Below are 68,415 nucleotides of genomic sequence, written 5' to 3'. Positions count from 1 at the left end.
GTTACAAATGTTGTACTCTTGTAAACAATACATGACAAACGAATTTTCATAATCCTACAAGTTATCTACTTTAAAGCTACCTAAAATACCTGGGTTATTGACAATTGTCCCTAATAGACACGTGTCTTACTAGGTACTAATTTACCTCAAAAGTTAGGTAGATTACAATTACAAGTTTACTAATAATTCTCCTAGAAAGGCGTTATGGTATAGTTTTATTCCCAATGTGTTAACTAATTTATGCTAAAAACAAAACATAATAAATGTTACCAGTACATTTAATAAATGAGCTTATATTATCAAATCTCGTGTTCAAGCGTACCAACTTCTACACTTATCACATACAACCAAAACTTTTACTTGTTGGTGACAATTTTTAGACAATATTTGTGACATGGATGTTCGTAAAAAAATATGATTACAATTGCTTATTTCTTGCAATTCTTACTTATAAGACATGTATATTTGTGAAATGGGCTCCAGGATATTCACCCCATTATCATTAACAAACATCAAAGATAGATTTAGAAAATTTACATGGCGTATACTCTATTACATCATCTTTTTAATATTCGGTATGTCCTGAGACCTCATTTATTCCTTTCCAGGGCTATAAACAGGCTATACGGCAGATTATTTCACTCCAGACTAGACTTACTTGTCTATACACAAACAAGCGATGAATACATAATAGTTTTTAAGATTTAGCCTCACAACCCATATTTTTATTCAATTTTCTTGTTAGGTTTGTTCGATTTTTCGACACATATTTATAATTTGTTGTTGTTTAATCACAAATTTTGTCACCAAATATTTCCTAATCGTTATAAAATAGCAGTAAAAAGATGCGCAAGTGACCATAAAAATGATTTTTTATGATCACTCGCGTGGTTTTGTTACAGCTCGCAAATGACATTTAGAAAATATCTTGTGACAAATTTTGCCACCAAAACCACAAATGAAAAAAAACTGCAGTGGAAAAAATGAAATAATCAAAATTGAACGTGAAACATAGTCTGAATATTATATTTGCATATTTATTTTTTTTTACCACCAAGCAGAAAAGATTTGGAAATGGGACGAAAGGAAGTTAATGAGAATTCTATGAAGCGGGGAGACTAAGATTCATTTAAGTGGAGTCAGACATCTGAACATGTCCGAAGTTCACAGCTTGCTTGTACAACTTCGTGGTCGGGATTAAAAAAAAAAAAAACATTTTTCATGATTAATTAATTTTTACGATTTAGGAGTATTTTAAATGTCACTGATCCAACGTAACTAACATTCATTTTTTCATCGTGCAAAAACCTCCCGTTTCGGCAAATAAACATAAACAAAAACATTTTATAGAATTATATTATTGTTAAGAGTGGAAAAACAGGTCAGGAAAGGAGAGCCCAATTAATTAACTAGAGCAAAATTAATCACTCGTTACACAATTTACAGTCCTCACTGGAGCTCGACTCGACAGTGGCTTTCTACTGCTCATTTCTTACCGCGCACCGCTGTCCCAACACACTGCCTCGCACGCCCCGTCTCTGGCATCCTCGTAACACTATTCTAACAACAATTTCACGCATTCTACAAGTAAAAGACCTAATATAACCTACCTTTTATCGTTACAAAATAAAATATTTGCGGATGCACGACCGCAAATTATTCGGGCGTCTGACTTAATGTCAATGAATCTTATGTTTATCTGATTAATAGAAGAGGGACTTTTCGCGAACGCTTATTATACCGCGATAAGGTATACCCGCACCAGCGGTTTCTTCCTTGTGATTGGCGGCCGTCTGCGAGACAAGTCGTTGCCTTGTTGGACCGAGACTCAGCACGCGTTTGCTTATGCTCTGCATTTCTGTGATTAGTGTTTTAACAATCGACATGTACCTGAAAGGAACTCACCCAATTACTAAACACAGACGATGCTCCAGTGTTTTAACTTTCAGCTAGTCTCGGAATCTTTTCGCGAAATATGCAGGCCCTTACTGATGAAGCAATTAAAGTAAGAGATTTCTGGAGAAAAAATATCGTAGGAACGATTCGCTTCGATTATAGTGTGTTAAATTTTGTGCTGCTGGTTATCTACGCGCGCGCTTGTAAAACAACTTTCAAGGAATAACTGAAACAGTGATAATGTTGATTGAATCTTAAAATTATCTGAGAACACAAAGTAAAGAGGACTGGCGTAGTTAGGTACGTTTAATTTGAAAGCTGTAAAGTGTGAAGCACAAATAAAAGTGGTGATAGTCAAGAAAACTTTATGGAACTAAAATAAAATAATGGAAAAATTAGTTAAACCAGCTGAACCAATAACAAAAAAAAAAGATTCCGTGAACTCTCAAAACAATAAAATATCGAACTTATAAATTTAAATAGTAAACCAACTCAGTTGAGATTATTATTTTTTCATTAAAGATACCTAGTAAAAATATTTTTTTTAAAATTATATTATTTTTGTGGTGATTTTTAAATGATTTTTAATGACATGATCTTAGAAATAAGTTTGTTTGTTTGTTAATTTATTACAACCATAGATTCATGTGGTTACACAAATATATAGTACGGCTAAACAAAGTGTTTAAAGTTACATTCCATATGTTCACACTTATCGTAACAGAGTAATTTTACTATCATTTGTTTTGAGAATAGAGATGATTGTGTTTTAAAACAAAGCATACATTAGTTGATTCCTTCACATTCTTGCAGAAAGCGAAAAAAAATCCATACATGTCTATTTTACCGTTTGCGTGGCTCAAACTAATAATGGCGCACGTAAACGTGAAGTGCAAAGGAATGACAACTGACGAAGAAACAAGGCTGAAGCCCCATAGTTACCGCACAAACACAATAGTTACCTAAAACAAGTACCATAAAAAGAACTACAGTTAATGTATAAATGTCATAGTTACAGCAGAAGCACAATAACTGCTACACTATCAACGTAGTAAATTACATTTTTACAGTTTAATCTTTTTTATGTAATAAAACATTTATTCGTTATAGCTAAAAATACTTTTGCCGAGTGAACGTTTAGTACACAGGACATAAATAATATTTCAGCAAAAGAAATGCACAAGCCGCTGTATATAAACAATGTGTATGAATGAGATTTTATTTTGTTACGTCCTTTAGATATAGTTCATGAAACAATTTTTCATACCGTTAAGAGATCATTACCGATTGTTAGATTTGAAACCAAGACCTTAGATTGTTAATAAAATCCTCTGATTTATTAAATTAATCCCCAGAGAGAGAAAATTTCATCCCCCCCCCCCCCCACGATATGTTTTATTTTATTTTTCTCCGTATCAGAAAATGGTCTCCCGAGACTAACGTTTTCTTAACGTGCTATACCATACATGAGCACTGTGTGTTCTCTACCCCTGAGTGTGCATACAATAAGAGAAAGTGAGGGAAATGCAAAAAGATATCTGCCAAGCAGAAAACAGTGTTTAAGATTATACACGGAAAAATATTTTGACTGATTTTTACGTACTTGTGTCAATATGTCCAATAATAATGTTGAGAATATTCTGTGTGCAAAATAGCAGTAATCTAACATGGCAGCGAAGACAGGTTTCAAACATTCAATTTAAAAAAGCAAAAATATTCATGGTCTCATTATAGAGTATACTTTAAAACAAATCTTTAAACATTATTGCTGGATTTAAAAAATTGAAAACAGTTTATTACTGATCTGGATAATGACTCCAAATAAATAAAATAAATAAATAAAAACAATATCATGAAATTGTGCACAGGTAGCTACATTTGCGAATCACTCTATTGGTTGTATAGAAATCACTCTGCATTTATTATCTTCGAATAATATAAATTTATTTGAAATAATTTGGTAGTGCTTTACTGTGCAAGTTCACAACAATATGATAATGCTAATTTATTTTCGAAACTATAACAAAAAATTTGTTCTTTTAAGATGGGCTGATAAAATTAACTAACAATGTCACTTAACAATAATTAAATTATTAGAAAATAGTTAACATTGCAGACCAGGTTAGAGTAGATGAAAATTACGTGAATATCGCATACCTTGCAAATATCACAGGGCTTGTGTTGATGTGACAATGGCCGAATCCTTCGAGTGATTTCTTTTCAACGAGTCTTATATCTTCTGCATCAGCAGTGATAAAACTGAAGTAAAAGAGCGAGTTTGCTGCAGTATTGTTTCGATAATACTCTATAATAAAAATTCACCAATGTGAAAGGTTTTCAGCTTTAAACAGTATATATTCATTTCGAAAAGTAAAGCATGCGAAAAAAGTACGACATTTTGATTACTAACTTTTTCTATGAGCATGACTAGAGTAAAAAAAAAGGATTCATGTGTTGACGTATCGATTTATCGGAGTCGGGGAGAAATAAAAAGCGCTGTAAATATATTTTTAGAAGCGCTGCTGTAGACGTTAAAAATGTTACAATAGCAGATAGCAAAACCAGTTCCCATTTTTTTTCAGAAAGAAGGCCATGAATTATTTTAAATATTTACAAAAAGATAGTTTTACAAACAAACTAGCAAAGAAGGAAGTTTATTATTTTAAAGGTAATCATTGTTTTTTAATATATGTTATATTCGCTTCAAGAGAGTATTTTACGCATGACGAAACGTTTCGCGCGCATATCACACGAACAAAGTGAAGTGCATGAAAGTGTTAGATCATTGTTTTTTTCCTTACTACTATACCGGGTTCAAAGCCCGGGTTTAGCATAGTTGATCAAAATAGAATGTAATTTGGTCATTTATAGCTCTAGAAAAAAGTGTCCGCAAATTAACCGTTGTCAGTTAATCTGATTTAACATTTTCACAGCCCAAATTTCTCATTTAATCTACTGGAAGGCATACAAGGGCTAGAAGTTAGGCAGTGGGCGTGTGAGAACATCGCCATGTTAATAATTGAAGTAAAAATAAGAACGCTTCTCACCTCCCCCTTTTTTTTCTCCGGTGTCAGGATATCAACATTTTCATTTGTTATATTGAAAAAATTGGTTGTCTGTAAAGTCGGTTTACGGACGATAGTTTAACGTGACAACGTCATAACAAAACATTGATGAAATGATTGCATACTTTTATTAATAAAATTGAATAATTTTTATTTTAATAATAAAAGAATAAATACTTGAAATTATACTAGTAATCAGATTTTTAAAATGAAAGAATAATTAACCTTTATTGCTGAAATTGTTGTTGTAATAAGCAATGAAAACCACATTAACTTTTCACTTCACTTTATAAAAGGTCGACGAAACAGTTCACGTGTAGATGACTTGTAATTAATTTTAAATACTGGCGTTTAGCTATAAAGTTTAAATATAATTATGACCAAGTTTTCATATAAATAAACCGTAATCAAATATCTATCATCAATTATATGAATCACCATAATTTTTTAGTCAATTGTAACATAACCTATTATTACTGCACTCGCCGAAAGATGCTACTATTTTTAATAATAAAAGAATAAATACTTGAAATTATACTATTAATAAGATTTTTAAAATGCAAGAATAATTCACCTTTATTGCCGAAATTCTTGTTGTAATAAGCAATGAAAACCACATAAACTTTTCGTTTAAATATAATTATGAACAAGTTTTCATATAAATAAATTGTAATCAAATATCTAACATAACCTATTATTACTGCACTCGCCGACAGATGCTACTTTTTTTTTTAATAATAAAAGAATAAATACACCATAACGGGACAATGTGCGTAACGGAACAATGTGTGTAACGGGACACTTTTTCGTGCGTGTAGCCGGCGTTCATCGATTTATTAGACGTTTGGCGGAACAATATAAGTTAAAAAAAAAATACTCTACACACTTTCATGTAATCATGCAGACGTAGAAACCCCCGCTGCTTCAGGTTCAGACAAGTTTGGCACAAGGAAAATTTTAGACGTTTATGGCATATGGTTGTTATATTGTTAGTGGCATAGATGGGATAGGAAAAACAGAGCCCACAATGAGCTGCGCAGAAACTATTTGTGCTTCCATAACTGAACGGCAGGTTTTCCAATATAACCGTCAAAAAAGTATGTGTTATGAAACATCCAAAAGGTTAAGGTTTATTCTGCTACAGGTTAGAAAGAAAACTATGGAGTTAGGAATTGTCAGGAGACGGCATACTGTGAGAAGTTGAAGTCACTTTTTAACCTCGTAACCGCCACATTGTTACACCCAAAATATTACGCAAATGGTTCTTGAAAACGCCAGATAATGGTAAGTAAGTTTGAATTAGAATTTCCATCATTAAAAACTGTCACTATCATAACAAAAATCAATTAAATCTGTTTCTACTATACAGACACTGTTTCTACTGTACAAACTCCAACCAACGTTTTGGACGTCTGGCCAATATGGCACAACAATATTAGTTGGAAAAAAAGACTACATACTCGTCATGTAATCATGCATATGTTGCCACCCCCTGCTGCTACAGGTTAGTAATGAAACAATTTATCTTAAGGGAGAATTTGGCACAAGGGAAATTTCTGCCTCTAGGTTCTGTCAGCGGGACATTTTTGCTGTATGTAAATGAGAGCATCATAAATCATGATAAATTACCGCTCTAGGGAAAATGTTTATTTTCTGTGATACATCTGTAAGTTTTATAATATTGGTTTTTATCCACGTAAAATTTAAATGGTTAATAAATTAACGATTGTTGTGATCTGCATACTTTAACGTGATCGGAATAGAAATTCTATACTCTAAAGCGACCAGTTGCGTGACATGTTAGAGCACTAAATAGTTTAGGTTTATCGTCAAAGGTAAATTCGCAGGGGAAGCGTAACAAAGAGAGATTATTGTGTAGACAGAAATAGCAAACAAATGAATGTCACTAACAAGAACATCACTGCTATATAAAGGCAAAACATTTTAGGTTACAATTTTTGACTATAACACACTACTGTGTCTGGTAATTCTTTAAGAGTGCGATGCATACTAAACTGTGCGTTGTATCAATATTTATTGTAAAACATAAACAACGTTTGTGTTATTACAAACGGTATTACAAATGTGTTTTCACATTTCGTAAGTCAATGAAAGGACAATGCGCAAAATATGAAAATCAGACTCTCTCATGATTATTCTGTGATTCCCATGAATTATCCCTTTATATAAAAATAATTAAACAATACTTTATTTAATCGATAGATTTTGTTGATTGTTTGTACAAAAAAAAATGTTTTAATTCGTAAAATTCTTTATTGTGTGCCGAAGCTGAAAGAAACACTGTGACACGAAAATATAAGAAAGCATATATATATATATATATATATATATATACACACGGGCATAAGCGAGGCGGGGCCGCGAGGCATGACAGTGGGCCTGCTAGCGGTCAGCTGACCCACGGGTCCCCGGGTGGGCCCCGCGATGACGCGCAGCATATTCGTCGGGCCTTGCCTCGCTACCCTCCTTCCCCCGCTATCTCCTCCCACGGCGCTTCGTCGCCGATCCTGAGCCGTCCATCTGGAGGATTCTGCGGGCTCCCGGAGGCCGCCGCTTGAAGTGTCGTGAGTAGGACGCCACTGTTCTGGGAGCTTCGGGTATCGGGTCGACCCTTATGACGCTACACGTCAAAAGGGTGCGAGACCATTCAAAGAGAGAGGCTGAGAGATATAAAAGCGGTGACGCTAGCCTCTGAGCCAGTTGAGTGGAGAGTGAAGTGAAGAGGGTGAGTGAACGATAACCGAACGGCCAACGACGGGCTTCGTGTGCGGAGACTATGTCGCGCCGCGGACGAGTGGGTAGTGCGAGACAGAGGTGCGAGGAAAGAGGCGCGAGGTAGGGAAAGCTATTGTCGAGTCGAGCTCCAGTGAGGAGAGTGAACTGCGAACTGGACGAAGGGGTGATTAATTAGTGGACATACATTTTAAGTGTTCTATTTTTATTAATAGTGTAAATATTAGTAACAAAAATGTATATACTTAATAGGGCTATCGTTTGCGAACCTGTTTTCCCACTCGTAGCAATATATATTTTAATTAACAGACTACGTATCCGCAAATACACTGTAGTATGCATTTCAAGTAAAACTTTAAAACAACATGGTGAATGACCCCGAGACTTGAGATCACATATTTATTAGTAGAACCACGTTTTTTTCGCTGATTCATTGGGCAGTTAAGAAGACGTGAAGCACCTAACAATTTGCTACACGTTGATGATTTGATCGGTTGGATCGCAGTGCTTTTGACACGCGGTTGATGACACTGAGTTAGTTATAAAAAATGAGAAAAATTGCCTTTTTATCGACTTCTGAACTTTATTAAAATAAAAGATTGATTACATACGGGTGATTTAAGTCTATTTTGGAGTGAAATGAATCAGCTGCATAATAATGGTTTGGTGTATTAGTGACATTCAAGAGCGTATCCAGGGGCTGATGGGAGTACCTCCGGGGGGGATGGGGTCATTATCCCTTCCGTTCCGAAGTGGAAATCAATAAAATATAAAAAAAAAGTATCTTAAACAACCAATGGTGTTCTTAGTTTTGTTACTGTGTATTAAAACATAGCTACGAAGCACTATCGACGAAACTAGGTTAATGTAATGGGTTAGCCATTCCAAGTTTTCGCCGTTGATGGATTTTCGCAATCAAGGAGCAATGAGCTGTATTAGAAAATTTGTGGAAAAAAAGCCCTTACAAACTATTGTCCGAAATGTTTTAAATAATCGACGTTGTTCCTTTCGTTATTGTTTATTATTAGGTGACACCACTGACCCTCGTCTCACTTGTAAGAGGTTGGGTTCTGGGAAGCGCCATACTCTTCCCCTTGTAGTTTTGATACGCCCTGGGCGGGTTATGGGCGAGGTGCTGCATTCGAGGAACGTGAGAGACCGAAACACGCCGTCTTGTTTCGACAGTTTTTAGGCCGTAACTATTTTCTATCCATTAGTTTTCGACATTGAGTGAATTATATTTTTAAAGGCATAGTCTCACATCTCCTCGTCATTGCTATTATGAAAGGGTGATTTCAGTAAATTATCCCTGCACCTCTCTCGCATAAAATCTGTAACTACTATCACTTGCACGACTCATTGCACCCATTATATCAAAACTTAGTAAATATATGTTGAAAACATCAGTGACACATCAACAAATGCAAGAGAAGTATAGTGTTAACATCACTGAATCAGCCCTTAACTAATAGTTATGACGAGAAAATTTAAAGGGAAATCAACATGGCGAGTGAGACCCCCACCTTAAACACATATTTAAAGTAAACGTTAGTGGTTTACTATAGCGTGTCTCGTCCAGTGACGAGGGGGTGAAGCCAAAAGGGGAGGGGGATTTCAGTATACTACACTTACTTGTATGGCGGCCGTTTATTAAAAAATGTATCAGCTGTACCTGTATTGGAGGTAAATTGTAGAAAAATGTCAACTCATATCATTACATTTGTATTATGAAGATTCGTTTTGGACTATTAATATATATATATATATATATATATATATATATATAACATACTAACCAGTAATATTTTTATCTAATTTTCTTCCTAACAGCTTAAATACAGCCGTTAATAAAAACAGACTATAACAGCTGATGTAATTCTAAACAAACGTCCACCATATTGGCATGTGAAAATCAGGAGAAAAAAATGGGTGAAAAATGGCTACACGTCTGACGTCTAATAGTTCATCTGTATCCTTTCCTAATCTCTGGTCTCATCCTTAGTTTGCAGTGTTCATTTAAATGAGCATTTACTCTATTTCCAATGCACGATATCGGCTATTAGCGCTGCTCTGTGGCCAGATATCCCCAAATAGCACAAACGTTTGAGAAAAAAAATTATAATGTAAATAAAATTGTTTAATATGCAATTAAAGATTTTTATTTTGTAATATCTGCATAATTTGATAACTCAATTCTTGCTTCTAAGGAAGTATAACTGAAAGACGCCATCTTGGGTTCAATAGTTTTGGTCATGAATTTTTTTATATCGTTTTATATTAAAAACCTTGGTTTGGTTTGACTATAGGACCAACTATATTTTTTTCCTGTGAGATAATAATGGTTGTTTATGATTGATTTATTTTTTCTTCCAGCGTGTATACGATTGAAAGAATACTATCGTAAGACACTATTTTACGGTCTCAGAAAAATAGACGAATAGTAAAATTAAAACAATTATTTAAACTTTTTTTAATGTTACTATACGGAATAAAGATGTTAACCTTAACAAAGCGGGTAGTGCCAATCTAAGCGCGAGCATATGAATGAATATTCCATAATTATGACGCACGTGGTTCGTGTCGAGGGCGGCGACCATGACGGGCGGACGTGCTTCGCGCGAGCTGGGACCCGCTACAGCGCGGGGCGACTCGTTCCGGCGCCGCGGCGCCCATCCACCGTTGGTCGGGCGAGCGGTGCGCGTCTTCCCCCCCCCCTCCCCCGGGCCCGACGACCCGCTGCAGTCTCCGCGCCGGTCCGCTCAGACTGCGAGACGGGTGTGTGTGGAGGGAATACCGCGCCAACGAGTGTGAGAGGCGTCGCGGTCGCGGTAAGGATGGTGCCGCACCAACATGTGTGAGTCATCGTGAAGGTAAATTATTCCAAGTGAAACTTATTTACAACCATAAGTGTAAGTTGAGTCGGTGACCCATCTGAGCGTAACTAAAAGTGCTACGAGGGGGGAAATTGATGCCGGGAAAGGAAAAAGGGGAACCATTGAGCGCCCCACTCGACAGTATCGGGTGAGCACCTCTGCGCATCTTTTGCGTCTCTTGGGCGTGGGAGGAAGACTCCCTTGCCCTCTCTCTTAATTTTGGGGGACTCTTCAGCTGAGTTTTCCCCATCCGAGGCTTGTCTTTATTTTCTGCAACAATTTGATGGGTAAACGTGCCAGGGTTGTTAGCCCTAGCGCGCACGCATACCTGCCGGTACTGCCTCCCCCTTACTCCCGGTCTGATATTCGGGCTAGGAGCGGGTGGCAACCACACCTGTATAACTGGATGTGTAAGAGGGTAGGCTGGACTGGGTTTTCAGCGACGGGGGAGTCTTCACTCCATGAGTCCCAACCTGACTCCAGTCCTTTTCTGGACCTCTCCTTTCCCAAAGGATCGGCCACTGCGGACCAAGTCCCCCACCCTGTTGGCGTGGCCCCTGTTAGAAAACCAACGGTACCACGAGGAGGTAGGGGTCGCCTTGTTCCAGAGAGGCTATATATGACGCATCAGGGAACCTTTCCGTAACTATGTTGGGCGCTAGTCTCGGATACTAGGACAGCATGCCCCGACACCTCAAGCGACTGCATCCCGTCTCTCCCTTAAGAGAGTCATAGTTACTCCCGCTACAATGTTACATTTTTATTGTGTACTTTCTTATTTAGCTTCATCTTTAAAGTTAATTATGGAATAATTTGTTTAATTATCCAAGTGGATTATTGAAAATGTAAAGTTTCGCTTCTGACGTGCCTGGCGGTATCGTCTGGTTCAGGAAATGGTAAAGCATTTTGGCTTTTGGATTAGCATTATTAGACTCGGTTTCACACGTCATAATTATTGTGTTGTTTTCCCGTCATTGCCTTCTTTTTTAGAGCTATTTATAAAATTTTAATTCGATACCTCCCTTTTATTTGTTGTTTTACCACACATATTTTCAACAGCTATTCACTTCGTGTAATATCATAACTGTAAAAAGGCACACAATTGGTGATTATTACGAAGACTTGCGCGCCTTTTTTTACCCGTGATATTACGCCAAGTAAATATCTGTTGAAAATATTTGTGGTAGAACAAAAAAATTCAAATCAGGTATCGAGTAAAAATCTTTAGACAAAAAAAATTCCAAATCGCATGTGAGTCGGAACTGACAGACACCGTCTTGGTATCGACAGTATTTAGGACGTTACAATTTTTTATTGCTCAGCTTTCAAAATTTGTTTTTGGCAAAACAAAGTATGTATTTTAATGTCGATCATGAAGTCGACAGTGACTGGCTGCTACAACTTGTGGTTTCCCCTGTGGGGTAATTAATGTTAGTACTGAACACATTTTCGGGAATGACTACAGCTCTAATAATACTTTCAAAATACACAACTTTATGGTCTTTGAATTTTTTTAATATTTGATTATTTGCCTTAACAAAGGAAAATGTCGAAATTAAAATGATAAAAAAAAAATGTGTAATAAAAATTGTTGAAGCCAATGTAGAGACCGGAAAAATTAGCGGATTAATTTCGACTTAGGCCAGTTTCCAAAATCGTTCACCTTCATGCTGCTTCAGTAATTGGGCCACTGTTTATCTGAAGAACTCTGCGCCAGTAAAAAAACCTTCAACAAAAGAAGTATCGTATCACAAGCATCCCAGGTAACACCTGTTACGAGTCATTAGACAATGAGCAAGTGTAATTTCTCCTAGTCCAGGGGTCGGCAGACCTTCGAGTGCGATTAGCTAAATATTAAGTAAACGGATTCTCCAATATTTTAACGAGCCGCAAAATGGATTTTCTCTCTATCTACGTGGAATTTTAAAACAATATAAAACGCGTTATAATCAAGATAATTTATTCTCAAATTCAATAAAAGTGTTAAATATAAAGGCTACTTAGGAAAAAAAAACACGTAAATGTAAGAAAAGGTAACTCTATACTGATAAAACAAGAAAACCTATATTATTTTAATTAATTAATTATTCAAATGAAAAGAACCTGGGTTTTTGTAAAATTTATTACTTAATTGGACCAGTGACCTAGCATCGCTTTCGAAAGGTTAGCTATGTCTGGCAAGTAACTACTTGTTTTCTATTTTAGGCATGATTGTAAGTTGTCATCGATTAATTTACGTCTTAATTAATTTTTTTATTTGATTCACTGAAGCGAATGTTTGTTAACATGAATATGTAGAGCCAAAGATTGTTCGAATAGCAAATGCTAGTTTTTTTCGTTGTGTCATATGTTTCAGGAAGACTATTCCACGTATTCCACGTATTCCACGTATTTTATTAACTCTCTTTAAGGCATTTGTCTCGCAGCGCAGTGAGTGGTAGAGCCGTAGAATGCTATGAAAAGAGCAGCATGCGGTCTGCCGACCCCTGTGTTAGTACACAGAGAGATGATCGTGGAGTTTACCCTGCTCATTCACTGAAACCGCGATTTTCCCAGTCTCTACCAATAGGGCATATTTAGTTTCCTATCTCACCCTTAAACTCAGGGTGTATCATCCACTAAGGTAGATTTTGGCTTGCGGTAAGCTTGCAGTGTCAGATCTAGCTTGATTCAGTCTGATTTCAAATTAACTTCGACACTTATGACACACAATTGAATTCGCGAGCTTGCAATGAGCTTGAATTAGGCGAGCAAATTTCACCTGCCCTAGCTTGTACCGGTTTGATTCAAGGTGGTCATAGCTAACTTGCAGCAAGCTTGCGAGCTTGTAGGGGCAAGCTGACTGCAAGCTAAATGTACTATCAGGGAAGGGTAGAAGCAAAATTAATTAAACTTGCATCAGCATCATATCAAAAATACAGGTTGACGCTTACAGCACTCTCCCGTCGAATTTTAAAACAGAGGGTGGCAAGGTACCTCGAAGGAAACCTGCTCTGGTTTCAATAAACATAACACATTTCAAGGCAAGTTTGTGCAAATTTAATTACGTTAGTTAAGCTAGTTTCTTTGCTGGTTCTATAAGTCTAACTGCAAATTTTTTAACTTGATTCGCCTATTTACATATATTACAGCAAGAAAGGGCGCTACTTTGATAAAGTATCTTCTTTGTTATCTTATTGTTAATGCAATTGCCCAAAAAATTAAGAATGTAATATTTCCTTACAGGTTGGCAGACATGAAACGTGGTGGTTTTTGTCAGCAATGTGTTCCCGTCTACTTCACGAAGAAAAAAATGGAACATCTGCAAGTTTTTTTTTCGATTCATTGAATTGATATAAAGTAAGTACTGATACCACATGGTAAAAAACAAGCGTGTTTAACATGAAATATTGTGCTGGCCCTTAATTTTTCTCCAGGCAAGTAGAAGCCTACTTTTGTGTTTGTGAAATTTAAAGCCATATAAAAAACTGAACTGTGCGTGAATTTTTAATTATATATAGATGTATACATATACTTGATAAAGCACACGTAAGCCGGTGTTTTGTAGTTAAGGTACGTAGTTCATGTATGTTTTTGGTGATTTAACGGAATATATAGGTGACTATTTAATAACTGCAATCAGACTATTTACAAATTGTTGTGTGCACATGTCACAAATATCAACTGTAAAATAAGAGAGTACAGCATGACTATTTTTGTAAGTTTTTTGTGAAAGAAACCACATCCATTGGCAAATCAAGCTTCTGGAAATCACTGGAGGTGGCGCAGTGATAGAATATTACGTTTTTACTCATGAGGACCGGGTAAAAATCCTGACTTAGTGTTTTTCACTTGTTAGAAAGTACGGTCTCTCTGTAATTTGTATTACCTCAGTGACGTATCAAAAATACACCTAACGTAAAATTTAGAATTTTTTTGCACATAAAACATTTTAAACGTGGGTCTAAAATCATGATTGATTGAAGAATAATAATTTATATTTTAATTTCACCTACCATAAATAGTGTCATTGTGAAATTTAGCTATAATAAGAAATGTTACCTCCAGAAAATCCCAGGTAAATAATTGAATTCAACTTCACGCTATATTACACGAGATGATTCCTAACGAAGTAGTGGAATAAACGAAGGAGCTAATGACTGACGCTGTTTTATAAGTTAGTAACCTTTACGGATGTTGAATCACGCCACCTTCCAAGGCAGTGCGTTCCATCGCACTCATGTGAACTACGCGCGTGCACTCATCGGCGACTACCGTCGGCCAGTGCTACGAGCGAGCACGCTTCACATTGGTGCGGTGTTGCGGATCGCAACTCCATACGTATAGGCATGTAATTTTCGCTAAAAAAAATAATGTTTACTCATTCGGCTGCAAAAGGTTATGCCCGCGCTAGCGATTGTTTCTTTGCAATTGGCGACCGTCTGCAAGAGAAGCCATTGCCCTACTTGGCTGGGTCATTCAGGACGCGTTTGCTCCCTCACTGGACGGCTAATCGTACGGTTGGTGTGCTAACAGTCGACATATGCCTGAAATAACTCAGCCAACCACGACACATAGACACATACAAGTTTTAACACACAGCTGTTCTGTAAATCTTTTCGTGAAAAAAATAAATAAAAATATGCATGCCCCTATCGACACGTATTGCGAGCACACCCCCACGTTGATATAAAAGTTTTTTTTACTCCAAATAACGTCAGTCATCACTGGGCCGTAGCCACGTTCTTTGAAGGAAGGGATACAGTTTAAACATATCATTTTTTATGAGTAAGTTTTCATTATAATTGAATTTTAAAAGAAAACTGATAGTCACACTAAAATCTCAGTGAATAGTAGACTTTTGGAACTCCAATGTTTACACAAAGAAATTTAAGTAATGCTTTTGCTTGTGAAATGAAAACTGATCGTTTCATACTTGGCTTTTTAGTTAATTGTTTTATTTCGTTAAAACATGCCATAAAACACACACATATATAGTAATGTAATTAAATACGTGAAGCACGCATGCCAAGTTTGTTTTATAGACATACCTACATACAGTAACACGTGTGCAAACTAGTATTTAATATAAACTACTTGGAACACAATTCCTGCCGCTTCTGTGTATGAGGTCGGTCGTGCTAAAGTGGGGAGTAAATACGTTATACAAGTCCACTAAGTATTACAAAAAAGGCTCCCAAAATAATCTCTCAGTAACCTTATGTAGCTAAGTGCTGTCCCCACGGACCTCACCCATGGCTTCGTTCCTGGTCACCATCTCCTTCGTTCGTCCCACTTCGTCACGAATCATCTTGCGCGGTGTTCTCAGAAACGACCGGTGTTGCTCGTGTTCGCAGGAGCCCAGTTCGGCGGCCCGCCATGAACACGGGCGCCAGAGCGATGGCCGCGAAGCCCAGCGCGGACAAGCGGTACTGGAGGGTCGTGCACATCGTGGCGTGCATCTTGACAACAGTCACTTGTCTGTGAGTACACACGTGCGCGCATGCGGACGAGCGTGACTTCAGTATCGTTAAGTATCGCACCGTGGCGGGTCCCGTCGAGGCGGAGAAGGGCCCCCCAGGTAGAGAGAGATTCCGTCAGCCCGTCAGCAGCTTTGTGTGACCTCCAGTCGAGTGAGTTTCAACCACGCGTGTGTGTTCGATTTTCTGATGCGGCGTTCCCTCGAACAGCGTCATGCGATTAAATCCTGCGTGAAACCCAATAAATATGGACCGAGGAATCCTTGAGCGATTGCGAAAGAGAGTTCTGAGGGCGAGGCCGGAGACCGCCTCTTCATGGATCCTTCACCGCGACAAGGCGCCCCGCCGCACTGTCCTGTCCATAACGCGAATTTTTGGCTCAGAAAGAAAAGGTATCAACGCTTCCCCAGCCACCCTACAGTCACTGGCTCACTGGCGATTTTTCTTCTTCTTTTTCCCAAGCAGAAATCGCATCTCAAGGGGACTCATTTTGGGACAATCGAAAACATCCAACAAGCTGTGACGAGCGCTCTCTGCTGACTTAAAGAAAACGACTTCACCCATTGCAATGGACAGTGGAAAAATTGCTGGAATCACTGTATAGCTTCTCAACGATCATAATTTTAATTGTATTTTTTTTAGTAATAATGCATTTTTGAAAATCACTCCCATTACTTTTGTAACGCATCTCTTAAACGACCCGCAGAGCTTAAGATTTTTTTAAGGTGCTTGAGTAGTCTTCCCCATTTGCGAATTCGTAATTCGGATAATATTTAATTAAATAGGTTCCATACAAACTGAACCTGTGAGACAAGATTTTATGCGTTATCTTCGGTCAGAAGAGACTCACTAACACTATATAACTTCTTGGTGAAAAAGTCATACATTTTTGGGTTGAAAATCAGAAAATAATAAATTTAAAATAATTTTAACTTCTTGGTGAAAAAGTCATACATTTTTGGGTTAAAAATCAGAAAATAATAAATTTAAAATAATTTTAATATACCACATTTTTAAAATGACTAAGAAATACCAAATAATTTATCCTAGCCCCATACTGATTCCTACCGCCATTACAGATTTTCCTGGAAATTAGTGATTTGTGAATTTTTCATCGCTATGAACATCCTTGTAGGATGTAAAACGAAAAAACTGCCGGGCGCATGCAATGTAATATGAATAGATCACCTAGGATACTAACACTTTTATAGCACTGCAAATTATATGACCTGTTGTGTGATTTTTCTCCACGACAGCTAATCCCTGCACTCATTACTTGTGCATGCAACCCACTTTTTTTTTTTTTTTTCGTTTTAAATCTTACAAATATTTTCATATTCTAAACAATCACAAATTTTCAGGACAATCTGTAATGGGGTTTGGAATCCGTACAAAGTTATAAATTTGTATGGTGCTAGCAGAAATTAATTTATAATTTTTAGTCCATTTTAAAAACGTGGTATATTAAAAAAAATATTTATACTGGCAGTTCGGAAAGTGGCGTAGTGGTGCGTTCACTGTGGCTCGAGACAATTCTTGCGCGTTTTCTTAATACGCCACGCGCCCGTACTGAAGCATTTTGAGTGGTCCAGTGTGAAAGGGTCTCAATAAGTCGGAGCTAGGCTTGGAATATTTACCAATTTATGATCTCAAATACTGTTATTTAACTGTTTCAAACAACTTTTGATGAAAAAACATTTAACACACTAATTAACTTATTTAAGTTATCCCATATATACATAAATACTCTACAAAATTAAAAATAAAATATAATTTGGGCTCGGTAGGGGCTTTCACTCCTGACCCCTACCCCCCTCCTTCAAGAGCCGCGCTTGCTGGGCCAACACAAACAATAAATGCCCGGGTAAGAATCTGAACCCAGTATTACTGGGAACACTATTTTGTACTAATACAGTTGTTTTCATATGAATGAATCTGATTTTTACATAAATATTTCTGTTCCATTTACAAAAAAAAAAAAATGTGCACGCGCTCGTGTCGCGTGTTGTTCCAGGAGCGTGTACCTGTGGTTGACCTCGAACGACCTCTCCTCGGGCAGGAAGAGGACCACTCCTCAGCCGCCAGTGTCCCTCAACTTCTACTACTACACCACCGACGACAAGCCTGGAGACCGAAGTAACTCACAGCACACGCACGCGCACTCTAACTACAGACACGTGCACAATAAGCGATGTTATTTGGAGACAGGCTGGAATGTGTGCCTTTCTTCTCTTGGATACCATTTTCACTGTGACATAGATATATCGACAAGTCCCGAAGGAAAAGAGACCAATAAGAAAAGACCAAAAATCCAACCACATTCAAATCTAGCAGCAGCCAATAAGAAAAAAAAACCTGCGATATCTTTTTTTGGTGTGTACAGTTTGTGTGCATACCAGAAAATATCGCGAATTTGTCTAATTATCAGAAATTCAAGCAGTTTACAGATATCTCTGAAGTGAAGCCGTTTCTTGAGTCACTATTTTCCCTTGATAGTTCACAGTCGACAAATATGGTGGTCATTTGTTTATATCGGTACCTCAGAGTCCTAAGACTTTATGTCACATAAACAATATGTTTAATGAGAGCATTTTATATAACTTTAGAAAGTACCTCACTCATCTACTTAACTATTTTATACCCAAAATATGTGAAATTTTGACAAATCGCTGATCTTAGTGTTGTATGCCACTTGAAAGAACGTCAAACGGTGGTCGATTTAAAATTCAAAAGTTCATTTTGCCCAAAAGTGGACATAGTGTCTCAAGCCTCTGAAGTACAGACATGTCTATCAGTCGTTCATGTCTGTTTTGACTCATGATTTCGTAAGTTAACTGGAATATTGGTAATACGTAGATACCTGCAACATTCTGTCTATTTTTTGGCACCTGGTAGGCACAGGGCTCTATAGTAACTTGCCACTTTGTACCCTCATCCCTGGTTCGTCATAACTGTGTCACATGTTTCTTGCAAGTTTGTGATTATTTTCTATAGTCCTTCATGAATTTCAAGTAAAACACAGTCCAATGACAGAGCAATTAAAAATATGTAAAAATTTGCAGCCAAATTATTTTCTAAATAATAAAGTGATTATTTGCATGTTACTTGTAATTAAAATCTCGATTATTTCACGGATTATTTTCGCTCCTATGCGTAGTCAAGCTTATTAAAAATTATCTTTGGTCGCTGTCAAGATCATATCGTTGGGTAACCACTTATTCTCCTTGTTCATAGCTGGTTCAGTTCAAGACCGTATCAAGAGCACTGCAGTCCAATCAGCAACGTGAACCATATGTATATAGTCTTCAAGTCTACTTTGTCGCTCAATGAATCCACTAGGTGATGTCTAGAGACCTGCAAAATTCGCGGTTTCGATGAACCTTCAGGATAGACTGCACATACCCCTGTACACTCGGGCAAATAACGCAAGTTCATTGGCTGCCGACTTGTAAGTCGTCTCAGCTGGTTTATCTATGATTCGATCCTTCTTTGGTTGAGGGTTTATAAATTATTGAGATTCGTCCAGATGAACTGTAAGCCAATAGCAAAATTATCTAAGAGGTAGATGTGTTTGAATTCTAGCCTATCACTGAATGAATCCGCGAATTTTGCAGGTCTCTAGTGATGGCTAACTTCACTCTTTTCGAAGGCAACCTATTATCTTCGAAACCAATCAGAGCGCCTGACGAATAATAATAATTATTAAATATCTTTAAAAATGATTTTTATGTCGTAATATTCTGTACAATAAAAATAAATACAGTATGTTGTACGTGGTGACGAAACGAAAAAAAAATCTTAAAAAATGACCGTGTTTATAAAATATGATTTAAAAAATAAATATAAATAATTTATTTCAGTATGTATACGAGAAAAACCTGGCTTTGGAACATTGTCTACTAACGTATTATACATGTATACAAACAAAGATGACAAACAAGGAAATATACGCATAAGTATTGATTTTTTGGAAGATTTTTTAAGACGGTAGTATCATAAATTATTTTGCACCTAATATTTAGTGTTTGTACACATTTATTTAAATAAATTAATAATAGAACCGTATTTAAAAGATTATAGAAGACTTTTAAAATAAATAATATTAGTTTTTCTAAAAAAATTGGTTGTCTGTAAAGTCGGTTTACGGACGATAGTTTAACGTGACGACGTCATAACAAAACATTGATGAAATGATTGCATACTTTTATGAAAAAATTTAGTAATTTTTATTTTAATAATAAAATAATAAATACTTGAAATTATACTAGTAATCAGATTTTTAACATGCAAGAATAATTAACCTTTATTGCCGAAATTGTTGTTGCAATAAGCAATGAAAACCACATTAACTTTTCACTTCACTTTACAAACAGTCGACGAAAGAGTTCACGTGTAGATGACTTGTAATTAATTTTAAAATCTGGCGTTTAGCTATAAAGTTTAAATATAATTATGAACAAGTTTTCATATAAATATACTGTAATCAAATATCTATCATCAATTATATGAAACACCATAATTTTTTAGTCAATTGTAACATAACTTACTATTACTGCACTCGCCGACAGCGTAACGGAAAAATGTGCGTAACGGGACCCTTTTTCGTGCGTGCAGCTGGCGTTCATCGATTTATTAGACGTTGTCACGTCAAAAACAAACTTAGAAAACAGAGTTTTTCCGGGTTTTGTGAGAACCTATTTTTTATCGATTGAATGATATTCTGAAATAAAGACTTTCAAGATGAATGCTATATACAAACGGTTAATCCAATGGTACATAACATGAATTACCTCTTTCAAAATATTCCACGAATGATATAAAAATTTGCCTTTTAGTTCATAAAAAAACTATTAACAAAAAATTATTTACTAGAATAATACATTTTACATTTAATTAAATATGGCTGTACTATAAATTTATTTAAAATCATGCGCAGAAATACAAAATACTATAAGCATAATAATTGAGGATTTTACCATTTCAAAGAATTTACAAGAATATAATATTTTTACGTATGCTTTCGTGTTTAAGTCTTCTTTGTTTGAATGCATGTAGATATATATAGCGTTAGAATACACTGTTACGAAGTCATGATATTCTCACATAAATACACACTGAATAAAATTATTTATATTTTTGTATTATAAATGTTTATATTGTTTCGTATAATTCTCAAATGCTAATATTTGAAATAATTTTTGTAAACACTAGACACTATTTTTTAGAGAGTACTTTTTTTCGTCACTACATGCAAAGAAACTATTGTAATTTTTTTTACTGTACGAAATAATATGACATAAAGAAGATTTTTTTAAGTTATTTAATAATTATTATTATAATCTGTCAGGCCCTCGGATTAGTTTCGATAGCAATAGCTGGCCCTCGTAAAGAGTGAAGTTGTAGTGAAAAGATGTCGCTGGATAGTTTAGTAGTAGTGACTGTGAAAGCACAAAGCAAGGAAGATAATCAATCGCAACTCAATGATATCACTGACGCTCTTATTTATTATTTTCATTGGAAAACGAAGAACTGTGCGGTATTTATGGGCAATCTTCCAACCTAAAAGTATTAACTTTTCGGAAGAAAATGTTGGCTACCTTGATATATATATATATATATATATATATATATATATATGTGTGTGTGTGTGTATGTGTGTGTGTGTATATATATACATACATACATAACCTATTTTCCAATACGTAACAACCAAAATATTGTGTTTTTTTAAATTAAAAATGCATAGCCGCAAAGTACGTGTGTTTAAAATCGTAACTTTAGTTTCAATTTAAAAAAAAACATTTGCTATTAATCTATCTGCACATGTGCACATGACATCCATGCTTATTTCATATGTACCAAGATAATTCAACATTGACGAAAAAAATGTTTTGCAATCATACTCAATACGCCACTCCGTTGATACCGCATTCCATGAATTCTGAACTCAGAATGTTTGTGGAATGACTTATTTTTATTGAAGTCGTTATGTGTAAGAAATGTCTGTGTTTTGTTTACATTTGAAACTTAGTTGTTGATGTTGGCACTGCTGGGGCGCACTCCGCCTGCTCAGTGGCGGGCTGGCGCCCCGCGCGAGAGGGTCGGGCGGGTTGTCGCGTGCTGCAGACGGGAGCGCGCGGCCGGCCACCTCCAGGGTGATGTACCGCGGCGGCGGCGGCGGCGGCGGTGGAGGCGGCGAGCCGTGCCGCTCGGGGGCGGCTGAGGGCGCCTGCTACACGCGCGCCGAGTGCGCGGCCAGGGGCGGCAGGCGCGGCGCGCAGTGTCGTCAAGACGCCAACCTCGCCTGCTGCGTCCGTGAGTGCGCCGGCGTCACACGGGGAACCACACATAACTTAGAAAGTCACAACTTAGAACTGTCATAACTTAGAAAACTTGGAAAAATCCACGTAACTTAGAAACACACAACTTAGAAAGATCATAACTTAGAAACACACAACTTAGAAACACACAACGCAGAACCACACAACTTAGAAACGTCATAACGTAGAAAGTCACAACTTATAACTGTCATAACTTAGACAATTCTAAGTTAATTGTTTCTAAGTTGTGTGTTTCTAAGTTGTGTGTTTCTAAGTTATGACAGCACCCCCGTCACACGCACCACGCACAACTCTGAAGACCCAGCATGGAGACAGTTAGTGCACATAGGAGGGAAAAAACAAAACAACAGTAATTAACTGTAGCGCACGAGATTTGACCGCCGTGTTTTCGAACCTACCGATTCACAACAGCGCACATGACGGTCGTGTGCGCATGGAGACAGTTAGTGCACATAGGAGGGAAATGACTGCATGGCGCAACAACCAATGAGAGTAGAGTAGGAAGCTATTTTGGCGGGGGGTTGAGAACTTTTTATATTTATCAATCACACTGTGGCAAAAAAAAAAAATGTTGGAGATGTTACAATGCTCAGGTGTAATTCCTGATTTAAAAGTTATTTAATGCTATTACTTTTTAAGTCACTAGTAAAAATTGTAAATAAAAATGTGTCAAGGTTAAAATGCTTAAATTAATAGTTTACAAAACCCTAATTTTTATATGTTCTAAAACTATGCTCACAAATTGCTAATCGAATGTCACGGAAAATTCATGTGGTAGTTAATGTACTTATAATCACTGCCAACATCGCGAAATTTCATTGGCTGAAATTAACAGAAAGATTTCAATTGTGAACTGACTTCGCACAGGTCGTGTGCACATTCGTGCGCATGGCCCGATGTGCGCTCGCTTGTGTTTTTAAATGTGAGCCCAGCCTTAGGAAAGTAATCATCAAAACATTATGTCATGGTGGATGCATTTGGCTCTCGTGGATTGTAGGCGAAGTGAATGACGTCTAGTGGGGATAGGCATACAGCTGTTCCACCTTATGTAAAAGAATTGTTTTTAGGTCCATAAATTATTGTGTGAAATATATGAACACCATATTGGGAAGGGAAAACATTAGGTCGTTGCTTGGCAGTGTATTTTTGTTTTGTCCTATCACTTCCGCTAGCACACATTATACATCTGGACTCTTTGAGTATCTTTGATTTAGACCGTTGTTCAAGGTTACAAAATCTCATAGCACTTTGCATGACCTGGTTTGGATGCGGTAAGTGCCTACTCGTAAGCAGGTCCGTCGAGATAAATGAAGAGCCCAGGCCCAAACAATTTTGTTAGGCCCCTCCCCCCCCCCTCCCCTATGCTAGAGACTGGATGATTTCGCGGTATCTCTGACCTCTTGAGACAGACACCAAGATCATCTTTGTACTAGGACAAATTACACCTGCTCATTGGCTACCGACTCGTGACACGTGTTACCTGAGGTGCTCGTGATTCGATACTTCTTTTGTTGAAGGTTTTTCATTGGCTCAGAGTCATTCAGATAAACGAAGGTCCAATCACTGAAGCAGCATGAAGGCGAACGAGTTCGTAGTCCATTGAATCCGCAATTATTTTTTCCGGTCTCTACCCATTACTTTTGTATAGGGCCATATACTTTTCGCGAAAATATTTCCAGTCCAGCTGTGAGTTACATCACTGTAGCATTGTCTGTGTTAGGTGGTTGGCTGAGTTTTTTTTCCAAGAAAATGTCTACTGTCAGCACACCAACCATAGCCATCCAGTGCGGAAGTAAACGCGTCCTGAATGGTCCGGTCCAAAATAGCGATGGCTTTTCTTGCAGACGGCCGCCAGTCACACGGAAACAATGGCTAGCGCGGGAATATCTTACTGCAGTCTAATGAGTGGTCACATTATTTCGCGAAAAGTACATTGCCCTACTTATAAAGAACATAGGTACGTTAACGTGGCCATAACTCGTAATGTTCAGGGTGAACAACAGCATAACAAATATTTTTGAACTCAATCGCGCCCCCCAACCGCTTGTTTTGATGTTCATGCTTGGGCATTTTACTTACTCCCATGTTCCCCTCCCCACGATCAATCCTCCCCCCTCGACCACCACACCCCTCTCGCCCCTCTCCACCTCGACCCCCCTCCCCCACGTTCCCCGGCCCAACGACCTTCCCCCCACTCCTCGATCAACCTCCTGGTTAGTATTTAAAAAACACATGAACTGCATCAAGTTACACACTTTTTTTTTTTTTTTTTTTTTTAACGAAAGTGCGTGTCTGTTGAACGTTAACATAACACTTCTAAATATACGCACACGTCATTGTTTGCATAAGTTAATTCTGACAGTTCTATTGCCAGATAGTACGACACTAATGGCCTTATACTACAGGACAATAATCTGTCAACTTCCTTACATTGTATGAAAATTTGTCCATATTTTTGACGATACAGGAAAATATGCAACTATTGTATCAATTTTGAAAAGAAAAAAAAATCATTTACTTCATTTATTGGTCCTTCGACTACCTACCAAAATTTTACCACGCATGCTAGAATGGTATAATTATTTAAGTAGAACATGCTTTGCATCGTTATGCATCGGTAATTCTAGAGTTTAAAACGGCGAATCTTAGGATAACGGATCGAGTTATGTTTTATTTTCGGGAATAAAAAATGTTAAGAACATTTTAAATTCGGCAGTTGCTTCTGCCCCTTCCACCTGTACTTGTGCGGGCCTGGTTGCAGTCCAGATGACCTGCGGCGACGTGTCCGGGGAGAGGGTGACGTACTTCCGGTCGCCGGACTACCCCTCCCGCTCGACCGGAACCACGGCCTGCGACTATGACGTCACCGTGCGGGACGACGTGTGCGCCGTCAGGTGAGCAAAAAGCGAACTGCGCATGTGCGCACGTCTCTCGAGTCAGCTCACAACCATTGAATATATATTATATATATTCAATGTCACAACTGTAGGGATACACTGCAACATCTGACACGTATTGGGCGCACTGCCACTTAGATAACATGGAACTTATAAGTGCAAGTTATTTACGTCACACTACCCATCTGCTGATTAACACAATGCACAGAAACATAACAAATAACAACCAATAAGACTTAGAAATTTTTGTAACTAACACAATACAAATGTTAACCCGTGAGCGTCACATAAAGCGTTTTTTTGCAAATATAGTAATGCAATGCAAAATAATGTTGATTTTTAAACCTTTAAGGCCAATTATATTACCGAAAATATATAAGAAACACTCGAATATCACAGTTTTCAAACATGAGTTTAATCGAAAAATATTTTGACTGACAAAAATGTAGGATTGTTGGGATTTAAATATATAATAAAAATAAACAACAGTGTAATGATAGAACACTGGTTGTATACGAATATTATTTTATTGGAACAATGATAATGTATTTAAAACGTAAACAAACATGGCAACCACCATTTCCAAATAATTGATTTTTTGTTACACAGAGTGCACAGCTAAAGGCTCTGTCACAGTCAAATATTTGTTCCAATATACAATTTGACAAAAGAGTTGGAGAGGTAATATTGTACGGAAAATGTCTTCCAATCTTCTCCATTAAATTAATTTAGACAGATAACCTCATATATGTTTTACATCATGTCACACTATCAAAGTTTTTTTTTGTCCGAGCGATCTCAACCTTTCCAATTTTAATCTCAATTTTGAAATAAATGCATCATAGTATTGGATAGAATTTTTGAACTTATTAATCTATTTGTGAATTTTTAGACTTTTTATAAAATTTATAAAATTTAATTCCCAATAATACTCGTTACATAATGAAACAAAGGTTCAGTGAATTTTTTAAGATATGGAAACATAATTTACTTTTTTACACATAAATATTTTTAACGCGCCAAATACATGTTAGCATTATTTTAATTATTTCACTCATATTACATCTTTAATTGCGCATGCGGTGTTCTCCATTTTAAATAATCATTGAGGAAACGGATGTCATTTCCGTTTTCACTAACACGATTTTGATTGGCTGATTGCATCCAACATCCTAGATCTTTTGGAACCCGTCCTATATGCAATATATTTAATGGAAACTTAAGTCATTCGAATTGTCAAACGAACAGGTCTGCGCTAGTGACGTTTTCGGTGACGTCATAACTCTCCAACTTTATTTGACACAACATAAAGCTAAAATTTGAACATTTTACGGTGTGACAGGGCCTTAGTCAATATGTGTCCATGTACATATTAATGTACTTTATCCATGTTCGCTTCCATGTAATGATTTATAAAGAAAACATTCAAAATTATTTTTAAAACGTTACACAACCCTAAGGATTTTGATTTGTTTTTATAAAACAGGAGTCGAATATCTCATTTAACTTTGTTTGAGTTGTCAAAATGTAGAAGGACTGCAGCCAGTAAATTAAAAATGAAGTTATGTCTCTGAGATATTTAAGACTAGCACCCCAGAAAACAGATACCTATGTATGAGGCAGTGATATTTCACGATAATACTGCAACTTCTTCTGTGCTTCAGCAAATGAATCAAACTGTTAATTACAAAAAAATACTGTTGGTTTGAGCACATCATTATGTAGAGCGCTCATATTATTCCATGTGAAATCACTGCCCTTACAGATACCCCTACAGTTGGAACCCCAAACATTGTTCTTATTACACTTGTGTTTGCTAGTTCTGTATTCTTAGTTCCATATGTTTGTATTTTGTGTTGAAAGGAAAGTGTGAGTGTTGAAATAAATGTAGGATAAAATTTATTTAGAGACCTTGAAATCCATATTATTTTCTGACAACAAAGTATAATCCACATTATTGTACATAACCAAGTCAGCATTGTTTGCTAATTAGCTGACAGTAATATTGTACCCTCTGCCATGGTCCCTCATAACTGGGTGTCATGTTTAATGTTTGCGAATGGTTTCTATGCCTTAAGGCCTACATAGAATGTAAGCTTGCCGCAAGCTTGTCATACGTCTTGAGTTAGGCTTGCCATACAAGCTTAATTAAAGTTTGATAAAGACTTCTTTGAACCATGCACCATTGCCACAAGCTTGTCGTGACAGGCTTGCTGCAAGCTTGTCATGTGTGAATAGTTAACTTTGATTTGATAGTTAAGTTTGATTTAACCTAACGCACTGGTCTTGGCAAGCTTGATTCAAGCTTATCGTGGTAGGCTTGCTGCAAGATTGTCATGTGTAAACTAGTTAGCTTCGATCAAGCTTGATTCAAGCCTATGTTTCTATCTGGGGGGGCACGTAAAGTTAAACTTGTTTCAATGATAAATGCCATTAAAACTCATAACACTTAGGGGCCTAGTCTGTTGCCATAAAAATAATGAAAATTGGCACATTTCCCAGGATCGACTTCGACAAGGTGGAGCTGGCAAGGAAGCTGGGGGGAGTGTGTGACATCGACCAGCTGTACATCCTCAACTCGGTGGACGGACCCACGACAGGGCAGTGCGGTCCACTCTCAGGCTACGGCAGTAAGTAGGTTTTTAAAACAAGGTTTTAAAGTTAATATTACAAAAAAAAAAACACATTTATTGGAAAATTTTTTATCAAGTATTTATTGAAGTGATTCTCCTCATTTATTTGGCGCTGTTCTCATGATGTGATATTTTCTGTAAGGTCTACCACCGGTTTAAACTACCTTAGGAGATGTCCAAACAACTATGCCGATATATGATAAAAGTTATTTCACTCTTAATTCATCTGTCATTGTTTCATGAAGAGATTCCAATCGTGTTCGGCCCATGTGTAATCTCTCTATGTTTGCCGGTGCTGTCCTGCAGCCACAGTCGCCGTCGCCCCCGGCCAAGAGAAGCCCCTGAAGATGGCCGTCCTCATCCAGAATGAGGGCTACTACCGCTGGAGCATCAAGCTGACGCAGTTGCGATGCACGGAGCTCAGCAACCTCCAAGGTGAGATCTCCTCTGGGCAACAGAACACGAACAGGCACGAGGAGTTAACTTACTCAATCGGTAGCAAAGTAGACACAAAGCATGCGTACTTCTGCTCTACAATAATTATATGACCAACATTCTGTACCAGTGTGAGCTAGTAAACAATGAGGAGTAGTGTTTATATAATCAAGTGCAACCCGATATCAAGTCTGAAAAGCACCTTGGTATCGACTAAAAATTACACAAAATATTTTGGTTATGCATGGAAGAGATGAATAGAACATTAAACGAAAATAATAAGCAAAAAAAATTGTGTCTATACTCATATGAAGGCCAATTAACACTGCGATTTAAAGTAACCACAAGATGCTGCGATACTATTGGGGAAAAAATCATATAAACTAAAGAATATATACCAAGATTTAATGAACTTTAATTAGTGACTTCCGAAATTCATGTTATTATCTGTTGCCACTATATAATCCACTTTTCTGTACAAAATTAGGGTAGTGTCATCTCCTGATTTTATATCTACCGCAATTTACCCTCTGTCCTTGTTCCTCATGACTAGTTCGCTTTTTTTTTGCTAGTTTGTGATTGGTTTTTAGTCCTACAGGAAGTGTCAAGTTACACATTATTCAATAATATTATGTGTATGTGTAAAAATGTGAAAACGTATTTTACAAAGATGAACTTATTTTGTTAAGTGCACTTATCACGAGTAATCCAATTTCCAACAGATAAGTTGATGAATCACAAAACAATATTGCATTAAAGAAGAGGGACGGGATGTTGGTGGTATTTAAAGAAACCACAAGACTCAAATTAGCCTGCTAGTTTGTTTAGATTGATGTCCCGAGGGGTTGTCGTGCTGTTATGTTTATCGCCATCGGTAGATTCTCCAGGGCACCACCACGTGAAAGGGCACATGGACCCGGCTGAGACGTGACCCGTGTTAGTGTAAGACTCGACTTTCCCCTATATACAGGATCTGCTCTGCTCCATGAATCGCGGGCATGCTACTTGACTTATTTAAGAAAGATGCTTACCAGTGTGCTCTTTAGGCTTTCCAAACGCCTCAGAAGATGGGTTGTTGAACACTTATCCATTCAAAAGATACCATGTTAACTGGAAAGATTGATTTTTTTGGTCGCAGCTGTAACTCATTATCTGAAAATACAATTAAAACTGCTCAAAAAGGCACAGTGGCACAGATCGGATAACATTAAAGTCCAAGACACCATGTGTCGTTTAAATTAAAAAAGTCTGTAAAATTGGAACAAAATATTTAGGCTAAACAGTCTATCACATTAAGTAGTTCCTGAGAAAAGATGAAATAAAAGCTTAGGCGAACAGTGGGTGCTATCAGATCTATGACGAAAATGTTGAGGTTCTCGGGATGCGACGAGAGTCCCACCTCGGGTGGCAATCTTAAGAGATTATAGCCGGCCGCTGAACTAAATGACTGTGCCAATCAAGTGCATTATAGGCACCCTTTTTTTTAAATTTTAAAATAATTGAGTTTTTAAAAATTTTTTTACTTAAATTCTTTGCTCCCTGCCATTTTATTCAGCCCAGTGTACGGCCGGGCCAATTCTTTTCAGTGTGTATTTTTTTTCTCCCCCCCTCCACGCCATCCGGTTCACAGCTTCGCCAATTCTACGTTGCGACTTGGAGTGCTGCTAGAAGTGCCCCGGTCCCATAACCCCCGCCTGCTGTCATGTAGTAAGTCTCGTTACACGAAGCCATTTCGTGACCAGACTTACGCGGGCAAGCAGACATTCAGCCCCTGGTGACTTCCCCGAAGTCTCGCAATCAGCAAGCTTGGACAACGAGCCTGGTCATATTCTCGGTGCTGCAGACACGCCGGCGACGAGAGGAATTAAGATGCGCCTGAGGGCAGCACTGTCGTGCCCATAAGAACAATGTTCAAGTTGAATCGATCCTCGACCTGACCGCTCGCCGTGCGAGTTGAGTTTCCCACTTCTCCGTCCAGAGCGCGCTGGCCAAGGATGCCAACTTCGAGTGTCTATGGCGACGAGCGCCGATGAATACCGAAGGCTCCCCCCTCCCTCTTTCAAGGGAGACTTGGCCTTTAAATTTAGCGCCCCAATCGCACCCGGAGGTCACTTTTCTTAGGGCAGTCAACCGCGAACGCCTCCGGTCAGCGACTCTCCTGACTTACGCGAGAATTAGAAGACCGCCGATCAATCAATTGGAATGTAGTCTACTACAGTTAAGGCCTCAAGTGCCGATTTACTATTTTTAGCTTTAAGTCTGCCCTAAGTAGTCGCAAGTTAAATTTTATTTTTCTTCTTCCAACTTTCTTCGTATCCATCATGGTTTCCAAAGCAACCGTGTGCTACCGCGTCGGTCTACGAGGCGGCAGCCAGGCAGCTGAATTGTCCCCGCAGTGGTGAGTTATTTTGTTTTTACCCCATTTCCACCAATCCCGGTGGAGAATTCCGCCACCCTACCTAACGCCTGCATCCGAGGTAATTCGTACGGAATGGCCTTTGTTGCAGTGCGGGTTCGAGAACACCCCTGGAACCCAGTTCGTCCTAGAACATCCCACATCAAGATTTTAGCCCAGCAGTTTCACAACACTCGGTGAAACGCCTTCTTCATTTTGCTATCTCTCTCTTCTCGTCGTCTGCGGCTCACTATGCTTGACCGCCAACATATATCAAGTCTACCAACCACCCGTGCCAGTTTACAGACATTTTTATTTTTTTTTAATTTTATTGTTTTATTTTATATTTCAGAACTGTAAATTTATAATTTCAAGTTATAGCCAATGCAAAGAAACAATTTTGTGTAATTATATGTTAACCTTCATAAGTAACCCTGTTGAGGCCCGGGCCGATTGTCAATTGTTTTTCACCTTTTTAATAATGTTGTCTTATATGTGTAATATGCAACCATATAAAAAGTCACAATCAAAATAAAATAGAAAATCAATTTTTAATCAGAATAAATCGAATAGCTCGCCAACCAAACCTCGGCTTCTCATTTATAAGCTTTATGATCCTCTCCACCATCTGTAAGCCCACAGGGGCGGTAATAAATTCTTGTTCACCCTCCTTAGTGCCCCTCTGAAGTATTATTGACACATATTTTATTATAAATTTATCTTTCCAGTACGTTTCCAAATTTTTGTATCTTAGAAGTTACTATAAGAAATTACTTAATTAATTTATTAGCGCACTAAGGAGAGGCGTAACATGACTGTTAGGTCGATTTCAAAATCATGCTGAGGGCAATACAAAATAAACCATTCAATAATCAACGTATACAAAGCATGAACTCTTTTCCAATAGTGTTATTTAATTAAGTATTTATTTCAATTTAACAGTTTCCAAAATATATTTTGTAACAGGGTGCATTCCGGAACCCACACTCATGGCGTGGCTCCGTTATTGTCTTAGCATTAAAAATGAAAACACACACACTTAACGGCATTGAGTTAAAAATTGACAAATTAATTTTAATTAAGGTAAATTAAGGGAACATGTCACTGACTATACATAATTAACACACAATACAACCACATTGGTTGGAGAATCAGGCACTATGGCGAGCGAGGTGAAAGGGTGACTGTTGGCTGGTCACTTCAGGCTCGTAAGAGAGTCATAGACCCTGATTGACATCAAGATTATTTTAATTTGGCATTAATATTTAAAAGGTTTTTTCACCCCATGGTTGTTGCCAAAACTACTGCATATAAGTGGAATTTCGCTTAAATCTGTTAAAACTGGCCAAAAATAAATAAATAAATTGAGAACTTCAAGGGTTTTACAGCGAGATTTTATAGATGTTTAGTAATTATTGTTAATTTATATAATTAAAAATACAGACATAATTTACCATCACATATACAAGTGGAGACGAAGAGATTTTTCTGGTTACAGCTTTGAGTCGGGGATGCAGTAAAGAAGTGAACTAATGGCCTGCAATATTTTCCAGTTCCCAGCAGCTGTGGCCGCCAGCAGTGGGACATGCTAGCGTCAGCCTCGGAACTATACCCTGCCACTCCGGGCCCGCCCAAGGATGCAAAATGGTGGCAGCGCCACGCTCGCTTCAGGGGCGGCACCTGGTGGAGCTTCCCAGAACCTGTCTTCAACACCTTCTACTATGGTACACTTACCATTTTCAAGGCGAATTCAAATGGTGCAGATTAGGTAGTAGATTGTCTAGGCATTCCCCACATCACCCTTATCATAAATTCGCATCATATTACTAAAGTTCTGTCCAGTATTATCAGAATCAATAACAAAATACAAAAATAATAATTACCTTCAATATGTTCATCACCCTCACTTTCTTCATCGTCCGCATCAAATTTCATCCCTTTAACCATTTAAACCTGTTACAAATTTTCTAAGTATAATTATTAACATCTCCATGAATACCAACAATGTCATCACTATCAACATAACCATGAAATTCATCATCACTATTATTATAATAACAATTTATGGTAATTAGCATTGATATTGTACCCCCCATGATGCCTGAAGTTTAGTCTCCACCCCACCACCAGTAGTCACCCGTGCCTTTGGAACGGGCCCGCCGGCAACAGTCAACACAGCAACCCTCTCAACCTTAAGAACAGTCATTAACTCAAATTATTTAAAACTTTGCATTGTTATTATTTAAAGCAATTTAAAAAGGCCTAAAGTCATAAATTCAATTATTAAATTTTTATTAAGGTACTCACACCATTATCTTGTAATGTCCACCATTTTGGCCTCGGTCGACACTGCAACATATTCGGAACAATCTTCTTGCCAAGTGTACATGCAAACCTATACACCTATGGAAAGTTTAGTGTTACCAGCCGCCCACAGAAGACAGTTGTATATGCTCACGAACATTATGAAAAATTGACTTGCGACATCACCTGCAGTTCCCTACGATATGACTGCAATTATCATATATGTTTTTATTAGGTGTTGTATATTTGTGTAAAAAAGTACAATGATCAAATCCTTTATGTACATGTGTCGTGTAAATACAGGTCATAGACCAGTGTACGACATGGTCCTATATGTAGCTCAGACGAGCCAACAATTCAAAAAACTGCGTGAAAGCTTTGCTTTTATAACAGCTATCCCTTGCTCTCTCCACCACCCTCGTCCTTAGTGGCAGCGACCCTTTAGAGTCCGCTCCCAAATTCCTCCCCTGGAAGCAACCTGTCGAGGACTGCCACCAAGTCCCTTCGGCTAGCGTTATTTCGAGGACTGCACCCAAATTATTTCTTCAGCAGCGATCTCGTAGGGACCCTTAATTAGCCTTCCCAATGTCAACACCACCCCCCCCCCCCACCCGAGACAAACCCAAACCCCTCCACCTGGGACAAATCAACCTTCCAGGAGTCTTCCTCAGACTGCGACCCCGGGGCCGACACATGTTCCGTGAGGATCCTTGTACCTCGCATACTGACAAGTTATTTATATTAATTATGATTCATCTCACTAAAACCTTTTATTAACTACTTCCCATGTGTTCCCGGGACATTTTGCTATGCAGGGCCTAAATTGGCCGACTCCAGTGGAGTGTGTTTTAATTAATAGGCAGTGCATACATCTGCCAGAAACAGCAACACAATTAACTTCTAATGTAAATTCGCAACTCTGACCGCCGAACCCGAATCACAGTTAACTTTGAAAAAAACAGGTTTGGCCGCCTCCAATCAAAATTGTTGCTAGGGCTAGTGATAAGCATATTGTGTGTAATATGTCTTAAGGAGCAACGACACCACTTATCGGTACATGACACTTCTGTGAAGTTCAAATTCATGTCAATAAAACTACATGTTGTGGAAACCTTCTTGTCATTTATCAGTTTTAATTATTCATGGTCAGGAATCAGCACAACATGCTGGCTAGAGACAGTGCAATCACACTTAATTATATTCTTAGTCTTCGAGCCTAGTGATACGGTGGGGCCATTGACCCAAGAAATCAGTATTATGGTTAGACTTCGAGCTAGCCTGGCACCATCTCGGATAATTTCAGCAATCCAGTACCAGTAACTGCAATAGGCCCACCATGGTTTTTGACATACAAACCGTGGTTGACGGCATTATCACCATCACTAATGTCTGCATAATTCTTATTTGGGGTCAGCGTACCTGACTTTTAGCTCGAAGTTTTTTGGGTTGGAGTAACTAAACTTCACTACAAGTAAATATACATGTAAAAATTTACCTTAAAATAATTGTAGAAAATTTTATAACAACTGTGTGTGTCTTTTTGCTTACAGTATTCAGATATGGCTCCAGAGATAGTCTTTTGGGGCTAAAACTTGATTACAACTTGGCTATGATGGATTTAAATGTCATTTCAAGGGAATAACGGGGGAAATCGTTAGTTTCTGAACACGAGCCTTCCCCTTTAACCCTTTAAGACCTCATGAGTTTTGAGGTGTGACACAGGAAAGGTTGTAGATTGGGTTCCGTCAATCATATTGTTTTGTCGGTGCTCTAAAATTAAACGGATAAACCATCAGCGCCGCCGTCGCGACTGGCAGGAACGATGAAGAGGCACCTGCGACTGCAGGCGACGCGCCCGCGGAGTGGCCGCGCGACGCTGCTGCAGGACCGCATCGTGGGCGGCACCGACGCCAGCCTGCACGAGTTCCCCTGGCAGGTCGCCATGTTCCTCGAGGACCTGTTCTTCTGCGGCGGCGCGCTGCTCAACGAGGTGTTTGTCCTCACTGCCGCCCACTGCATCATGACGTGAGTGCACCCCCCCCCCCCCCATCCCCGACAAACCACGCACGCTGCAGAGAAATATTTCGCAATCTTACTGAAACATTTCGTCAACTTTACAGAAATGAGTCTGAAACATTTGTGCTCTATGGACACTGTGGCTCTTTCTCATAGTCGTGCTATTGAAGGCGAAGACCCTGCGATGCTGGAATAGTGGGGGCATAATGAGCAGTTTACCTAAGCAATATTTTGTCCAAGGGTATAAATACGGTATTCCACCCTCATATCTCGCTCCCTTAAGTCTAAAAATACTGAAAAGAGAACCAACACAGATATGTTTATAATTTTTAGTTATTAATAAATAATTATAATTTTGCTATTGGAGAGTTGATACATTTAAACATTATTCAAAAACCACGATACACTGTAAAATTTAATCTTCCAAGGGTAATTGTTAAATAAATTTGAAGAATAATATTGGACGAAGTTTGGCTTCAAAAATTCTTTATTAAATAAATTTGGACACATAATTCTGTCACAGAAACAAAGTTAATTATTAGATTAAAACCGCTAAATTGATTCCATTTTTAACTTACTTTAAAATTATATTAATGCCCACAGTGTTAAATAGAAAAATTGAATGTACTTAGATTTTTAAGCATTTAATAAGTATAAAAAAACTGAAGTTTTGATTACAAAATATGGTTACTGTTGGCAACAGGCCCATTTTATATATGGTAGCATGACGTTTTAAGGCTGAGTTCACAATTTAAAAATAATATACGAGTGCATGGCAAGCCAAGCGCAATTGGTTTAAAATTGAAATCTTACTGGTAATTTCAGCCAATGAAACTTTGCGATTCATCCGACATCTGATGGCAGTGTTAGGAACTATATTATCTACCAAATGTTTATCCCGTGACATCTAACCAGCAATTTGTGAGCACAGTTTTTTTACCATATAAATAAGGGTTATATCAAATTTTTAGTTAACAATTATAACCACGACACATTTTTTATTTACAATTTTTGCTAGTGTTTTATAAGTAATAGCATTAATTCATTTATTTTTAAAGCAAGAATTGCGCCTGAGAATTGTAATATCTCAATACCTAATTTATTGTCACAGTATTATTGATAAATATGAACAGTTCCTTAGTCCCGCCAAAATTGCTTCTTACTGTACTCTCATTGGCTGTTGCGCCATGCGTCCGTAACATAAATAAAATACATTAATTTCCCTTCTATGCGCATGACCTATCTCCCATGCACATGATCATTCTATGTGCTATTGTGTATCAGTAGGTTCGAAAATATGGCGGTAAAATCTTATGCGCCCGATCTACTGTTACTGTTGCTGTTATTTTTTCAATTATGCATCCAGCTTAAAGTTAGAAATGACCGATCATTAGAGCACGGTTATACTCAACAATCCTATACATACAAAAACCAAAATAGTGCGCTAATTGTTCCGAATACCATACAGCTAAATACCAGACACTCGGCTGGTTGAAAAAAATAACAGTAACAATAACAGTAGGTCGTGTGCACAAGATTTGACCGCCATGTTTTTGAACAAACTGACTTACAATAGCGCGTAGGATCGTCGTGTGCATGGGAGAGAGGTCGTGCGCATAAGAAGAACATTTTTTTTTCTGTTACGAACGCTTGCGCAACAACTAATGAGAGTAGAGTAGGAAGCCATTTTGGTGGGACTAGAGAACTGTTTATATTTATCAATCATATTGTGGCAAAACAATGTCGAGATATTACAGTGCTCAGGTGTAGTTCCTAATTTAAATTATTAGTGCTATTACATATGTCACTAGCAAAATTTGTAAATAAAAATATGTGGCATGGTTATAATTTTAATTAACCCTTATTTATTCATATTTGAAAAACTGTGCTCACAAATAGCTGGTCAGATGTCACGCGATAAACATTTGGTAGTTAATATACATACTTTCTAACACTGCCAACAGATGTCGGATACATTGCGAAATTTCATTGGCTGAAATTAGCATTAAGATTTCAATTTTTGAACCAACTACGCACAGGTCGTGTGCACAGTCGTGTGCTTGGACTGCTGTACACTCGCTTATGCCTAAGCATGGAGAAATGTGCAGAACAATGAGCCACATCTGTGATGTATGTTTACGAACGAGAGGCCGATGCGCAGTCCTTGCAGACATTTCCCTCGGCGCTCGTTGTGCGGCGCACGTGAGCTGGCATCTTCCCAGGACGCCCGGGTCTTTATACACCGTACACAGAACTGACGCGCATCGGAACAGGCATTCCATCGTCACGGTTGGGGCATCGAGACGAGCTGACTGTCCAATATCCCGACTGCATGAAACTGCCTAAGGGTCGCTACATACGGGTACCGGATATACCTAGCTCAGCACTGTAACTACTCAGAGTATTTACAGTTATTATTTGTGTCATATTATTATTATTCATGTTTTATGTACATATTATTTAGTTGATATTTAAATGAAAGTGAGTTCTAACAACCCAGGATACGCTTTTTGATTTAATCCAAACTCCTAGGCTTGTTTCTATTTGATCATATACAGATTTCCTTGGGATAGTATTCAGTTTTATTACAGTTCATGAACCATGCATTATGTCATAGACAAAATAACCAAATCCACATCGCTGTCTTTGCTGTGTTGAGTCTTTTTGTTTTTCGCCTGGGGTTGCTACAACAAGGATATAAAAGAAAAGATGGCCGTGTAAGGTGGAAAAAGAATGTAATAGTCGACCATGGTGAAATGAGCTAAGGCCTGGTGCTAGTTTGTGTGTTCTTACATATTTCGGCGTTTAACATGGACGAATAGATATTCTAAGAAGATAATTCTATCTTGTGATATGCATGGTTTGCATATTTATTAAAAATTTCATCTATTGCAACCCGCCAATGTGATGTCTTGATGAACGGTTCCTGCCGAAACGACCTACAACATGGGTCGTCGACAAGCCAACGTCTAGACCGATGATTAATCTGTCTTCTATTCGGTGAGATCTTTCCTATTCAACTTTTCAGAAGCCGACTGGATTGGTGGAGGCCTAGTTCCAGAACAACTATAGCCAGCCGTAGTCTAATAGTCCATTCCAGCACACGCCTTCTAGCTGCAGTCCACGAGGGAACTACCTAGTGGTCCTGAAGAAGAACTCCGAGCTTCTACCGACTGAGAACCGTGTGATGTCCCTCCCCAGTGATGTGTATACTTTATATATATTTTAGGAAAATTACCCTATTAAAATATAACATATTTGCGACGATAACAGTTTAGTAAAAACACTGGGTTGTTAGGAATCTCACCAACAAACACATACGTATAGTTAATTATTTAAGTTATTTTAAGGAATTAACATATTAGTGTCAGATTGGTTATATTATCTAATCTTTCATATATAGATTCTGTGACACCCATTCTTAAATACAATAATTCTTAACGCATATTAGTAATTTATTATTTATACTCCTTACAGTCACAAAGTAAAACACACCGGAAGATTACATCACAACCTTAAACATATTTTAAATGGAACCCATCATATTATTGACAAAATTCGTATATCACTTTCTGTAAATTATCGTTATCTTGAAGAGTAACTATGAAACGTGCTGGTTAAGCTACCGGGCATGCTTAGAGAAATACAGCCGTAACACCAAGCAAATGTTAAAAACTTTATTAGCATACATTCGGAAAGTATATATGAGATTACAGAAGAGTAGTAACGAAATTTCTGGCACACAACTGTGAGGCCAACGAGATAGAGTTCCCGTATATGATATTAGCAGCTATATATTGTGTATGTTTGGAGACCAGACTGCTGGGAGCGTAAGTTTTTTGACGTGACAGCGTCTAATAAATCGATGAACGCCGGCTGCACGCAAGAAAAAGTGTCCCACTACGGATGTCCCACTACGGATGTGTTCTGTTTGCTCATTGTACGCATGCGTGGCATCTCTCTTCATGCTCATTGTACGCATGCATGGCATCTCTCTTCCACTCGATTGGAACAACCATCGATTTGACTTTTCAATCATATTTTCGTTGTTTGAATTATTAATATTATGTAATTTAACGATCGTCCACCGATTTTCAGCACAATCGGTACGGTTATTTAAAAGTAATGTTGAAAATTCAAATACGTTTTGAACCAACAATGGTGTTTTACAGTTACACATAATAATTCAAATTACACCCGGGATCTTTTGCACAATGTTTTAAAAAATATTGTAGCACATTATAATAAGTTTGGTGTATTTGGGATGCGTATTTGTTATAAAATCATGTTAATATTATACCCCTACTGTGAACAAAGTTTTTATAAATATATGTATATATAACATTTGAAACTACATTTCCTTAGTATGGCCTCGTGGGCGTGTGGTTAGCATACCTAACTCTTACATTAAATGTTGTAGATTCGAAACCCGGCAGCTGCGGATTTTTTTTTGTACTTGTAAAAATAAATATTGCGCACGCAGCATTTCAAAAGTAATAAACATATTTGAATTAATGAATGCAAATAAAAGTAAATTTATTATTTAAATTTCATTTCACTCCTTTGCATCCACACAAAATAGTGATAATTCAATAAAAATGATTCAATTTTATTCATAAAAGTATGCAGAGGTAGATTTTATCATGCAAAAGATTGAAAAATTAAAAAAATATATATTCCTAAAAGAATATAATATTTTAAATGCCTAAATGGTTTGGTTGCAAAAACCTATTACGGCTCAGTCTCAGGCCGAATATGATATTTCCTTTTCTTCTGGATCAATCATTTCATCTATGTTTTGTTATGAAGTTGTCACGTTAAACTATCGTCCGTAAACCGACTTTACAGACAACCAATTTTTTGGATTGAACTTTGACTGAGTTTTTTGTGCAAGTACGTCTGGAAGGCAGCATGTCCGAGGAAGGTATGTACTTCTTGCGCCACAAGAACAAAGATAAGGGTGAATATGACGAAAGGCCCGATAACGTAGTAGTGAGCGAGGCTAGCTATACTGATAGCGAGCTATTAACTTCAGCTGTGACAGCAAGGGAAAATAATATTGTAGCGAGCACATGTGGCAGTACTCCATGCGCCATAGAGGTAACAAATGCAGTTATTTCGGTGGCACCTTCGTGGGATACGAGCGTTAAGTCAACTGCCTTAGAGTAACTTTTGCAAGCTTTCCATAACATGTCAGTACAACTTAACGCCTCTATGAATTTACACTCTGAGAAGCAGTCGGAACAACATAGAATACTTTCTGAACAACAGGCGGAACGACATCGAATATTTTCTGAACAGCAGGCGGAACAAAATCGAATACTTTCTGAACAGCAGGCGGAACAAAATCGAATACTTCCCGAACAGTTTACACTTCAACAGAATACTATTCTAGCCGAAGAATTTACGCGACAACAAGATAGGCTTGCAAGTACTATAACGGAAATGCAAGGAGAATTAATCGCTCGAGTTGACACGAGAATGACGCCCATACTACTCGTAGATGCGGCCACGGCATTAAATCATCCATCACGTCGCTGGACTGATGAGGTACCCACATTTTCAGCAAAATCCACGGAAAATCCGCGGAAATTTATTGTCATTCGAAGAGTATGCGTCACGATTTAAACTGACAGACTCAGAAAAATTAAGGTGCCTAAGCACTAGCCTAAAGAGCACGGCGTATTACTGGTGGGAGGTACACCAAAATGCGGTCACATCGTTCGAACAATTCCGGCAGATATTTATTCAGCAACACTGGAGCCTTAAAATCCAAGGGAACTTGAGGGCGCAATTACATGGCGAAAAATTTGACCCCAAACGAAACCGATCGTTAGAAGCCCATCTGAGCGACATGTTCGAGAGAACTCGTTACTTAGATATCATCATGAGCGATGATGAATTTATTGCGATGGTTTTAGGTCAACTACCCATGCGTTACCAGCTCCATTTAACCGGAAGAAATTTTGAAAGCATTTCAGATTTCCGGGAACAACTACTCTCTTTCGATCGGTTAGACCAGCAGACTCGCACGAGCCACCACAATAACGAGGAAAACAAACGGCAGCCAACAACAAAACCACCGCCTATTTATCAACCATGGCACCAGAGTCGTAATGATAATTATCACGGTGCGATTCAGAGTCGTCAACCGCAAGTGAATACCTTAATCTGGCGAAGTAACAGGTACAGTCATGGACGGAACCATTGGTACAAAGACCGTGACAGTAGTTCGCATCGCCGAGAGTGGCGTTCTAACGATTCCGAAAATCGTCAGTACAATCGTTCAGGACATAATCACGGCGACCGGGATGATTATAATTCAGAGCCAAATCGAAAATGGTCGACGCCGAGAAAGGATAGGAGCGGCAGTAACCAACAGAAAACTCCTAATTCCTCGCCTAGACGGCCTCCCAGGTCACCGCGAGATAGAGATCAGCACTCGCCGAGGAACTCGACACCACAATACTACGAGGACCCACGGGAACAACGATGTAATTAGACTTCGCAATCTCCGCGAGATCGACGGCCAAATAATTCCAGGTCCCCTAGAAAGCTACCAGTTAGCCAGCTTATGAGCGACACTGCTCGTAGCAATGCTATTAAATCTACTCAAGCCACATTTCATAATCAAGTATCATCATCATCGCCATTTTATGGGTATTTCCAACGTCAGGAACCCCTTAACCCAACTGTTTTCTACAGTAAGCAGCCCGGAATAGAACCCTTGCCGGCCCAGATAGTTAATAACGGCGCTAGTTCTAGTTATGCCAATCAACATAGCACATTAAACTAGCTGAGATCGGTGATGATGGGCCCCGAACACCGGTCGTGACTAGTATTGTTATAGAGCACAACAGGGTTGGCGAGATTATATACCTACCGTTCGTAGAGTGCATTCTGAACAACACTATCCACTCTTCCACTGGATTAACCCCCAGATAAATATTAACAACCGAACGTTCGGAGGCGCTATCCACTTTAATTCTACCCGAAATTGGCAAAAACCAAGAGGGACACGAAAAAATAGTAAAGGATACGGAAGAGCTACGAGAACAAATAGAAGCATTTGTTATAGCCCGTCTACATCTCGCAGCAGAGAAAAGGAGCAAGAATCAGAAGAAGAAGTGGATTACTAAGCTCAGTGTAGGAGATAAAGTTCTTAAGAAGACTAATCCGATCAGTAAACTATGGGAAAACGTTACTAAGAAACTATTTTTGCTTTATGAAGGACCGTATGTAGTATGTGACAAAATACATGAGAATTGTTACACTCTCAAGTCAGTAAACAGCGAAGAGATAGTAGGTAACTACAACTTGACGCAGCTACGCCTGTACAAGCAGCCAGTTAAGTAGAAGTCGAGACGAAAATCATATCGTTTGAGTAGGCATGTAATCATAGTTGATGTGAATGAAGACAGGAAGTAGAAATGTTATTTAGCAGTCATTTATTAATACGCTGCATCGCTGAAGCTATAACACATCGGAACGGCTAATTACGTATTTGTCCACCGAGTCGTGTGTACCGGTGTGGATATATTGTGTGCCTGGAGCACTTCGACGATGATTCATTAGTCCATTGAGCGTGTCTGCCAGTGCGGACTTGTATGTTTTTTTTTTTTATTGATTATCCCGATGTGCATATTTGAGCCATGCCGCATGATTATTTGTCTTACAAGACGTCAAGTTATCTTTGAAATTACTTCTTTCTGCCAATCGTCGACTTCACTGAAGACTAGATCTACTGTAGAAATTCATGTCCCACCTCAAGACACTTCTGTTTACAAGAGAGAAAAGGTTACTCTAGGTAGCTTAGCTGGCACGTCAACGATATACGATATCTAAAATACGCTGAGAGAAAATTACTTTATAGTCACATTATTTTCTACATACGAGCTCTAATTTCATGATATACCCTACACCATTAGATTTCTTATTGCAAGGAAACACTTACGTTGTTTTCTACAGTACCCATTGGATTGAACACTTGATTGTTTTGTCATAAACTTTACACAGCTACCTGAGTTACAGTACACTTACCTTGCTGCAGGGATTATACTCGCATGGTTGATAAAACCAGTCCTGTTTACTATGAAGAAAAAAGAATGTAGTATAAACAACCCAGTGTAAAGAATCCCAAACGTAGTGATAAAATTTTGTCTATTGAACTGAACGAAGTAACATTTTATAGACCCTGTTAGGAGTGATATCACTGCACGAACTCGATTTTAAACCACTTTAATTTGAAAAGTGACAAAGAAGTGCCAGTATTAAACTCTGAACGTATAAACACGAATTATTCAGAGGATTGAATGTTCTCTACACTGTATATTACCTTGGGAATATAAGTATTGTTGTCGGAGTTATTCGTTCAACAATTATGTACATGTTTCCACCACTATTAACTCTGAACTTTGAGATCGAGAAATTGTACGCTACGATATTGTTACTTTAGTTGTAAGTATTTGCATGTATATCATATTGTGTATTGTCACTTGTCATGTTTTGTATATGGTGTCACAGAATCATGGTATGTTTGTTTGTCATGTTTATTTTAAGTGTATTGTAATTTGCCTTATTTTAAGTAAAGATTGTTCCAGACCTTATGTTATTTTAGCTGAATGAGTAAGATTACTGTATCTATGTTTTGAATTCAACTTAAGACATGTCATGATAGGTACAAACACTAAGAGACTGTCTAACTCATATGCAAAGAGTTATTTCGAGGATTATTTTCTGCAAGATGATTATGTTCAGTAAAATGTTTTCGATAATCAGAATTAATTAATCGATAAACATTTTGGAGCGGCTCTGTAACTACTCAGAGTATTTACAGTTATTATTTGTGTCATTATTATTATTCATGATTTATGTACATATTATTTAGTTGATATTTAAATGTAAGTGAGTTCTAACAACCCAGGATACACTTTTTGATTTAATCCAAACTCCTAGGCTTGTTTCTATTTGATCATCTACACATTTCCTTGGGATAGTATTCAGTTTTATTACAGTTCATGAACCAAGCATTATGTCATAGACAAAATAACCAAATCCACATCGCTGTCATTGCTGTGTTGAGTCTTCTTTGTTTTTCGCCTGGGGTTGCTACAACAAGGATATAAAAGAAAATATGGCCGTGTAAGGTGGAAAAAGAATGTAATAGTCGACCATGGTGAAATGAGCTAAGGCCTGGTGCTAGTTTGTGTGTTCTTACATATTTCGGCGTTTTACATGGACGAATAGATATTCTAAGAAGATAATTCTATCTTGTGATATGCATGGTTTGCATATTTATTAAAAATTTCATCTATTGCAACCCGCCAATGTAATGTCTTGATGAATGGTTCCTGCCGAAACGACCTACAACATGGGTCGTCGACAAGCCAACGTCTAGACCGATGATTAATCTGTCTTCTATTCGGTGAGATCTTTCCTATTCAACTTTTCAGAAGCCGACTGGATTGGTGGAGGCCTAGTTCCAGAACAACTATAGCCAGCCGTAGTCTAATAGTCCATTCCAGCACACGCCTTCTAGCTGCAGTCCACGAGGGAACTACCTAGTGGTCCTGAAGAAGAACTCCGAGCTTCTACCGACTGAGAACCGTGTGATGTCCCTCCCCAGTGATGTGTATACTTTATATATATTTTAGGAAAATTACCCTATTAAAATATAACATATTTGCGACGATAACAGTTTTAGTCAAAACACTGGGTTGTTAGGAATCTCACCAACAAACACATATGGTTAATTATTTAAGTTATTTTAAGGAATTAACATATTAGTGTCAGATTGGTTATATTATCTAATCTTTCATATATAGATTCTGTGACACCCATTCTTAAATACAATAATTCTTAACGCATATTAGTAATTTATTATTTATACTCCTTACAGTCACAAAGTAAAACACACCGGAAGATTACATCACAACCTTAAACATATTTTAAATGGAACCCATCATATTATTGACAAAATTCGAATATCACTTTCTGTAAATTATCGTTATCTTGAAGAGTAACTATGAAACGTGCTGGTTAAGCTACCGGGCATGCTTAGAGAAATACAGCCGTAACACCAAGCAAATGTTAAAAACTTTATTAGCATACATTCGGAAAGTATATATGAGATTACAGCACATGCACCCGGCATCTTGATGCTTGGAAGTTCCAACGCTCCAGTTTTCCGATATCCTGATGCTCTTCAGCACCGACGGGCTAGCGCACCGAGCCAGCAAACCTTTCAATGTTAGGTATACAAAATAATTTCCCCTACGCGTCTTGCTTTAATGGCGCGTGGCCGTGTACAATGATCGGCCGATGTTGCAGCCGCGACACGCCCGTGGAGCAGCTGGTGCTTCAGATCGGCGACCACGACCTGACGACGGGCAACGAGACGGCGCACGAATCGCGCCGGGTGCGGCGCGTGCTGTACCACTCGCACTTCCACCCCTTCCTGCTGAGCAATGACGTGGCCTTGCTGCAGCTGGACCGCCCCGTCGCCTTCTCCAGCCGCATCCGGCCCATCTGCCTGCCGGCGTCAGGTGCGCCCGAGCGCAACTGGAATACGCCATCTTGGATTCAGACTTTACGTTCCATTTACAAGTTTCGGAAGCCTTTTAGTTAATTTGTTGGAAATGTACAATGATTCAATAAGGATAAATTGTAATTCTGAAATGTGAAACTTTTAGTGTAGATATTCAATGAATGTAGATATTCAAATGTATTATTTATTTTTTACTATTGTACATTTTGTATTTCTTAAGCTGATAGTTTTTAACTGCAACAATGTATTCCACTGTGAATTTTTGGGGGTACAGCTTTAAAATAATTTTCAAATGATTGCATCTATGATAATATAATTGATAGTTTGTATTAAACACTGCCAGAAAATTTATCAAGGCATATTTTATTTCTTAAAGAATAAGTAATTGTGGGGGGGGGGGGGAGTTCAGATTCTATATAACGTAGCCATCATATAATATTAATTTCTTGGATGTAGACATTTAGTTTTAAATTATTTTTAGATATATTTCACATAAGTGCCAATTTGCCCCATTGGGATGAGAAAAATATGTTTGTGGTGTTTCCAAGCAAATGTATTTAGTTTGTAACATCAACCAATGCTCTTGGCAGGAGAGTCGTACACTGGTCGGATGGGGCACGTGATCGGCTGGGGAATAACGTCGTTCCCGACCGGGGAGCCGAGTCCAGTCCTCCAGAAACTCGAGGTGGAAACAATCTCCAACTTCCAGTGCTCCCGCATCATCGAAGAGCCGGTGGGCCTGGGCATGATCTGTGCCGCTCCCAATTCATTTGAAGGAACATGTTTCGTAAGTGCTGACACGTCTATGAATTTTGAGAGGCAGTATCGCATTCTAGTATGGCCCCCACAAGGGTGCGGGGCTGGGTGGACCCCTCGGTCCAGGGCCCGGGCCTGGAGGGGGCTCGGGCCCAGCCTGATTTTATTTTGCCGTAAATATTTTCATATTTATCTCAGTGTGTTAAATAAATATACATACTCGTTGTGGTTATTTTAAAGAAAATTAATTTTATAAATAAAGCTTAGTTTGTACTTATAAAATAGTAACCCTGATTATATCCTGCATTTTCAGGTTAAATAACATTCTAAAAAAAGTGTAGGTAAGAAATAACCATGCAATTACAATGTAGTACGTGACTGTAAAATTGGGGAGGATGGGGGCGTCTCCGATCCTGGGTCTAGGGTCCGTAAACGAATGTGGGGGCCATGCGATGCCAGTCCTCTGTGTGATACAGTCACCTGCGAATCAAACGATCCCACAAAATTAAATATTATGGTTATATTACCAATGTTAAGGGGAGTGGACTAATTTAATTAATAATTTGTGTTATAACTGCACTGATGGGAAAGCTATTTTAATAATTAGAAATTCTATACAAATAAGCAATTATGTCTCTCTGGTAGGTAATTTGTATGGTTTTTTTAATGTAGATATCTCCTAATGTCTCCCAGAAAATTTCTTATTCCTTGAATATAAAATGTTTGTATGCATTTCTAGTTTATTTTAAAGGTACCTATTTAGTAAAACTGTGTGCATGCCCACAAATGGATGAAAAAGTCCTCGATTGGTTGGAACAGTCTATTTACATGCGCTACAGGAACTGAACATAAACTACATTCCTGGAAGTTCTCCTGTCAACCACAGACATGGAAGTCAGACTTAAGGAATCTTATCACAGACAGCAATTGTATGCCCTCATAAAATATGCCAGAAATGTTACCTGTGTTTTTATTCAAATTATTAGACCTACTAAATTTTTTGCATTACAACTATAAGGTAAAGAGCGAAAAGTTCCCCATCTTTACAGAATTGAAATTATTTCATATTTTATTGCGTTGATAGAATTGTCAAAACTGGCCTTTACATTACAGCATTACCAAAACTTTTTTTCGTGGGGTACAATTATAATAAAATATTTACTTATTTTATTGTTGGATAAAAGTCTCAGCATGATTGTAGATTATTGAAGAACACAGAAGATGCATCCACACATACGATGTTTGTAGAACCTTCAAACTGCACTTTTGTATGGTAATGCTTGTTTTTTTTTTTTTCCCTTCAGGGTGACAGTGGTGGACCTCTGTCAGTAGTGGATCCTGATGGAAAGGATATCCTGGTCGGAGTGGTCAGTTTCGGGGTGACAGGCTGCGCAGTTCTGCCAGCCTTTCCTGACCTCTACACTAGGGTGTCTGAATACTTGAAGTGGATTGACGTGAATGCCATTGGGGTGTAACTGCGCGGACAATGGTTTGACGAGTGCGACTATAATTGGTGAAATAATATGAACCAGAAAGTTTCCAGAATGGCTGGAAAAAGATGGTCACAAAAATTTTAGGTACCTACCTACCTAAATATATATAAAGCTTTTTTTAATAAAACATTTTTAAGATTAAACATATACCTATGTCAATTATCTCAAACCAATAATTGTTATTGAATAATGCCCATAGCAAACAATTAAGAAATAAATAAATAAAGGAAAACTATCAGCAAGTATATTACACGACATTTTAACTTGATGTAAGTTTTTGGACATATGCCATTGCTAAAAACTTTTTCTGTTGAAGAAAAACTAAAAACTAAAAATAAATAAATATATAAATAAAACCCAAAAAAAAAGGCAAAAAACACAAAATTAAGCAAAAAATTGCTGTTGTCAACAAGGATATAAACACCACAAAATATTCCGTGACAGGAATATGGTCAACAAAACAAAGAAAAACAAAGAAAAATGTACTAAGAGAACGAAAAAAACCCACAAATGATGACGACACAGAAATACTAAACCCAAAAAATTCAGCACAACGGTTGAAACGAAACAAAACACGACAAAACGAAAAGACGAAACAAACACAATAGTTTTCCAAAACAGAATAGAACGATAAAAAAAGCCCACAAATGATGACAGCACAAAAATATTGAACCCAAAAAGAATTCAGCACAACAGTTGAGACGAGACAAAAAAACACGACAAAACGAAAAAGACGAAACGAACACAATAGTTTTTCTTTGTTTTGTTGACCATATTCCTGTCACGGAATATTTCGTGGTGTTTATATCCTTGTTGAAAACAGCAATTTTTTGCTTGATTTTGTTTTTTTTGCCTCTTTTTTTTTGTGTTTTATTTATATATTTTTTTATTTTTAGTTTTTCTTCAACAGAAGAAGTTTTTAGCAATAGCGTATGTCCAAAAACTTACATCAAGTCATGCACTCCCATTGCACAAATCTTTCAAAGTTAACGACATTTTAGTCATACAATCGGTGTCCTAGATGTATCTATCATTCTGATGCTTTTATAACCAGGGGTCGGTCACGTCTGCATGATTATGTGGTAACTGTGTCAAGCCTTTTTTCCCCTTCAGCTAATTGCTACGCCATATTGTTTAGACGCCCAACCCATTTTTTCGAAGTGTGGTGTTTTGCATTGTTAAAACAGTTTTAAATATATTTTTTCCATGAAAGTTACTGTAATTAACACCGGACATTCTGATTCATACTTACTAACCATCATCAGATATTATCAAGATACATTTCTGCAATGTTTTGGGTGGAGCAATATGGTAATGGCGAGGTTAAAAAGGTGACTTCAATTATGTCACAACATACCTTCTCCTGACAATTCCTAACTCCATAGTTATAATCGGTCTTATATGCCCAATATTTAGTGGGAACATAGAGGCCCTGTCAAAACTTCAAATATTTGTCTCCAGTCCTATTTGACAATAGAGTTGGAGGGGTAGTATTGGACGGAAAGTAGCTTCCAATTTTATCAAATTTATTTGGACAGATAACTTTAGATATAATTTATATTAAGTATTATATAATACCCAGACCGGTGACAGGCTTACGGCTTTGGGTTGAAGATTGTCGACGCCATCTTGGATTGTTACGTCACAGCAGTCATATTGGATGACCTTGGCCTTGAAAATTTGCCAAAATTTGTCAAAAATTACTCAAAATTTGCCCAACAATCGCCAATATCCGCCAAAATTTCCAGTTGTTAGGAAATAATAATCACAAAATTTTTGAAAAATAAATTTTTTTTCTATTTAGAGGAAAAAATTCCCGTTTTGAAGGAAAATTTTCTGTTTAAGTCCTCAAAAATGCCAACGGCTTAAAAAGTCCGCAAAGAGGCTTAAAGTCCGCATCTAGAATCCTCTCTAAGCCTTCTAGGTCATGACTTTGCCAATTAGTATGCAATAATGGCTTAAATTAAATGCATGTGTATAAACTTGATGAAAATTAATATTTTTTTTTTTTTCAAAATGCATTTGATCATTTCTCGAAATCTCATTTCTAAATAAAACTTAAATTAAAGATGTAAAAAACGTCACCTCTGACTGTCATATATATTGTAGTGGCCATCATGGCCACATGGAGTTGCAGAGGCCATGAGGCAGGAAGAAGAAGGTAGAAAAAAGATGGAGGAGATGTATCGTGTGGAATAGAGAATAAAGGTGTGAACAAGAAATAAAACATGGTGTCAGATGTGAATTGTGCTTGTGCCTAACGTAGATTTGCAGAGAGACATGGCGACTCAAAGTGCGGACGGGTCTTATAGGTTACCGGAAGTGCTGGAATTGTCATCAAATGTAGCTGAGAATTGGAAAAGATTCCGACAGCGTTTTGAAATATTTCTACGAGCGTCTGGCAAGGACAAAGGAGATGATGGGTTGAAAGTGGCATTGCTGTTGAACTGCATCGGAGATGACGGGTTGGAAATTTTTAATACTTTTAACATTGATGAGGCATCTGGCAATAGTTATAAGCAAGTGGTAGATGCCTTTGAAGAGTATTGTGCGCCACAGAAAAGCAAACAACAGACAAGGATCTTGCAGGAGAGTGCGGAGATAACATCAGCCGTTAATTCAACAAGATCACTTCATCCACAACAGCCGCGGCCCTTGATGCAATCATGGTGTGGTAATTGTGGGTATAATCATCAGAAGGGAAGATGTCCGGCATATAATAAAATTTGTGCGAAGTGTCACAGGAAAAATCACTTTGCCAAGGTATGTAGACAACATGATGGGAAGGAGGGGCTAAGGACGAACGAAGGTAAGACAGTCAACTCCGTGCGTGAGGTTCAGGATACTGACGATGATCGGCAGCGCGTGTGCATAAGCTCAGTTGATGGCAGTACAACATCAAGGGCATGGTATGAACACATTTTAGTTAATGATAAGCAGAGGGTACTAGTAAAGTTAGACTCAGGTGCTGATGTATCTGTATTACCATTGGAAATGTACACACAGTTAGGATTCAGTGTTGATGATTTGAAACAGACCAACACTGTCATTCTGTCATATGGAAATCCAGAATTTAAGACAAATGTGTTAGGAATTGGGGTCTTGTAGTGTAAATCAAAAGGTATGGAGAGTAATGTAGGTGTGTCGTTTCTAGTTATAGAAGTAGCTGGTCAGCCAGCATTGCTGGGTTTAGGGGACTGTGTTAAATTGAATTTACTTAAACGTGTCCATTTAATTAATAATGGTAGCACAAGTATGCCAATCATGCCTAAGTTACTTCATGAATATGAAGATGTCTTCTCAGGTCTAGGATGTTTTCCGTCCACATATAAAATTGTACTAGCTGATGGTGCACGTCCACACATAGAGGCTACCAGGAGAGTACCGTATGGACTAGTTGAGAGGCTGAAAAGCAAGTTAGAGGAGTTGGAAGTGTTAGGTGTAGTTAAAAAATTGGACAAACCAACTGAATGGGTTAATGCATTGGTAATTGTAGAAAAACCCAATAAAGAATTGCGATTATGTTTGGATCCAGTGCACCTCAATGAAGCAATGCAACGGGAACATTTTGTCATACCAACAGGGGATGACATTGCAGCTCAAATGGCAGGCAACAGTTTCTTTACAGTGTTGGACATGAAGGATGGCTATTATCAGGTACCGCTGGATCCGAGTAGTGCCGATTTATGTGTGTTTGGGACACTATTTGGCAGATACCAATTTTTGCGTATGCCATTTGGAATCAAGTCGGCCCCGGAAGTATTTCAAAGGAAAAATGTAGAATTGTTTGGTGACTTACCGGGGGTCCAAATATATTTTGACGATATCATAGTAGCGGGAAAAACTGAACAGGAACATGATAGCAGACAGGTTACAGTGCTAGAACGCGCTATGAGATACAATGTTATGTTTAACAGAAAGAAAGTGCAGATGAAAAGGAGTAGTGTAAAGTTTATGGGGCAGACATTTTGTGCAGAAGGTGTTAGACCAGATGAGGGGTATGTGCAGGCAGTATTGAAGATGAAGGAACCTCAGTGTAGGGGTGATGTATTAAGGTTTCTGGGGATGGTGAAGTATGTAGGGAAATTTATCCCCAACTTGTCTCATGTGTCGGCCCCCTTAAGGATGTTAACGAGGCAAGAGGTAGAGTGGAGGTGGGAGTTGGAGCACAAGGAGAGCTTTGAGAAACTAAAAGTGCTGCTGTGTAGGAAACCGGTGCTTGCATTTTATGATCCGAAAGAGGCTATACAGGTGTTTGCGGATGCTAGCAAAGATGGGCTGGGGGCCTGCCTAATGCAGAAAGACCACCCTGTGGCCTTTTCTTCACGCAGTCTTAATGAACACGAAGAGCGCTATGCACAAGTTGAAAAGGAGTTGTTGGCTGTGCAGTTTGCAATGTCTAAGTTTCACAACTTTGTATATGGCCATCACAAGGTTACAGTATTCACAGATCATAAGCCGCTTATATCAATCTGCAAGCAGGATCTGAACAAACTGTCAGCCAGGCTTCAACGACTGAGGTTAAAAATTCTCGAATATGATGTAAATGTTTGTTATCTCCCTGGGAAGTTGCAATACATAGCAGACACATTATCCAGGGCATGCATGGGACAACTGGAGCAGAATCAAGATATGGAGGTGACACATGCAGTACAAGTAGTGGTGACAACATTCTTGTAGCAGACAGACAAAAACAAGAATTATAACACAACACACTAGCGGATGCGCAGTTAAATAAGGTGCTCCATTACATTAGAGAAGGATGGCCAGAATAAAAAAATGGTAGAGCAGAAGGTGGAGATATATTGGAAAAACAGGGAGGCTCTATCTGAGTGGGAAGGAATAGTGTTGTTGGGAAACAAGATAGTTGTACCACAAGAGTGTAGAGCAGAGGTATTAAGGCAAATTCATGAGGGTCACATGGGTATTGAAAAGACTAAATCAAGGGCGCGGCAATTATATTACTGGCCAGGAATCAGTACAGATGTGGAGACATGGGTGAAAAATTGTGCAACATGTGAAAGGGTCAGTAGGCAGAATTGCAAAGAGCCACTACACCTGTGGCCAATAGCAGAACGACCATGGGAGAGGGTAGGAGCTGACATTTTTTCATTCGGGACACAGTCATACTTGGTAGTTATAGATTCTTACTCTAACTGGGTGGAGATGCGGGCAATTAGAGACAAATCAGCATCTAGCGTAATAGGGGAGTGCAAGTCGATATTTGCAACACATGGTGTTCCAGATGTGGTAAGTGCAGACAATGTACCATTTGGCAGTCACACATTCAGGCAGTTTGCAGAGCAGTGGAAGTTTGAGGTAAAACTCAGAAGTCCAAATTACCCGCAGAGTAACGGGCTAGCGGAAAAAGGGGTGGGAATCTGTAAACAGATGTGTCGCAAACTGGGCCTGCACTCTGGGGATATCTGGAGCATGTTATTGGAGCACAGGAATACGCCACTCAAACATATGGGACACTCGCCAGCTCAGTTACTGATGGGAAGAGTTTGCAAAACAAAGATGCCAGTCCACTCAAAGATTGTACAGCCATGCACAATCAAACCAGCAGAGGTGATCAAGCAAAAAATGGAGCAATCAGAGCGTAGTAAAACGTATTATGATAAGGGGAGTAAAAGGTTGCCAGTTCTAAAGCCGGAGCAAGAGGTCATGATGAGAGAGCAGGTGACAGGTACATGGCAGCCAGGTCGAATAGTAAAGGAAAGTATATATCCGCGGTCCTATGTTGTGAGTGATATGTGGGGACGAGAATTCAGAAGAAATAGGATAGATTTAAAGGAATCGGGAAGGAAACAGACCAGTGTCAATGTAGATATCGATGGGGACATGAATGAGTCCGATAAACATACCAGTGTAGGTGTGGATAACAATGGGGAATTAAATGAGCCAAATATTGAAGAGGGTGAACAGGGAACCACCACAAGCAAGGAGCAACCTAAGGAGAGGTGGACGAGATCGGGGAGATGTGTACATAAACCTAGGTGGCTAGCAAAATATGAGTAAACACAGGTCTGGAGTGAGAGGAGAGGAGTATTGTTATGTAATGAGTGATATTAGTACCTAGTCTCTTACGTTGCAGTAAGAGATGGTGAGGTTATGTAACATGTCAGTTAATAAAGTATTTATATGTTTGTTTGATGTAACATGTCATGTACTATAAGAGTAAGAGAGGGTGTGTGTCATCGGTAAATGCAGTGGAGTATTGTTATATGTATCATGTAATGGTGTGTTATGTAGGAGAGGTTGTGTGTCATCGGTAAATGCAGTGGAGTATTGTTATATGTATCATGTAATGTTGAGTTATGTTAGTAGATATATAAAGTATGTATGAGGACAGGGGAGGAGGGAGGGGGATTAAGGGATTATGTCACTTCCTTCGACCATGCACACACGAAAAAGTGTCCCGTTACGTTCATCAGCCATGTACGCACGAAACAATGTCCCGTTACAGTAGTTGGAAATGGGGGGTTCAAGACCAGGCGCAGGATCCAGGAGCCGACCTTGAACATTGACCTTGACCTTGAAATTCGACCTTGACCTTTAACTATGACCTTGAACATTGACCTTGACCTTGAAATTATACCTTGACCTGGAAATTTGACCTTGACCTTGAAATTTGACCCTGACATTGAAATTCGACCCTGACCTTTAGCCTTGCGACCCTCGATGTTACCAACCTGATGACGTCATCTAATCCATATGCTAATCCATATGCAAACCTAACCTAACCTAACCTAACCTAACCTAACCTAATCCATATGCTAATCTATGCTAACCTAACCTAACCTAACCTAACCTAATCCATATGCTAATCTATTCTAACCTAACCTAACCTAACCTAACCTAATCCATATGCTAATCTATGCTAACCTAACCTAACCTAATCCATATGCTAATCTATTCTAACCTAACCTAACCTAACCTAACCTAATCCATATGCTAATCTATGCTAACCTAACCTAACCTATCCTAATCCATATGCTAATCTATGCTAACCTAACCTAACCTTATCCATATGCAAATTATGCTAACCTAACCTAACCTAACCTAACCTAACCTAACCTAACCGTCATGTCCGCCATCTTGAAAATCAATAATTTTTATGTTAGAAAAACGGGAAAAAAATTAAAAATCATTAAAAAAAATAACTAATCGAATTAAATAATAAAAATTAAATAAATTATTATTTAAAACCACTGTTGAACATATCGTTATGGTCGCCATCTAGGATTATATTTAATTGTTGCTTGTTTCGTTATGCCCACCATCTCGGTTGAGTACGATGTTATCGTTACACTTTACATTATGACCGCCATATTGGATCCTATTAATGTTGCATGTTTCGTTATGCCAGCCATCTTGGAGTCGTGTAATTATTTAGCTAGAAATTCGGGAAAAAAATCCATAATTAATTAAATAAATCACTCATTAATTTACATATTGATTCGATCAGTTCCTGTCCTTGGTTCGATACTCGATCGATGCAATAATGTTTAATTTTATGTAAAAAAATAATTTCAATAAACCATGTTCAAAATTCTTAAAGAGGCTTAAAATCCTCTACTACCATCATTTTATAAGCCATCATGTACGCCATCTTGGAAATTCGTAATTTCAATGCTAGAAATTCGTAATTTCAATGCTAGAAATTCAGGAAAAAGTTCAAAACTCATTAAATAAATTTTGCAACCAATAAAATGATTAATTAGATCGACTTAGGTCCTTGGTACGATTCTGGATGCTGAAGAAAAAATAAATATAACAACAATTTAACATAATAGTGACAGGTTCGTAAGTAAAATTCTTTCTCACAAATTCTTTCACAAAATAAATTTTATTACAAAATCTATATTTTACTACAGGATCACTTACAAAAGCCCTGCATAGGCGTGAAATGACTAATTCTTAGCTCCAATCGGTTTATACTAGACAGAGACCAACCAGAACCTTTACAGACATAGTCCTCCTCTTCTTGACAGAGTTTCTGGATACCGTTTTTAACAGTTTGCTTCACATCGTCAGAACTGTAAATTACTGCAGCCGATGTCTTGAATGCACACTTCCTCACTTCGTCTTCGAATGGATACGGCTTTCCATATATACAGTCCAACCACAAGTTATATTTTGATGGACGTTTGTTGCTACATCATCAGTAAGCTGATTGATTATGTCCTCTCTGATATCATCAAGAAAATTACAAATGTCTTTTGACTCACCTAACGTATTTTATATAATAGTAATCTTTCAATTTTCCACGAAATGCAGACTGCGCCAAGTTGAACCCATTATCATTCACTTGTAATGCACCGAACACAGTATTAGGTTTATTTTCATGTCCAGACGTTATAGCAATCGGTTGCTGCACATTGGTTTTCTTGCTTGTACGCTTACGAGTCTCCAATCTAAAGCGAGGAGTCGAAATTTCTACAGGTAGTTCTTCAGTAGACACACGGACTTTACCGTTGCATTTTTTCACATGCCGTCGCAAACTATCAATACGTGTAAACCATTCATGACACTCATCACAGCGGAACTTCATGCGAGATGGATTCTTCTTGCATTTACTCCTCTCATGTCTTCGTGCTACATGAGAAAAAGTGAACGACATATCGCAGTAGCTGCAAGGATACCTTGCTGATGAAGACGAGCCTTTCAGACCCGATCCAGATACTGACGTTGCCGCAGTTGCGACATCTCCAGGCATACTCTTATGAACATCGATGCATCACTGTTGCACCGAAACCTTTACTTTCTGCCGAACAGCAGGACCTTTGCATGTCTTCATGTGCGTTTTCATATTATCTTTTCTGGCAAACTGCTTATGACATTTCTCACAAACAATCATTTTACGATATAGGTTTTTGGCACATTCTCTCTTCTCATGCCGTCGAGCATTGCTGCTGTTTGAGAAAATCTTGTCACAGTAACAGCACCGATGTTCGTTAATTGTTGTCGATTCGGCATCCATTGAAGTCTCCATTGAGGCTGAAACGAAGTTCGTCGAGTTTTCCTGCACAGCCAACACTACCGGCATTAAAGTCTCTTCTGCTGGTGGTATCGAGCCTGATGAAGTCTCCTCCAGTGTTGTCGCCGTGGTTGTCAACGGAATCTGCTCCTTCTCCGTCGTAGCTGTCGTCAAGGTTCCCGTAGACGATGGTACAACCTCCGAGTTCGTCGTTAAAGTCGGTAAAGATGCCATCGAGTTCGCAAGAACAGGTAATTACATGATGAATGCACCAGAAGAAACAAACTAGGTGATCCTTACACCGATGACGTCAGTAACAAACTGAGCGACCTGCTGTATAGGACTCGCTTATATACATGCACCGTATGGAATAATACGCTAGTCAAATCAAGAACCAATTACAATAATACTAGAGTCAAATCTACAAATTAAAAAAGAGGATCATTTGATCGAAAAAAATATCGATCTCTCCAATATACGCCAGGTTCCAAGAGCTACAATTCACGTCATCAGATCCATCTACATTTTGCTCCTATGCTTCAATTGACCATTAGCTGCAAGTGCTCCAACAGCTCCATCAGCTTCAACACGTAATGTACGCAATGTACGCGCAATACATGCAATTTACACGCAATAAATGTAATGATTACACAGTACACAAAGGAAACGGAACGTACACACAGTACACACAGGAAACGGAATGTACACACAGTACACACAGGAAACTAAACGGACACACAGTACACACAGGAAACGGAACGTACACACAGTACACACAGGAAACGGAATGTACACACAGAACACACAGGAAACGGAACGTACACACAGTACACACAGGAAACGGAATGTACACACAGAAAACGGAACGTACACACAGTACACACAGGAAACGGAACGTACACACAGTACACACAGGAAACCGAACGTACACACAGTACACACATGAAAATAAACGTACACACAGTACACACAGGAAACGGAACGTACACACAGTACACACAGGAAACGGAACGTACACACAGTACACACAGGAAACTGAACGTACACACAGTACACACAGGAAACGGAACGTACACACAGTACACACAGGAAACTAAACGTACACACAGTACACACAGGAAACGGAACGTACACACAGTACACACAGGAAACTAAACGTACACACAGTACACACAGGAAATGGAACGTACACACAGTACACACAGGAAACGTAACGTACACACAGTACACACAGAAAACGGAACGTACACACAGTGCACACAGGAAACTGAACGTACACACAGTACACACAGGAAACGGAACCTACACACAGTACACACAGGAAACGTAATGATCACACATACAGTAGCGGAAACACACAGGCTTAGTTGGAAATCAGAATACAAGAAATAAAAAACATTAAATTTTTACTTTCAATATTTTATTACTTCTCAACATTACACAAATACAAGTAAAAGAAGCCATTATTGTATGTAGCCAGCTTTCCTCAGTTCTTTGAGTATGAAGGATATTTCTTTGATGCACGGATAGTTTCCTGCACAAAGCGAGCCATGTAGAAGTCTTAGCCGGTCAACCAATATGTTTGGATCTTTCCATGATGTGTAATCAATCTCTTCTACCACCATCTTACTTGCTTGTTTATTATAAATACTTTTAATATCACAATCATCCCAGTGATCATAATAATCATTATCAGATTTATTTATTATAACACGACGTTTCCAAAGTTTCGGTCTCAGGACATCGCCACATTCTTCGATCTTGTCAGCTCTAGGTGCTTCATCACAGTCTATGCCTTTGTCAACAGCCTCAGAGTCACTGTAACAATCACTGTAGAAGACATCCTCTTCACCCAGATTACCGTATGAATTCGCTATCGATGATGTCGAAGTGTCTTCATCGTCTTCATGCTTCCTTTTTAGGAGTCCATCATTTTTACAAAGAATGGAGGATCTACTGAATATAGGCTTGAATATATTCTCACTTTTCACGGTGTTGATACTTCCATTAGTTTCAGTCTTCCCGAAGACATTAGCATCCTTCAATTTATGTTCTTCCTCACGATCGGGTAAGCTAATACCATCACGCTCAGGACAAGGAAAATTATTGTCATAATGCAGATCACTCTTCTTTAGTCTAGTGGATCCATCGGTGTCCTCTATGCCGTAAGTAGTCTTGACTTTACATGTTCTACCATGTCTTTTTAAGCTGTCAATTCGTGTTAACAACCTGCTACAACGATTACAGCTTAACATGTTGCGTAGTGGGTTTCTAGCACAACCATTCTCCTCATGACGTCTAGCATTCCTTCTCATGACAAAATCCTTGCCACAGTATCTACAGCGGCTTCCTTCCGATTCAGCTATAGATAACAAACCACGATCCATGGTAGCTTCTGTGACTAATGTTAGATACAAACTGTCAGTTTTCTCCAATTGGAACCATTTCTTAAATAGAGTTTTTGAAATATTTCATCAGCGAGAGTTAAGTTATCTAATACAAAGCAAATTGATGCAAGTAGTTCCGGCTGTCGTCAACAGATGGCGCCACGTGTTGCTTGCAGGTAAATAATATATATTTCATTAATGTGGGACGCGGAACGCTCACTATCGATCGCAAAGGGAGGTTGGCTTCGATAGTATCCAAGGAGAAAAAAGTTCGTCCTTCCTGCTAGTGCTTCTCAGATTTCTCACGGTCCACAATCTTGGATTACGACGTCACAGCGGCCATATTGGATGGGTGTGACCTTGACCTTTGACCGAAACCGCAGGAATGATCGCAAGCACACGGATTAACCATCAAAATATAGATAAGAATAATCAGGAGCACACAGAGAAAACCATCATAATATTGGCAAGAATAATCAGGAGCACACGGAGAAAACCGCCACAAGTTTTCTTTGATATCATTAACATAGAAAAAAAATTAATAAAAAATAAAAACGAAAAAAAATTCAAACATTCTGGCTTGTACTAGAACTCTATCTTTGCTCACCAATGAGAAGTTCACAAGCTAGCAGAATGTTTGAATTTTTTTTCGTATTATTTTTTATTAATTTTTTTTTGTATTTTAATGATATCAAAGAAAACTTGTGGCGGTTTTCTCCGTGTGCTCCTGATTATTCTTGCCAATATTATGATGGTTTTCTCTGTGTGCTCCTGATTATTCTTATCTATATTTTGATGGTTAATCCGTGTGCTTGCGATCATTCCTGCGGTTTCGGTCAAAGGTCAAGGTCACACCCATCCAATATGGCCGCTGTGACGTCGTAATCCAAGATTGTGGACCGTGAGAAATCTGAGAAGCACTAGCAGGAAGGCCGAACTTTTTTCTCCTTGGATACTATCGAAGCCAACCTCCCTTTGCGATCGATAGTGAGCGTTCCGCATCCCACATTAATGAAATATATATTATTTACCTGCAAGCAACACGTGGCGCCATCTGTTGACGACAGCTGGAACTAATTGCATCAATTTGCTTTGTATTAGATAACTTAACTCTCGCTGATGAAATATTTCAAAAACTCTATTTAAGAAATGGTTCCAATTGGAGAAAACTGACAGTTTGTATCTAACATTAGTCACAGAAGCTACCATGGATCGTGGTTTGTTATCTATAGCTGAATCGGAAGGAAGCCGCTGTAGATACTGTGGCAAGGATTTTGTCATGAGAAGGAATGCTAGACGTCATGAGGAGAATGATTGTGCTAGAAACCCACTACGCAACATGTTAAGCTGTAATCGTTGTAGCAGGTTGTTAACACGAATTGACAGCTTAAAAAGACATGGTAGAACATGTAAAGTCAAGACTACTTACGGCATAGAGGACACCGATGGATCCACTAGACTAAAGAAGAGTGATCTGCATTATGACAATAATTTTCCTTGTCCTGAGCGTGATGGTATTAGCTTACCCGATCGTGAGGAAGAACATAAATTGAAGGATGCTAATGGCTTCGGGAAGACTGAAACTAATGGAAGTATCAACACCGTGAAAAGTGAGAATACATTCAAGCCTATATTCAGTAGATCCTCCATTCTTTGTAAAAATGATGGACTCCTAAAAAGGAAGCATGAAGACGATGAAGACACTTCGACATCATCGATAGCGAATTCATACGGTAATCTGGGTGAAGAGGATATCTTCTACAGTGATTGTTACAGTGACTCTGAGGCTGTTGACAAAGGCATAGACTGTGATGAAGCACCTAGAGCTGACAAGATCGAAGAATGTGGCGATGTCCTGAGACCGAAACGATGGAAACGTCGTGTTATAATAAATAAATCTGATAATGCTTATTATGATCACTGGGATGATTGTGATATTAAAAGTATTTATAATAAACAAGCAAGTAAGATGGTGGTAGAAGAGATTGATTACACATCATGGAAAGATCCAAACATATTGGTTGACCGGCTAAGACTTCTACATGGCTCGCTTTGTGCAGGAAACTATCCGTGCATCAAAGAAATATCCTTCATACTCAAAGAACTGAGGAAAGCTGGCTACATACAATAATGGCTTCTTTTACTTGTATTTGTGTAATGTTGAGAAGTAATAAAATATTGAAAGTAAAAATTAATGGTTTTTATTTCTTGTATTCTGATTTCCAACTAAGCCTGTGTGTTTCCGCTACTGTATGTGTGATCATTACGTTTCCTGTGTGTACTGTGTGTAGGTTCCGTTTCCTGTGTGTACTGTGTGTACGTTCAGTTTCCTGTGTGCACTGTGTGTACGTTCCGTTTTCTGTGTGTACTGTGTGTACGTTCCGTTTCCTGTGTGTACTGTGTGTACGTTCCGTTTCCTGTGTGTACTGTGTGTACGTTTAGTTTCCTGTGTGTACTGTGTGTACGTTCAGTTTCCTGTGTGTACTGTGTGTACGTTCCGTTTCCTGTGTGTACTGTGTGTACGTTCCGTTTCCTGTGTGTACTGTGTGTACGTTTAGTTTCCTGTGTGTACTGTGTGTACGTTCAGTTTCCTGTGTGTACTGTGTGTACGTTCCGTTTCCTGTGTGTACTGTGTGTACGTTCCGTTTCCTGTGTGTACGTTCCGTTTCCTGTGTGTACTGTGTGTACGTTCCGTTTCCTGTGTGTACTGTGTGTACATTCCGTTTCCTGTGTGTTCTGTGTGTACGTTCCGTTTCCTGTGTGTACTGTGTGTACATTCCGTTTCCTGTGTGTACTGTGTGTACGTTCCGTTTCCTGTGTGTACTGTGTGTCCGTTTAGTTTCCTGTGTGTACTGTGTGTACGTTCAGTTTCCTGTGTGTACTGTGTGTACGTTCCATTTCCTGTGTGTACGTTTAGTTTCCTGTGTGTACGTTCCGTTTGGTGTGTGTACGTTCGGTTTCCTGTGTGTACTGTGTGTACGTTCCGTTTCCTGTGTGTACTGTGTGTACATTCAGTTTCCTGTGTCTACTGTGCGTACGTTCCGTTTCCTGTGTGTGCTGTGTGTACGTTCAGTTTCCTGTGTGTACTGTGTGTACGTTCCGTTTCCTGTGTGTACTGTGTAATCATTACATTTATTGCGTGTAAATTGCATGTATTGCGCGTACATTGCGTACATTACGTGTTGAAGCTGATGGAGCTGTTGGAGCACTTGCAGCTAATGGTCAATTGAAGCATAGGAGCAAAATGTAGATGGATCTGATGACGTGAATTGTAGCTCTTGGAACCTGGCGTATATTGGAGAGATCGATATTTTTTTCGATCAAATGATCCTCTTTTTTAATTTGTAGATTTGACTCTAGTATTATTGTAATTGGTTCTTGATTTGACTAGCGTATTATTCCATACGGTGCATGTATATAAGCGAGTCCTATACAGCAGGTCGCTCAGTTTGTTACTGACGTCATCGGTGTAAGGATCACCTAGTTTGTTTCTTCTGGTGCATTCATCATGTAATTACCTGTTCTTGCGAACTCGATGGCATCTTTACCGACTTTAACGACGAACTCGGAGGTTGTACCATCGTCTACGGGAACCTTGACGACAGCTACGACGGAGAAGGAGCAGATTCCGTTGACAACCACGGCGACAACACTGGAGGAGACTTCATCAGGCTCGATACCACCAGCAGAAGAGACTTTAATGCCGGTAGTGTTGGCTGTGCAGGAAAACTCGACGAACTTCGTTTCAGCCTCAATGGAGACTTCAATGGATGCCGAATCGACAACAACTAACGAACATCGGTGCTGTTACTGTGACAAGATTTTCTCAAACAGCAGCAATGCTCGACGGCATGAGAAGAGAGAATGTGCCAAAAACCTATATCGTAAAATGATTGTTTGTGAGAAATGTCATAAGCAGTTTGCCAGAAAAGATAATATGAAAACGCACATGAAGACATGCAAAGGTCCTGCTGTTCGGCAGAAAGTAAAGGTTTCGGTGCAACAGTGATGCATCGATGTTCATAAGAGTATGCCTGGAGATGTCGCAACTGCGGCAACGTCAGTATCTGGATCGGGTCTGAAAGGCTCGTCTTCATCAGCAAGGTATCCTTGCAGCTACTGCGATATGTCGTTCACTTTTTCTCATGTAGCACGAAGACATGAGAGGAGTAAATGCAAGAAGAATCCATCTCGCATGAAGTTCCGCTGTGATGAGTGTCATGAATGGTTTACACGTATTGATAGTTTGCGACGGCATGTGAAAAAATGCAACGGTAAAGTCCGTGTGTCTACTGAAGAACTACCTGTAGAAATTTAGACTCCTCGCTTTAGATTGGAGACTCGTAAGCGTACAAGCAAGAAAACCAATGTGCAGTAACCGATTGCTATAACGTCTGGACATGAAAATAAACCTAATACTGTGTTCAGTGCATTACAAGTGAATGATAATTGGTTCTACTTGGCGCAGTCTGCATTTCGTGGAAAATTGAAAGATTACTATTATCTAAAATACGTTAGGTGAGTCAAAAGACATTTGTAATTTTCTTGATGATATCAAAGAGGACATAATCAATCAGCTTACTGATGATGTAGCAACAAACGTCCATCAAAATATAACTTGTGGTTGGACTGTATATATGGAAAGCCGTATCCATTCGAAGACGAAGTGAGGAAGTGTGCATTCAAGACATCGGCTGCAGTAATTTACAGTTCTGACGATGTGAAGCAAACTGTTAAAAACGGTATCCAGAAACTCTGTCAAGAAGAGGAGGACTATGTCTGTAAAGGTTCTGGTTGGTCTCTGTCTAGTATAAACCGATTGGAGCTAAGAATTAGTCATTTCACGCCTATGCAGGGCTTTTGTAAGTGATCCTGTAGTAAAATATAGATTTTGTAATAAAATTTATTTTGTGAAAGAATTTGTGAGAAAGAATTTTATTTACGAACCTGTCACTATTATGTTAAATTGTTGTTATATTTATTTTTTCTTCAGCATCCAGAATCGTACCAAGGACCTAAGTCGATCTAATTAATCATTTTATTGGTTGCAAAATTTATTTAATGAGTTTTGAACTTTTTCCTGAATTTCTAGCATTGAAATTACGAATTTCTAGCATTGAAATTACGAATTTCCAAGATGGCGTACATGATGGCTTATAAGATGATGGTAGTAGAGGATTTTAAGCCTCTTTAAGAATTTTGAACATGGTTTATTGAAATTATTTTTTTACATAAAATTAAACATTATTGCATCGATCGAGTATCAAACCAAGGACAGGAACTGATCGAATCAATATGTAAATTAATGAGTGATTTATTTAATTAATTATGGATTTTTTTCCCGAATTTCTAGCTAAATAATTACACGACTCCAAGATGGCTGGCATAACGAAACATGCAACATTAATAGGATCCAATATGGCGGTCATAATGTAAAGTGTAACGATAACATCGTACTCAACCGAGATGGTGGGCATAACGAAACAAGCAACAATTAAATATAATCCTAGATGGCGACCATAACGATATGTTCAACAGTGGTTTTAAATAATAATTTATTTAATTTTTATTATTTAATTCGATTAGTTATTTTTTTTAATGATTTTTAATTTTTTTCCCGTTTTTCTAACATAAAAATTATTGATTTTCAAGATGGCGGACATGACGGTTAGGTTAGGTTAGGTTAGGTTAGGTTAGGTTAGGTTAGCATAATTTGCATATGGATAAGGTTAGGTTAGGTTAGGATAGATTAGCATATGGATTAGGATAGGTTAGGTTAGGTTAGCATAGATTAGCATATGGATTAGGTTAGGTTAGGTTAGGTTAGGTTAGAATAGATTAGCATATGGATTAGGTTAGGTTAGGTTAGCATAGATTAGCATATGGATTAGGTTAGGTTAGGTTAGGTTAGGTTAGGTTAGAATAGATTAGCATATGGATTAGGTTAGGTTAGGTTAGGTTAGGTTAGCATAGATTAGCATATGGATTAGGTTAGGTTAGGTTAGGTTAGGTTAGGTTAGGTTTGCATATGGATTAGCATATGGATTAGATGACGTCATCAGGTTGGTAACATCGAGGGTCGCAAGGCTAAAGGTCAGGGTCGAATTTCAATGTCAGGGTCAAATTTCAAGGTCAAGGTCAAATTTCCAGGTCAAGGTATAATTTCAAGGTCAAGGTCAATGTTCAAGGTCATAGTTAAAGGTCAAGGTCGAATTTCAAGGTCGGCTCCTGGATCCTGCGCCTGGTCTTGAACCCCCCATTTCCAACTACTGTAACGGGACATTTTTTCGTGCGTACATGGCTGATGAACGTAACGGGACACTTTTTCGTGTGTGCATGGTCGAAGGAAGTGACATAATCCCTTAATCCCCCTCCCTCCTCCCCTGTCCTCATACATACTTTATATATCTACTTATGTAGAGCTAAAGAAGTAATTGTAAAGGTGGAAGGATGTAATATATATTGTAGTAGCCATCATGGCCACATGGAGTTGCAGTGGCCATGAGGCAGGAAGAAGGTAGAAAAAAGATGGAGGAGATGTATCGTGTGGAATAGAGAATAAAGGCGTGAACAAGAAATAAAACACTGACAGCCAAAATGTATGATAATAAAGTCATGCAGGTAATCATGTCAAGTTCGATAAAAAAAAAGTAATTGAAATCAGGTGGAGCCAAAGGAAGATGGAGCAGATGGAACTGTTGGAGCATTTAGAGCTGTTGGAGCTGTTGGAGCATTGAAGCTTTTGGAGCATTCGGAGCTGTTGGAGCATTTGGAACTGTGGGAGATGTTGGAGCTGTTGGAGCATTTGGAGCTGTTGGAACTATTGGAGCTGTTTTTAAGCTGTTGGATCTTTTGGAGCATTCGGAGCTATTGGAGCATTGATTGGAGCTAATAATTAGTCGTTTCACTCCTATGCAGGGCTAAATGTTTATACGATTGCTGGCTTTTGCAAGTGATCCTGTAGTGGAATAGAAATTGTGTAATAAATATTATGTTTGTAAAAGAACTTGCGGTGTTTTATTTCTTGAACCTGTCACTTTTCTGGTATTTAAATTAAATTTATTTTTAGCTTCGTCCATAGATCGAACCAAGTATCGATTCAATATGTAAAGTAATGTGTGATTTTTTGGGTGAATTTTGGAAATTTCCCGAACTAATAAGTCAATAAATACAAATATCTAAGATGGTGGTCGTAATGGTTTAAAGGATGATGGTAGTAGATGATTTTAAGTCTCTTTTAGGACTTTGATCATGATTTATTAAAATTAATATTATTTTACTTAAAATTAATTTTTTTGCATCGTCCATGGATCGAACCAAGAACAGGAATCGATATAATCAATCATTACTTTGATGAGTGAATGTTTTGATGAATTTTGGATTTTTCCCGAATTTCTAGATAAATAATTACACAATTTCAATATGGCACACAAACTCCAAGATGGCGGGCACCTTAGTAATAATAAATGATTACTGCACTCTAGCGGGTAAAACTTAAACAAGTATGATGGTAATGTACTCTATAAGACGAGTACACACAAGATGGAGTCCTCCAGCAGACGAAAACAATATGGTGGCAATGACCTCTAGCAGGTGGTAGCTCCTGGTAGCATGTACTGAACAAAAATATCAGGACCATGAGGGTCATCAAGGTCAACGTCAAAGTTTAAGGTCAAGGTCAAATTTCAAGGTCAAGGTCAAATTTCAAGGTCAAGGTCAAATTTCTTGGTCAAGGTCAAGGTCAAAGTTCAAGGCCAATTTTCAAGGTAAAGGTCAAAATTTATTGCCAACAGTTGAGGACAAAGGTATGGCAAACAGAAAATTATACTAACATGGCATCAGCACACTCTAGCAGACGAAAACAAGATGGCGGTCTCCAGCGGATGAAGACAAGATGGCGGACATGACGTCATACCAGCTGATGATATATATGCCTTGGTATTGGTGGTGGTACGTCAGTCTGTAGATGGCTTCTGTGGAGGAAGGATCTGTTGATTTTTTTTGCCCTCACCGGGTACAATCCAAGGACTCCGAGCTCCATGTTGTAAATGTTTTTTTTTTAATATTTTTTTATTTCAATTTTATTTAGTTAAATGTTTTTATAAATTTTAAAATTTATTTCATTTAAGTCGGGTAATAAATAAACATTTTCAATATGACGGCTGTAACGGAAATTGCAACGGTGATGTCATAATCCTAGATGGCGGTCATAATCCTAGATGAAGTCAGAGGCTAATCGGAGGCTGTAGACATGGATGCTTAAGCATCTTTTAGGATTTTGTGTTCTTTCTAAGGCAAAAAGTATTTTGAGGATTTTCGAAATCCTAATTTTTGAATTGTGGAATTTTTGAGAATTTTTGGTGAGATGTTTTTCCAAAAAAAATGGAAATTTTGGTGAATTTTGAGGAATTTTGGGTAAATTTTGGCAATTTTTTATGGTCAAAGTCAAGGTCAAGTTCAAGGTGTCGGGCATCCGAGATGGCCGCCGTGACGTCACAATCCAAGATGGCGGACTGCACCACTGGCACTTCAGCCTGAAGCCTGTGCCAGTAGCCCCTATTATACACTACTGAAGTAGCTTCTGGTTTTCTTACAGATATATCTGGGTGTCTGCATCGAAATCCAACCAACCATTCTTTGCCCACGTTTTCCTTTTCTTCATTAAAATTATTAGGAATATTATTCATGTCTGTAAATTGGTAGGCTGATTCCAGAACTTCCTTTTGTTTTTATTCAAAATCCTTGTTTCCAGTAGTTTTATATGTTCAACCAGCTCTCGTTCCATCTCATAAATGTGAAAACACTCTTGTACCTACCCATGCCTTTAAACAATAGTTTACAATTAAATGCGCTTTTTACATGCTAACAAGCCACGAAAGTCTAGAAAAAATTAGGTAGGTAAATGCCCATCTCTTTTTTTTTCACAGCCTTTTCCATGAGGATTTATCCCAAACCTGTGGGTCTGTCTTTCTAGAATATTTGCGAGGCATGTTGTTCTATTACCTGGAAAAATAAAAAAAGGGGGGGTCAAACGACATACTTTGCCATCCCGAACAAGAGGTATGCCATTTTCTCCACCTTATAACCTCAAACATGAAAAAATAATAACTAAAAATAATATATGAATGTTGAGATTTCAAAACATTTTCGGAGTTACTTTGTAAGTTTACAATAAAATCAAG

The 68,415-nt window shown here is 38.3% G+C and overlaps 1 protein-coding gene across 1 annotated transcript; it reads left to right on the top strand.

Moving 5' to 3' along the window:
* Nucleotides 1-14,622: 14,622 nt before the first annotated feature.
* On the top strand, nucleotides 14,623-47,882 carry LOC134532554 (uncharacterized). The gene is made up of 12 exons (XM_063369115.1): nucleotides 14,623-14,645; nucleotides 15,925-16,050; nucleotides 18,062-18,183; nucleotides 22,174-22,362; nucleotides 25,150-25,282; nucleotides 27,788-27,915; nucleotides 28,225-28,353; nucleotides 29,144-29,163; nucleotides 34,881-35,077; nucleotides 45,398-45,612; nucleotides 46,205-46,401; nucleotides 47,675-47,882. Exons 1-12 carry the CDS (start codon nucleotides 14,623-14,625, stop codon nucleotides 47,843-47,845), a joined length of 1,650 nt encoding a protein of 549 aa, XP_063225185.1. The 3' UTR covers nucleotides 47,846-47,882.
* Nucleotides 47,883-68,415: the final 20,533 nt, after the last annotated feature.

The sequence above is a fragment of the Bacillus rossius genome, chromosome 1, assembly GCF_032445375.1.
Source record: "Bacillus rossius redtenbacheri isolate Brsri chromosome 1, Brsri_v3, whole genome shotgun sequence".
In the NCBI taxonomy this organism is placed as follows: domain Eukaryota; kingdom Metazoa; phylum Arthropoda; class Insecta; order Phasmatodea; family Bacillidae; genus Bacillus; species Bacillus rossius.
The sequence above is the reverse complement of the archived record's forward strand: the minus strand, read 5'-3'. Positions and strand labels throughout refer to the sequence as shown.

What these genes read in the sequence shown, in the direction of transcription:
- LOC134532554 (XM_063369115.1), top strand. Translation starts at nt 14,623, where the DNA reads ATGTTACCTCCAGAAAATCCCAG. An exon ending in AAACCACAAGACTCAAATTA is followed by an intron (nt 29,164 to 34,880) that starts GCCTGCTAGTTT and finishes GGAACGATGAAG; the next exon opens with AGGCACCTGCGACTGCAGGC. An exon ending in CATTTGAAGGAACATGTTTC is followed by an intron (nt 46,402 to 47,674) that starts GTAAGTGCTGAC and finishes TTTTCCCTTCAG; the next exon opens with GGTGACAGTGGTGGACCTCT.